Here is a 60,948-nt window from a genome sequence, read left to right on the forward strand (position 1 = left end):
GTTAATATTATACACTGTATACTCACCAAAATCATGCTACACAACAAGGGTCACCTGATAATCATACTACAACAGTTATTTCAGGAAAAAAAAAAGTTTGCATATTTTTGGGGAATTTTATTGTGAAATATCATCAATAGCGTTAATATTATACACTGTATACTCACCAAAATCATGCTACACAACAAGGGTCACCTTATAATCGTACTACAACAGTTATTTCAGAAAAAATAGTTTTTGCATATTTTTGGGGAATTTTATTGTGAAAAATCGTCAATAGCGTTAATATTATACACTGTATACTCACCAAAATCATGCTACACAACAAGGGTCACCTGATAATCGTACTACAACAGTTATTTCAGAAAAAAATGTTTTTGCATATTTTTGGGGAATTTTATTGTGAAAAATCGTCAATAGCGTTAATATTATACACTGTATACTCACCAAAATCATGCTACACAACAATGGTCACCTTATAATCATACTACAACAGTTATTTCAGAAAAAAATGTTTTTGCATATTTTTGGGGAATTTTATTGTGAAAAATTGTCAATAGCGTTAATATTATACACGGTATACTGACCAAAATCATGCTACACAACAATGGTCACCTTATAATCATACTACAACAGTTATTTCAGGAAAAAAAAAAGTTTGCATATTTTTGTGGAATTTTATATTGAAATATCGTCAATAGTGTTAATATTATACAGTGTAGGATGACCAAAATCATGCTATACAACAAGGGTCACCTGATAATCATACTACAACATTTATTTTAGGAAAATTAGTTTTGATATAATTTCGGGGATTTTTTATATTCAAAAATCTTCAATATCGTCAATATTATACAGTGTAGGATATCCAAAATCATGCTACACAACAAGGGTCACCTGATAATCGTACTACAACAGTTATTTCAGAAAAATTTGTTTTTGCATATTTTTGGGGAATTTTATTGTGAAAAATCGTCAATAGCGTTAATATTATACACTGTATACTCACCAAAATCATGCTACACAACAAGGGTCACCTGATAATCATACTACAACAGTTATTTCAGGAAAAAAAAAAGTTTGCATATTTTTGGGGAATTTTATTGTGAAATATCGTCAATAGCGTTAATATTATACACTGTATACTCACCAAAATCATGCTACACAACAAGGGTCACCTGATAATCGTACTACAACAGTTATTTCAGAAAAAATAGTTTTTGCATATTTTTGGGGAATTTTATTGTGAAAAATCGTCAATAGCGTTAATATTATACACTGTATACTCACCAAAATCATGCTACACAACAAGGGTCACCTGATAATCATACTACAACAGTTATTTCAGGAAAAAAAAAAGTTTGCATATTTTTGGGGAATTTTATTGTGAAATATCGTCAATAGCGTTAATATTATACACTGTATACTCACCAAAATCATGCTACACAACAAGGGTCACCTTATAATCGTACTACAACAGTTATTTCAGAAAAAATAGTTTTTGCATATTTTTGGGGAATTTTATTGTGAAAAATCGTCAATAGCGTTAATATTATACACTGTATACTCACCAAAATCATGCTACACAACAAGGGTCACCTGATAATCATACTACAACAGTTATTTCAGGAAAAAAAAAAGTTTGCATATTTTTGGGGAATTTTATTGTGAAATATCGTCAATAGCGTTAATATTATACACTGTATACTCACCAAAATCATGCTACACAACAAGGGTCACCTGATAATCGTACTACAACAGTTATTTCAGAAAAAAATGTTTTTGCATATTTTTGGGGAATTTTATTGTGAAAAATCATCAATAGCGTTAATATTATACAGTGTATACTCACCAAAATCATGCTACACAACAAGGGTCACCTGATAATCGTACTACAACAGTTATTTCAGAAAAAAATGTTTTTGCATATTTTTGGGGAATTTTATTGTGAAAAATCGTCAATAGCGTTAATATTATACACTGTATACTCACCAAAATCATGCTACACAACAATGGTCACCTTATAATCATACTACAACAGTTATTTCAGGAAAAAAAAAAGTTTGCATATTTTTGGGGAATTTTATTTTGAAATATCGTCAATAGTGTTAATATTATACAGTGTAGGATGACCAAAATCATGCTATACAACAAGGGTCACCTGATAATCGTACTACAACATTTATTTTAGGAAAATTAGTTTTGATATAATTGTGGGGATTTTTTATATTCAAAAATATTCAATATCGTCAATATTATACAGTGTAGGATGACCAAAATCATGCTACACAACAAGGGTCACCTGATAATCGTACTACAACAGTTATTTCAGAAAAAATTGTTTTTGCATATTTTTGGGGAATTTTATTGTGAAAAATCGTCAATAGCGTTGATATTATACACTGTATACTCACCAAAATCATGCTACACAACAAAAGTCACCTTGTAATCATACTATAATCATACTATGGGGCGGCTGTGGCTCAGGAGGTAGAGCGGTCGTCCACCGATTGGAAGATTGGCGGTTCGATTCCCGGCTCCTCCAGTCCACATGTCGATGTGTCCTTGGGCAAGACACTTAACCCCAAATTGCTCCCGTTGCTGTGCCAACGGTGTATGAATGTGTATGAATGATTAGCTTCCCCTGATGTGCAGGTTGGCACCCTGCGTGGTAGCTGCTTGCCATCAGTGTATGAATGTGTGTGAATGGGGTGAATGAAATGTATTGTAAAGCGCTTTGAGTGGTCGAAAAGACTAGAAAGGCGCTATATAAGTACAGGCCATTTACCATTTACCATTTACAACAGTTATTTCAGGAAAAAAATGTTTTGCATATTTTTGGGGAATTTTATTTTGAAATATCGTCAATAGTGTTAATATTATACAGTGTAGGATGACCAAAATCATGCTATACAACAAGGGTCACCTGATAATCGTACTACAACATTTATTTTAGGAAAATTAGTTTTGATATAATTTTGGGGATTTTTTATATTCAAAAATATTCAATATCGTCAATATTATACAGTGTAGGATGACCAAAATCATGCTACACAACAAGGGTCACCTGATAATCGTACTACAACAGTTATTTCAGAAAAATTTGTTTTTGCATATTTTTGGGGAATTTTATTGTGAAAAATCGTCAATAGCGTTGATATTATACACTGTATACTCACCAAAATCATGCTACACAACAAGGGTCACCTTTTAATCATACTACAACAGTTATTTCAGGAAAAAAATGTTTTGCATATTTTTGGGGAATTTTATTTTGAAATATCGTCAATAGTGTTAATATTATACAGTGTAGGATGACCAAAATCATGCTATACAACAAGGGTCACCTGATAATCGTACTACAACATTTATTTTAGGAAAATTAGTTTTGATATAATTTTGGGGATTTTTTATATTCAAAAATATTCAATATCGTCAATATTATACAGTGTAGGATGACCAAAATCATGCTACACAACAAGGGTCACCTGATAATCGTACTACAACAGTTATTTCAGAAAAATTTGTTTTTGCATATTTTTGGGGAATTTTATTGTGAAAAATCGTCAATAGCGTTGATATTATACACTGTATACTCACCAAAATCATGCTACACAACAAGGGTCACCTTTTAATCATACTACAACAGTTATTTCAGGAAAAAAAAAAGTTTGCATATTTTTGGGGAATTTTATTGTGAGAAATCGTCAATAGCGTTAATATTATACACTGTATACTCACCCAAATCATGCTACACAACAAGGGTCACCTGATAATCATACTACAACAGTTATTTCAGGAAAAAAAAAGTTTGCATATTTTTGGGGAATTTTATTTTGAAATATCGTCAATAGCGTTAATATTATACACTGTATACTCACCCAAATCATGCTACACAGCAAGGGTCACCTGATAATCATACTACAACAGTTATTTCAGAAAAATTAGTTTTTGTTTATTTTTGGGTAATTTTATTGTGAAAAATCATCAATAGCGTTAATATTATACACTGTATACCCCATCCTGAGGAGGGCGGAAAGGGCGCAGCTCAAGAGATTGGTTGGCATGGGACTCAGACCAGACCTTAGGATAGAATGCAGGATTAGGGCGCAGCAGCACTCCAGCATTCCAAGGCAAGAAGCGGCAGCACTCTTCATGCACGGAAAGGGCATGTAGCTCACCCACCCTTTTTGTCGACACAATAGCCAACAAGAATGTAGTCTTGAGCGAAAGCCATTTCAGCTCAACCGTTTCCAGAGGCTCGAACGGCCCATGCCGCAAGTCTGACAAAACCATCTCCAAATCCCATGGGGGTACACCCGGCCTCCTGGGAGAGGGAGCAACCCTACAAGCCCCCCTAAAGAACTGAGCAATAAGGTCACAACAACCCTGTGCCAGTTTACGAGGCCCAACATGGGCCCCCTTTATGGCTGCCACCGCCCCCCTCAACGTCGAGGGAGACTTGCCTGCCTCTAACAGCTCCTGAAGGATACCAGGGGCCATACAGGAGAGGGGATCCACGTGTCGTGAGGCACCATGATTGAAACACCCCCCAACGATAGGAATAAGCAACCCTGGTCGAGGGAGCCCGGGCCCCCTGCAAAGTACCCACTACAGACTGGGGGAATCCCAAGGTTAGAAATTCGGCCCTCTCAGGGGCCAGGCCCAAAGCCTGAGGCCCTGGGGAAAAGGATGAAAAAGAGTTCCCTTGGCCTGGGACAGGAGGTCCCGGTGAATGGGTACCTCCCACGGTTGTCCCTGAATAAGGAGCGGAATCTCGGCAAACCAAATCATCTGGGGCCAATTGGGGGCCACCAGGATGAGGCTGGACTCTCTGTAGGAGTTGGTGCAGGAGGAGGAAGGGAGGGAAGGCATACAGGAGGCCCAGTGGCCACTGATGTGCCATAAAATCCGTCCCTAAGGGAGGATTGTCCCTCCCCATGGAGAAAAAGAAGGGACAATGAGTGTTCTCCCTGGATGCAGAAAGATCTGCCACGGCTGTGCCGTAGCGATCCCATATTCCGCTCACAACCTCTGGATGCAGCTGCCACTCTCCGGGGAGGGGTCCCCCCCTGGAGAGCCGATCTACAGCAAGGTTCTCCCGACCCGGTACATATGTGGCCCTCAGGGACTTGAACTGGGGATGAGCCCACTCCCATATTGCCCGAGCCAATCTGCACAGGCGAGGGGAACCTAGGCCCCCTTGCCTGTTGATATATGCCACTGCTACTGTACTGTCTGTTCTCACCAGCACATGGCGGTCCTGTAGCTCTGACAGGAAGTGCAGAAGAGCCAGACGGATAGCCTGCAGCTCCAAAACATTTATGTGCTGCACTAACCAGGGTCCGTGCAAAAGGCCGCTGATGCCCTTGCCTTCGTGGACAGCCCCCCAGCCTACCAGGGATGCATCTGATGACACCACCTGGCGACGCAACACAAGCCCCAGTACCGTCCCACGTGCCAAGTTGGTCGGCCGCCGCCACCAACGGAGAGCCACACACAGTCTGCGCATCACCAATACGCTGGCCTGCAGATTCCTCTGTGGGCAAAATCCAAGGCCCAGGAGGCAGCGCTGCACTGGGCGCATGTTCAGAAGAGCCAGGGGTATGACATGTACTGTGGCTGCCATTAACCCCAAGAGGCGGAGACATAGCCTCCAGGTCACCCTGGCCCCAAGCCGGAACTGGGACAAGCAAGCCCTGAGGGCGGCCTGTCTCACAGGAGTCAAGTAAAGAGTCCCTGCCCTGGCATCCAAACACATGCCTAGGAACTCCGTGGACTGTGAGGGCTGGAGCCTGCTCTTCTTCCTGTTGAGGTGCAGGCCTAGGTACTCTAAGTGCTGCTGGAGACGAGCTTCATCTCTGGAAGCAGCAGAACCTAATTGAGGTGGTCTTATCTGTGGGGCTGCTACCGGCCCCGCCGGAGCATACCAGACATCTCTTGTGTGACCGGCAAACCGGCGTCACGAGCCGCCACGCTTTCACAAGCCCGGGTAGCAAAGACAGTCGCAGCAATCCAGAGAGGGGCCCGTAGACCATCATTCCCAAACTCAAAGTAAGTGGATATTGTGCACACAAGCCGTCTAAACCCCCCCCCCCCCCCCCCCCACCCCACATATGGAATATGTAGGATGGAGAGATAGTCTTGACACGATATATAACATATGTTAGAGTATATATTAATAATTTTTCCTCAAGCTATTTTTTTATATTCAAAGTCAAATGTTATCCACCAATAAGAAAATATAGTAGACCTAAGGAGAACACCAATGCCCATGTTGCAAATATTTAAATCGCTCAAATATATAACCAGTTCTGGTTTTAACCAGTTTATTGTTTCAGACAATACTGTCAATACTGTAAAAGGAGCTCACACCTGAGTCAGAGTCCTTTGAAAAGCTTAATAAATGGTTAGATTGCCATCACCTATCAAATAATGAAAAACTATGTACAGATGTTTCAGTTGTGCAAATGTAGCATGATTTTGGTGAGTATACAGTGTATAATATTATAGCTATTGACGATTTTTCATAATAAAATTCCCCAAAAATATGCAAAAACACATTTTCCTGAAATGACTGTTGTAGTATGATAATCAGATGACCTTTGTTGTGTATCATGATTTTGGTCATCCTACACTGTATAATATTAACGCTATTGACGATTTTTCACAATAAAATTCCCCAAAAATATGCAATTTTTTTTTCTCCTGCAATAACTGTTGTAGTATGATTATCAGGTGACCCTTGTTGTGTAGCATGATTTTGGTGAGTATACAGTATATAATATTGACGATATTGAATATTTTTGAATATAAAAAATCCCCAAAATTATATCAAAACTAATTTTCCCAAAATAAATGTTGTAGTATGATTATTAGGTGACCCTTGTTGTGTAGCATGATTTTGGTCATCCTACACTGTATAATATTACCGCTATTGAACATTTTTTCACAATAAAATTCGCCAAAAATATGCAAAAAGATTTTTTATGAAATAATTGTTGTAGTGTGATTATCAGGTGACCGTTGGTGTGTGGAGTGAATTTGGTGAGACTACAGTGAATAAAAGTGGAGATATTGAATATTTTTTGCTTTGGTACTGCACTTTGTAGACGGTCCCTAAACAGACGCCCGCAGCGCATAGAGAGCAATATATTTCCTGCAGCCTGGATGACGTTGTTTTAACAATGTTTCGTTTGTGAGCTATTGATCGCTGAAGTTCGAATCTGCAAATCTCTTTCTAACTTTACCCAAGTCCAGAACAAGAGGAAGTCTCGATCCGCACCAACTGATGAACTCTGGTGCGGTTGAAACAAATAGTTAAAAACGATCTAGTTGTAATGAATTATTGGTATGGGGGCACTCAATTGTGCATACAATTATATATTTCATTTCATATATTGTATATGTCATTTATGTTTCTTCCTGAAGTGACATGCAATGCATCTTCGGTGACTCTAGCAGCAAACATCATCAGATTAATTTCCAGTCGCAGCCGCGCCTCGTTTTCAAACTGCCGCTCGGTGTGACTGCTCATATCTAAATAAGTCAAACAATGTGCAGACAGTGCAGGAATATGACAGCATACCATATGAACACATACTGTGCACACTATAAAGCTCCATTATAACAGCAATCTGTGACAGTGAGTGAGTCAGTGAGGGGAGATTAATGAGATTAAAAAATACATAAAATAACAGGTTATTAACACGATAACGCTGACAGCCCTAATATTTATATTTATCTGAAATTCGGCTTGCAGCAAAACTAGACTGTGTCCAGTGATTGTTTTCTTTGCAGGTTGTTAAAAAAAGAGGGAAACGAAGAAGATAAGTGACTATGTGGAGTAGTCATTACGTATTTTGGTTCGTTTAGAAATATGTGTGTGAAACCGAACCGTAGTCAGTACGCTACATTGGAGGAATGTATTGCCGGCTGCGGACCAAACAATGGGACTATAGGTGGTGACAGCAGAGGTTTAACTGGCATAGTAATCAATATAATCGATAAAAGCCCATTCTGTGAGTAGTAGCCTAGTGTATGTGGCTGACACAGAAGTAGCCTCAAGCCACTCACCGTTTTATAAGAAAGTGGGGTGGACATCAGTTACCATTTGAAAGAGATAATGTTTTTTAATTTATAAAATCCATCCTAAATAAGCTACGATTTTATTTATCTTCTATTTTAAGAATTAAAGTCAACTCTGGGACACTGTAAGATTCTGTTGGATGATGTTTTATGTAACAAATGCTCCAGTTTTCTTAATGCATCGGTTTCATCCGCGTAACTGTATGTATATTAGTCTTTTTCTTTATGTTCAATTCTATAAACTATACTTGCAGTTTCTCTTGCTTCCGCCTCTACTCTGCCCTTCATGCTCTCCTTATTTCACTGATATTAAACTTATTCATAAGGTACTGATAGGAGCCTCAGTGAAAATAGTGGCGGTGGTGGAATTATGACTGGATATGTGAAAATCTTTTTATCAGCATGTTGGAGATAATGAGACCTGAAGAGAGAACTAAATCCAGTTGGGTTTGGGTCAATTACAGATTGTTGGAGGTGAATAGACTCAAGTAGTCTATAAAAATCATGAGTCACGGCTTCAGAGGGACAATAAATGTGGATTTTATAGGAACTGTACACAAAGGGCCTGATTTACGATGACCCAAAATAAACAGTGGCAAGAAAAAACTCCCTTTTAACAGGAAGGAAACTCAGAACCAGGCTCAAAGTGGTCTGCCATCTGCCTCGACCGGTTGGGGTAGAGAGGAGAGAGAGGAAGAATAGGAGAGAGAGAGAAGCACATTGAAAATCAACATTGAAGCTAGTAGGTCCAAGACTGGAATCTGTCTTCCGGACGTCTACAGGTTTTGTCTTAATGGAGAGTTCGGACGAGCAGAAATGTGATGCCATGGAATTAGAGCTTCTAGTGGAAGAAATTAACAAACGTATTGAGTTATAGCAAAGACATATTACCATAACCAAATATATTCCACTCCATAAATATTAACACGGGTGGAAAAGTACCAGAATACAGATAATATCTGCCCTTCAAAAGGTATTATTTATAGACGCGTTACCGTCAGCAACAATGCGTGTGCTAAATAACATATTTGCATTTTTTCCTCCCTGACTTTTGCACACTGGGGTTAAGACACTCCTTTTTGCATATTCATTATGGCAAACACACTAAATGGACACCACCTATTATTACCCTGCACATTTGAAAGACATAAGCCTCAGTGTGCTGCGTTAGTAGATCAGCTTGCACAACTTTTAGTAAATCAGACCCCAAGTAGGTAGAAGACTAGTTGAAGCCTTTAATAACCCCCCTACCAAGGAGGGGTAGGGGAGAGGTCATAAGGCTCTGTGATAAGGAAACAGTCTAAAGCAGCAGTCACCAACCCTGCTCCTGGATTCTATTATCAAGCAGCTGAAGCTTATTTAAGGCTTGATAACAAGTTAATTAGAAACAGATGTGTTGGAGTAGAGAGATACTGAGAACATTAGTAGGTCTCCAGCTGACTACTGCTCTGGTAAAACTTTAAAGTGTCTAACTTATTCCATTAGTGGAGGTATTATTCATGTCTGCTGGAGACCACAGATGACGGTTTATAAAAGCGTCTGTGTGTTCATCTCTCCGTACGGTTGTAGCTTCAAATTGAATCTGCAGGTTACAGTTTTTGCCTCTCTCCTGTGTCGCTGTTAGTACTCTGACATCTGCTTTATTTTACCCCAGTGATCACTTTCAGTTGTATTGGGAGTCATGTTATATTACTGCAGATGAAAAACACTTTATGCTACTGCTTCAATTTAGCTTTTATTATCAGCAATTTTGTTTTATTAGAGAGATCACTCACAGTCCAGGTTTGCAAGAGTACATAAATCACATTTACATGAATACATAATAATATAGAAATGACTTAAATATGAGCTTTTAAGCCTCCTCTAAATACAACTTCCATTTGCATTTTTGTGTTACATGTTCATCTTTCCATTGTGCAGATTTCATAAATAATTTTAACTAACTATGGAGCTTTTCTGGTTTCCACAGGAGTTATTTATAATGGAGAGAATGCCGGGGCCAATGGTGTCAATAACATCTTTGAATAGTATTGTAATAGAGGAGGTTCAGAGGAGGTATGCTGTCAGGATGAGCATCGGTCAGGATGTATGGAAACAAGACCATGAAACTTGTCTTCACTCAAGAGGTTTATTACAATAATGTAGACTGTGGCAGTGAATGAAAAGGGGAAAGAAAAGACACACATGGGTCTCAATATCTGAAAGAAAACAAGATCACACCATCCTTATGTCTTTTGAAGGGTAAATTAGGTTTCAATTAAACTAAATGTACATAGGACAAAATGTGGACTAAATGCAACCTCTTACCAGATATGCCGGCCCATGTGAAGGTGAAAGAGTGAGTGGGAAGGAGGGCTGGCTTTAAATAAGGCTTGAGTGTACAGGTGAAGTCAATCATCATAATCAGAGGGTAAACCAACCAACCAATCAGTGAGAAGGAAAGGAGACATTAGTGAATCTTTACTACAAGTATAGTGGGAATAATGTCGACTGAACAGGTGGAGGTCTTCAAAGAGGAAATAATAACATGATGAGGTTCTGCTTGACTCACAGTGTAGAAAGTATTTAGAGCTGCAGTGTTCTCAGAAGAGATGGATAGACGAGGAACAGATGGAGCAGATGGTTTCTGGTTGCAACCACTTCCAATAAGTAATATCCTCACGATGTATCTGTCTGCCTGAATATGCTGTGTTACATTACTCATATACATTGTTGGAGCTATTATGAACAATTTATAGTACGTGAAATGTGTTTATCCGTTTAACAGCTGTGACATTGATGGTTAGTACATCCTGCTGCTTTTTAAAATCAGGACAAGCTCTTACTCAGTTATTGTTTTGTATTGGATGCAAGTCGGTCAAACAGATTCCAGTTGAGTCATCATGATTATTATCTCTGAGCGGAAAACTAAAGCTGTAAATAAACACAACAGCTCTGATAGCAAGGCATTAAAATAAAGGCGTAGGTCTGAGGTCTAGTGGTGATGACCTGTAATGATTAATATCACTTCTGTAGATAAAGTCCAGATGTTTAAGTGTGGTGGAAGCGGCATGAACTTACAGGATATCTTTATAATCCAGTGTGGAGGCAGTTTTCTGTAAAGAGTTTGTTCTGTATGTTCGACATGAATTATGTAGTACGATCTGCTGTTTAAACAAAGTCTGAAGTATTTATATCTATTAGTGGAAGGTGCATAAATAGCTGTGCCTTGTAATCCCATGTAGTCTTAATGTTTGACATGACTCATCAATCAAATATATTAGAACTAGGGCTGTCAATCAAGTAAAATATTTAATTGTGATTAATTGCATTACTGTCTATAGTTACCATAAAGAGACTGTGACAACCCATCAACACCAGCTATCTTATTAACTTGACTATGATTGTTAATTGCTTGTTAAACCATTAGTTTACCAGTAATCACATGCAGATGCATACTATCCCAGGTTTGTTCGCTGAATGTAAATTGTAACCAAATATAATGCGAAACACAAACTTTTGGTTACAGACATGTATTTATAAGTTCATTACTGTTTATTGGTTTTAGTTCTGAGTTTCATCAGTTATGCATTGTCTTTCTTTGTTACTTACTTACCATGTGCTTAACAAACAAAAGGAAGAACTGTCCACCTATTTAGTATTTATACACTGGTGATGTCAGTGGGTTGGACTAAGTATGAGGGGGTTTATTTTATTCAGTTAAAGGTTTAGAGATGTAGGTTTAGAGGAGCTCAGAGGATGATTGTGTAGCTGTGTGCACACGTTCATGCCTTCGTTGTGTATCTTGATTTAAACCAGTTTGTTTCTGATTGTTTGTATTCTTTTCATTTTTTGGACACACGTTCTTTTTGTTGTTACACCAGACTGAATAAATCAACTTTTACTCATTCAAACAACCGTCTGAGTCTGCCTGCCTTACACCTTCCTTGTCACTTGAGCAGCACTAAATCCATTTTCCATTACTGCTGATCTTGGATACCGCAGTTAAGTATTTCATTGAAGCAGTGAAACTTATAATGTAATAACCACTGACATGCTGCTGAGGTGGTACAAATGTTGTACTTGTATATAAATGAGGCCGACTTGCTGTTCAGACTGCTAATGAACGGCATCATTCATCAGTCTGACCCTGCAGCAGCATTGAGAGAAGGAAAAAGAAAAAAAGAGAGGCAGGAGAGAGAGAAGTACTGTGAGACAGAAAAAGAGGAGGAGAGGGTGTTTGTATTGTGTTCAGTGTGTGTGTCATGATAATCATTGTGTTTAGAGAACAGTTTCCAGCTGTTTCCAGTTAAAGTTATTTCAATGGAAGCCGGATTGAGGATATGAGGCCAGTTAGGAAACATAACATAAGTTATTGTCCCTGTGGAGAAATAAAAATTAAAAGAAAGTACTGTAAAAAAGAAGCACCAGTGTATAAGACTCAGTCTATTTTGCGGAGTCTCATGCTGAGAAAAATGCTTTTCTACTTAAAACGTGTTTATTTGAAACACAATTAAAACACACAATACACATTATATCTGAAACAATGTGTCGGGTTAATGGTTAATGGTCCGGTAATGATCTGCTTAACTGAACTGGACCGGTATATTAAACCAGACCGGGTTCAGGTTAGGCTGAGTTTCAATTAAACCTTTTAAAAGAACACAGTAACTTTACATATTTAATACAGTGTGTAGCTGTGTGCTTACTTGAGTCATAGCTTCATCACAGCAACAAACTGAATCAAATTCTGGGTAAAATTTAGGAGGCAGGAACTTTACAGGAACTTCCTCTCAGTCATTGTCTCCATCACAGAGTAGGACCTTGATAGGACCAACCGGGCTCTGCAACCGTTCATAGGCATTTAATTTGCCCCTTTCTGTTGACTCACACACACACATCCCACTTTGAGTATACCCAGTCAACCTCAAGCTGCACCCAGGAACCCTTCAGGGCTGCATGGAGTACCTGTCCCGAGGCAGGGACTCGTTTTCCACCCTGTAAAAGTTCTGGGAGTCTTTCAGGGGAGGTTCCTGCTGTGGAGACGCGACAATGGTCACGGCCCAAGGCTGCAGTAGTACCCTCAGGGGCCCTGGGCACTGGAGCTCATGTCCCCTTAAACAACTTTTATTTTATACTGGACCCTGGACACTTGCTGAGATTGCCCTTATGGCAGATCCAGCATTGGTTATACTATGTGTGGCATAAGGAACACAAAGGTAGACCTTCATCAGTCAGACCTGAAGCAGCATTGAAAGCTGAAGGGAAAAAGAAAAAAAAAGAGGGTTATGGGACAGAGAGAGAGGGATGAGGTAGTACTGTGAGACAGAGAAAGGAGAAAAAGAGGAGGAGAGGGTGTTTGCGTTGTGTGTCATGCTTATTGTCTTTGTAACTGTCTTTTTTGGAGTCCAACGGTCCCTTCTAGTGAGTATTTGATACCTTTTCCATGATTATAAAAATGTGACTCATTGACCTGTCTATGTGTATGTTTGCCTATGTTTCCTTCTGTATGTTTTGTATTCTATAATAGATACCGTTCAATAAAAATTAAGTATTAAATAGTACAGAGCCGGCTGTAGGCGGGAATGAGAGCTGATGCTCTGTCTGCAGCTGTGGTCGAGCGAGTTACGGATGGAATGAAAAGAGGAGAGAGTGCTGGCACTGAGAAAGCAAACAAATGAACCCACATCTCCACACAGCCACTCAACCCTGCAGCGCTTGGCCTTATTTAACCAGGTTAGTCCCATTGAGATGAAGGATCTCTTTTATGAGGGAGTCCTGGCCGAGACAGCAGCAGCACAGTTACAAAAAAGAACCAGACCACAAATTAATTAGCTGCATTAAAAACATACTTGTATAAAACACTTGCAAATTAACAGTCTGGACTTCAAAGTTTTCACAAGAGCTTTGAATTCGGTTAAGGTTTTGAAGTTGTTCCAAGCATTAGGAGCCGAACATCTGAAAGCTTTCTTTCCCAGTTCAGATCTTACTTTGGGAACAGAATAAGTAGGCTGTTCCCCACTGTTTTATTTGCCAAATGTTTGATCTTGCTGATTTTATGACAAACTTAATACACATGATTTCGTCTCTGTGGTGAATTCATCACTAACATATTTCCTTTTTTTCCCCATGTGTTGGAACTGAAGGTTACCTCACTCTGGCGCAGACAAGCACATTACTAATGTAGCACCCGTCCCATGTAGCTAAGTAGTTATTAACAGAATAACAAGGGTTGTAGTACTATGGGCGTGCTGCTAATATGTAAAATGTAAATTTGTGCAAACGCCCACATTTCAAACACAATACAGTCTCACTGTAGCTGCACATTTATCACAGCTGGTCAAATGGAACAAGTTCAAATCACAATGATGTCTTCTCTGTGTTTTCTGATGGGGGACTGGAAACCCCGTCTTTCCTTTTGGCTTAAAAAAAACCAGACCGATGACACACTTATTACCATCCCCTCACAGAGATTCTAGAAGAGTTAAAGTATAAATTGAGCTTTGTTTTGTGAAGGCTGGGTACAAGCAGCACTCTGGCTGGTATTTTGCTGACTTTGACACTTTTCCCGTCTGTGATTTATTTTGTGACCAGTGGCAGAGCGCAGGCATGTGAGAGGCTCATTGAAATGTCGCAACCTTTTCTCAACTACTCGTCTATAAACTCGAGTATATAATTTATACACAACTATCTCTGTTGGAGTTGAAGCTCATCAATTGTGTTACGTTTTCAGGACCTAAAAACCAAAACAGATTTATTCCACAGTTTTGCAGTATCTTCTTACAGGATTGTTCAAAGTTAAGTCCTAATCAGGAAAAATAAAACTGTGTGGCTCGGTCCTTAACTCGCTTCAACTAAACACCTCTGTGTGCAGCGCCGACTGTCTTAAAGCAGCAGTAACAACTCTCCCAGCAAAGCTTCATTTATTGAACTGAGACATATAAACCATAATTTGGCTTCCACAATCCCAATTCTAGAAGTTATTTATAACATAGAACACAGAACATGAGGGAAATAGGGTATCACAGATCTTTTTAATTCCTCGTTGGATACATCTGATCTAATTTATGTCCTCTAACCAAGCTGGAAGTTGTGCAGCGCATAGAGCATGAGGTCCAGCTCCAGAATTGATTTATGAGTTTTGAAGTAATGTTTAGTCATGATGATGAGAGGCTATTTCCACCACAACTCCAATGTATCTTATCTCATAAATGATCAAATAGTCAAGTTCTTGTTAAACAGCAGTGTTTGCACTTTCTAGATGATTGTTAAAGGAACAACTGTGCACTCAGCACGGCGCTCTGGCTGCAGATTCACTACCATCACACTACCATCACACTCCTGCAGTGAGAAGCTTCTCACACATAATTATAAAGCAGCTGTGGACAGAAGACACTATAACAATCACCCACATTCATTTACAGATCAATACAGATGATTTCACCACATTAAACGTTATTTTCTGTGCTGCTTTTGGTTGGATAGTATTTCATTTAAATAAATAAATATTTCAAGCATTTTCAGCACATTCACAGCAAGTATTTAGTCAGTGAATCTTTATTTATATAGCAACAAAGTCATTTCAAGGCACATTACACATAGAGCAGGTCTAGATTGTACTTAATTAATACTTTAATTCGAAGAGACCCAACATTCCTACATCAGCAACACATGGTGACAGCCGCAAGGGAAATATTTATTCATTCAGTCTGTCTTTTGGTTAAACAAAATGGTGTAAATGACATAAAACGATTATGGGCCCTGTAGGCGCAGATTTGTCTTAAGTCTCATGTGTGCTGCAGCTGCTGGTTATTTAGTTTGACCACAGGAAATGAAACACATTCCAGTTTGGTTACATATCAGAAAATCCCTCTCTCTTTTCTCTCGGGGTTAAATGTTCAGAATGACTCTTTTTTTCTGATTTTTTGGTATACTTCACCATTTGGAGTTGGTGTAATTTCAATGACAGAAAACCACAAAATACTCTTTACGAGTTGGCTGAACAGTCGTGTTTAAGTATGCATAACACGGAGATAGTAAAGATGATGGTTTTGCCAACCCTGAGTTTGTCACTGACCATAATTATACGTGATTATGTCTCTCTGCAGATGCTTCCCAGAAGACCTCAGCTGGTCAATGTCTTCTGAACCTAGGCTCAGAGAACTGAAATCTGTTTCTTTTCTCGGCTCGGATGCGTCACTCTGTCAACAGATCCGACTCTTTTATCTTCTGACCGGTGTCAGGAGTCCCAGTTCTGACCTCCATGATGTCGTACTGCATCGGACTCCATTAGGTCTGACTTCAACTGACCCCCACTATTCTCTCTCTCTCTCTCTCTCTCTCTCTCTCTCTCTCTCTCTGTCTCTCTCTCTCTCTCTCTCTCTCTCTCTCTCTCTCTCTCTGTCTCTCTCTCTCTCTCTCTCTCTCTCTCTCTCTCTCTCTCTCTCTCTCTCTCTCTCTCTCTCTCTCTCTCTCTCTCTCTCTGTGTCTTTCTTTCTTAAAAAAAAATCAGTCTGGTGTCAGGAACAGAGTCCCAGTTGAGCTGACCTCCATGATGTCTTACTGCATCTGACCTCATGATGTCTTACTTCAACTGACCCCCACTATTTCTTTCTCTCTCTCTCTCTCTCCTCTCTCTCTCTCTGATCTCTCTCTCTCTCGATCTCTCTCTCTCTCTCTCTCTCTCTCTCTCTCTCTCTCTCTCTCTCTCTCTCTCTCTTCTCTCTCTCTCTCTCTCTCTCTCTCTCTCTCTCTCTCTCTCTCTCTCTCTCTCTCTCTCTCTCTCTCTCTCTCTCTCTCTCTCTCTCTCTCTCTCTCTGTGTCTTTCTTCTTAAAAAAAAAAATCAGTCTGGTGTCAGGAACAGAGTCCAGTTCTGACCTCCATGATGTCTTACTGCATCTGACCTCCATGATGTCTTACTTCCACTATTTCTCTCTCTCTCTCTCTGAGTGAGTAACGTTTGATTGATGTGGCAGAACTCTCACACCCTTACTCATCAGCTCGCTCCGTTCAAACATGCAAAATGTGTTCTCTGTTCACAACTCCGCCTAAGGAGCTTTTGTGGCTGTAGCAGCAACACTTTATAAAGCTCTGCCTTCATCCCTGTGGTCTGTTTAATACATTTGAGAGAAACAAAAGAGGTTTTGTAGCATTCATAGCAGAACATTTTTTAGTAGTTTATTTTTTTCCTCCTGTTTTATTATATTTCAATATTGCAATAATGCTCTATTTTGAGCCATTGCAACACAATCTCGTTCTGATGTGCACTGTATGGTGTATAGTCTGAATAAACAATAATATCCATCCAACCATCCTCGCCCCCTGCTAGCCACTCTAACTACATGGTCGGCCATAAAGTTGAAATCAAATATTTTTTACTTCTTCTCAAAATTGTATTGATCAATGTCATTGCACCGGGTCAAAGGTGATTACTGATGTGTATAAATAGAAAATAAAATGAGGAATGTGTCTGACCCAGGCGGGGAGTTCCGGTCCTCTGAAATGAGGCCAACGCGGAAGTAACTTCAAACTGCATTCTATCAAAAGGCCACCAGGGGGCGACCGTTTTGGTGTCAAAAGGACTTCCGTCTCTATACAAGTCAATGGAGAATTCACCAACTTCTCACTTGATTTCTAACCTCAGTAAACGTTTTCAAAATGTATTTATGGTCTCAATCGCTAGTTTAAAGCCTTCTTCAATGCAGTATGATGACAAAGCAGGGTATGAATTAGGGCGTGGCTACGTCCTGATTGAAAGGGTTGATTGGTTCACAGGTTCAGGAGGGCACCTCATGCCCCTCCTGATGCCCATATAAGTAGAATCCGTGTTTTTATTTTTCCCGGCATGCACCGGAAATTTTCAAGATGGCGCTGCCCAGATCCGATACTATTGGCCTCCGAGCAGCAGTCCACAAACCAATGGGTGATGTCACGGATTTTACGTCCATTTCTTATATACAGTCTATGGTCTGAAAACAAAATTATTCCTACTTTATGGGCGACTGTGTACTTTTTAGACAGCAGCTGGTGGCCTTGACTCTTTCACTGCTCATATGGACACCTGACTTCTGCTTTAAGACCTAGATGTCTTCATTGTGTGAAATAATGAAGGTTTTGTATAATAATGAGATAAAGTCATATGTTGCTATTACGAGAAAACTGTCATATTAAAACAGAGCAATTTGGTATCTTATAATGATAATGATGATGATTAAACTGGCAGTAATACACTATGATATTTTTTATTACACTGAGACACATTTCTCTTCACAATAAACTTTTTAATAATAATGAAGTAATTGTAATGTCATTTTTCTTTCCTGACTGAAAGAATTAATCACGTACTGTTTTTCTTACAGATTGCCCTGAACCTCCCTCTGATGGTAAATGTCATTTACATGTATTCTCTACAGTTTTCACACCAGAGCTTTAAACTCAGTAGAACAGTAGAAGCTCTTGTGTGTTTACACTTTTGTGGGAAAACCTATCAGGACACTTAAGTAGAAACACTCCATTATAAACACAAGTTAGAGTACAAAATACTAATTTAATAGAAAATAAAACCAGTTTCATCCTCCTCTCTCCAAACACTGTCTGAGGTCATTCATGTTCCCTCTATGTCTGATAGATGCACCTCAATCGGAGCCACCTGTTGTAATCATCATCATCCTCATCATCTCCGTCCTGCTCCTCTTCCTCATCTTCATCGGGTTGGTTTGTTACAGACGCTACATATCCAGAAGCTGAGCAGGTAGGTGCTTAAACGTCATTAATTATTAGCTGAGCAACAGGGACAGCAGTTTGGTAATCACCTCGAAATCTCTTAACAGCTCATTTTTATGGCGTTGTATGGAGTTCATTTTACAACAGTGTCTCAAAACAGTCAGGAGCCAAAATGAACATAGTGTGTGTTTTTCTTGCTGTAATCATTCCTCAATCTCAATCAATCAATCTTTATATGTATAGCGCCAAATCACAACAAAGTCATCTCAAGGCACTTTACACATAGAGCAGGTTCTAAACCGTACTCTTCAGGTTTTAATTTTAAAGAGACCCAACATTCCCACATGAGCAGCACATAGCGACAGTGGCAAGAAAAAAAGGAAGAAACCTCAGAACCAGACTCAAAGTGAGAGAACATCTGCCTTGACCGGTTGGAGTAGAGAGGAGAGAGAGGAAGGATAGGAGAGAGAAGCACATTGAAGGTCCGGGACTGGAATCTGTCATCCGGACGTCTACAGACCCAGGTTACCTGTGAGCTGGAACTAACTATGAGCTTTATCAAAAAGGAAGGTTTTAAGCCTACTTTTAAAAGTAGAGAGGGTGTCTGCCCTCTGGACCCAATCTGGGAGATGGTTCCACAGGAGAGGAGCCTGAGAACTGAAAGATCTGCCTCCCATTCTACTTTTAAAGATACTAGAAACCACAAGTAAGCCTGCATGCTGGGAGCGCAGTGTTCTGGTAGGTACATAAGCTCTTTAAGATATGATGGAGCCTGATCATTAAGAGCTTTGAAAGTGAGGAGAAGGATTTTGAATTCTATTTTAGATTTTACAGGAAGTTCTAGTTTATTTCTAGTTTTTGTCAGAACGCGTGCAGCTGCATTCTGGACCAGTTGGAGAGTCTTTAGAGATTTGTTAGGACAGCCTGATAATAATGAATTACAATAATCCAGCCTAGAAGTAACAAATGCATGGACTAGTTTTTCAGCAGCATTTTGAGACAGGATATGTCAGATTTGTTTAAATATTATGCAGATGAAAAAAGGCAGTCTTTGAAATTGTTTTTATTTGTTCATACTGACCATTAGAAGATCCCTTCTTAATGTTTACAATGGAAGTGATGGAGGACTAAATCCACAGTCCTTCTGTGTATTTAAAAGTTGAAAAAGTTTTTTTCCAGCTTCTTATCTGAAGCTAATATGTCAAGGGAAGGGAGGGTAAAGAAGGGAAGGAGAAGGAAAGGAAGGAGAAGGGAAAGAAAAGAAGGGGAGAGAAGGAAAAGAAGGGAAGGGAAGGGAAAGAAGGGGAGGGAAGGGAAAGAAGGGAAGGAGAAGGAAAGGGAAGGGAAAGAAAAGAAGGGAAGGGAAAGAAGGAAAAGAAAAGAAGGGGAAGGGAAAGAAAGGAAGGGGAAAAAATGAAGGAGCAAGATGAGTCAAATCAAGTCTTCTATGTTCCAAAGTTAGTGGTTTTAGTCCCTCTTTTTGTTACTGTACTTTCACCACAGCTCAACAGGGAAACACCAAGACTGTGTGTTGTGTAGGTGACCATAGAAACCTCAAACTACATATATGTGGTGGGAACGTAATTCCTATGAAGCAACACAAACACAAAGACGTGCTGAAAACAAACGTCTCGGAGCACGAGCTGCACGTATCTTTTATTAATCCTCCTGAACACACCCAATAACCAAACACACACACACCTCTACACAAACCCAGCTGCTGCAGAATAACCACACACACACACACACACACACACACACACACACACACACACACACACACACACACACACACACACACACACACACACACACAAACACACATCAGGCTGCTCAGTTATAACTTGATATTCTTCCATTTGGGCTCATCGTCGCCTCTTTCATGTTTCACCCTTGACACACATTGCAGTGCAGTGCTGTGTAACATTAAGAGAAGAGTTATAGTTATAGCATCATATCATTCAGGGTCTGTAACGTAAATATCCAGAATGCCTCCCTCCTTTTTAATAACAAGTCATGGTCTCTACACCTAGATGGATATTCAAAATCAATGTATGAGTTGCTCGATTGGCTCAAAATCAAATCGATAAATGTAAACTAAGTCAAGACCTGTAAAGCTGCTCATACAGCCGGTCCCAATGACTACTGATAATTGTGTTGATCAGAGTTGATGATCTCAGTCAGGATTTCATGATAACATGTTAAAGAAAGGAATCTCAGCACTTCTGTAGTCAGTCTGTTAACAAAACAACTCCTTCTCCCCTCTGATCATGGGATTTCCTGTTGTTATCATTCTGTTTCAGATTTCCATGATTACGTAAATATCAAAGTTGTGACATTGTATATATGTTTTTCAGAAACAAAAACAAACCTTTTAAAGACGAAGTTGACTCATCGCTCAAGCTGCTGTGACTCGCAGAGATGGAGGCTGATATCAGCAGAAGTGCCAAGTGTTAAACTGTGCTGACTGCCTCATTTATTTTTCATAAAATAAAAGTTACATTTTTAATATCTGGTATTGTGGCTTTTTTTGACTCATTTTTTTCTAAAAACTATGGGTCTGATTTACTAAAGGTTTGTGTGTGTAAAACCAAGTGTAAAATAATATCCAGCTGATCTACTAACGCGATAATACACACTGTCTATTTAGTACGTTTGTCATAATGAATATGTAATATGGGGCGTTTTTACCCCAGTGTGCAAAATACAGGGAGGAGAAAATGTCCTGCCGTTACTATGGAGACGAGGAGACGGTGACACAGTAACCCTAACCCACAGAACAGGTTTCTTTCCCACTTGTATTAATATTGGAATGGAACATTTTTGGTGTCACTATCAGCATTGACAGCTTTGTAACAAATATTCTTACCTGAGTTATAATAACCTGAGTTATTTCAGGTAATGTTTTTTTGCTGTAACTCTTCATGTTTAACTTGTTTCACTAGAACAGGCATGTCCAAACTACTCCATAAAGGGTCGTGTTCCTGCAGGCTTTTGTTCCAACCAATTAAAAACACATAATTTCACCAAACCACTGCCTGTAGACTGAGATCAGTTGATAAAATGAGTCAAGCCTGATGTGCTCCTGATTGGTTGGAATGAAAACCTGCAGCCACATAAAAGCTTTATGGGATAGTTTGGACATCCCTGCTCTAGAACATCGTCCAAACGCTCCATTAAGACACAAAACCCTCATTTACTGCTGTCTGCACCTGTTGTCAGTGCAGTTATTCTTAGTAGATCACCCGCAAAACACACTAACTAAATGAGCAATCTCACACACAATGTAGTACCCTTTATTTATGATCTTAGTAAATCAGACCCTAAACGTTGTTGAGATTTCTATAAAGCCATCTTTCCTAACAGTTCCGATTCCCCTCTGTCCTCCAGCTGCTATTTACATAAGAATATCTGTATTATTAATGAGCACCTTCACTTGCCAGCCAATTGCAATATGACCTCATGAATAATGCAAATAACTTCACTGCAGCTGTGGCTCAGGAGGTAGAGCCGTCGTCCTCCAAGTGGAAGATTGGCGGTTCGATTCTCGGCTCCTTCTGTCGACATGTCCTTCGGCAAGAAACTTAGGGGTCAGCAATATTGACACTATAAAAGGGACCCAGATTTTTAGTTCTTTGTGTCAGTTATACATAGATTCTGTCTGTGTATGTTGGCTCCGGGTTTTGCTGTCGACAATAAAACTAACTGCATTCAGCTGGACGACTCCTGGTGATTTTTGATTGAATCCTTTTGGAACTTCAACATTTTTTGAACAACGAAATACTTATCAATAATTAGAGACTACAATTGAGTGATAGATGGATGGATGGATGGATGGATGGATGGATGGATGGATGGATGGATGGATGGATGGATGGATGGATGGATGGATGGATGGATGGATAGATGGATAGATAGATAGATAGATAGATAGAAAGTAGTGAGTGTGGCTGATTTAATTTGTAGAGTTTGGTGCAGAAAATAAAAGTCATTGTTTGTGCTGTAATAAGTTTAGTTTTTCAACATCATCTTAGATGAATGAATATAATTATGAAGAAGGGAAAAAAGAAAACATAAGCACAGGTAGGTTCTCATGTACAAATCCAGTTTAATTTCATGTTTACTTTTAAAAATTTGGCCAAAAGCATATCAACCCCATAAAAAATATTTTTATTCAAATTAAGCTAAAAAACATCAAGTGTAGAGGTGAAGAAGGAGGACTTCTACACAGCAGTGACAGAGTCATGTTTCATCTCTCTGATGTTTTCTTCTTCTTCTCTGTGGACACAAAAGAGGTTGTACATTAACTACAATTCATTCAGATTGATGCGATCATAAAGATAAAGCAGAGTAAAAGAGTAGTTCTATGTAAGGCAGAAAATCACCAGACTTATTCTTTAAGGTTTAAACTCTGTCTTACCTTTGTTTGGAAGTTAAGAAATATTTCTTCCATAAGCAGTAAACCACCAGGATGGTGATGATGATGAAGATGGGGATGAGGATGAGGATCAGCCACCATGTCCAAGTCTCTAACAGATTCAGAAGAAACAACAGAGAGAAGTGAGAAGTGAAAAATGACACCAAACATGAGCTGCTGAGTGTTAAACAAATCTGCACAGTTTGATTATTTTCAGCCTCACTTAAAAATCACTGGATTATAAATGTACCCAGTTCAGTTCAACACAACTGTCAGACCCTCTACTCCCCCTCCCTTGGTCTTATGGGTCTATCATTGTGGGAACCAGTTTGGTCGGTTCTCACTCTCTGTTCAGACTTAGCTTTATAGTGAAAGATAGAATTGGGTTTAGCTGTGATGGTTAAGGACACACAAAAGGGGCGTTCACACCAAATGCGTTGAACACAAATTTGTTGCGCGACAAAACAGGAATCTGTTGCGCTATCGGTGGAGTTTGGACGCGTGACCATTTTGTGACCATAATGTATGGTCATCGCGCGAGTAGCGAGCCCGCTCATTTTCACTAGATAACAACAACATTGCTTCTTCAATCATCAACCATGGCTGAGATCACACTTTTCTCTCATATATGGTTCTCTAGAAATGGTTTTGATTGGATTTCCCGGGAATTCCCTTCCTGGGATTAAACCCTAATGCGCACACGGTTACGTACACAACACACAACGCATGTGTCGGAGGAAGCAACCGTGTTTCAGTAGCTACACTTGGGTTTGAGACATTCGTACATTCTTTCAGGTATATTTAGCATTTGGAGGAAACAGAATAAATCCACTTCTGCTGCCATTCTTTGAGCAGCCTGGAGGCTTAAACACAGGAGGCATTTCCCTTTTAAATTGAGCCACATTTGTAAGTAACATGCATTAGAGGGATGAGCAGCAGACCTGAGTATCTGGGTTACACCCATGAAAAATTTGGCAAATCTTTCCAACTAACCAAGAAGCATTGTTACAACAAAGAAATACTCTACCAAACACACATTTCCTTACTTTTTGTGCTATGTTTTATATATGTATAGACATACAGATAGATAGATATATAGATAGAAATAAATGACACTTACCATCAGACAGAAACATTGGGCAGCCTGTAATAAAAAGAGTTCATGGTTAGTGAGGAATAACTGAAAGCTAAAACAGGAACACACACAGGAGAGACACTAAACTCAAACCACAGAGATTCAATCAGAAACCATAAAAGTAATAAAACTATCAGGCTTCTTACCGTCCTTTGAGATTTTGACGTGGTCTACTCCGGCCTCCATAGTGATCTCCACCTTCTCTGTCAGGTTACGGCAGACAGCGTGGACGATCTGGTCCACACACACCAGGCAGCCGGAGTCAGGAGGGGAGATGGAGGAGCAGGTGTGGAGGGGTGTATGTGCTCTCTCCCACAGATTCACATTGTCAGAGTGATCACCGTACAACAAAGAGGCGTTCTCTGCCTGTGGATCAGATGAGCTGTAACAATGGAGGTTCATCTGGAGAAACAGGAGGAGAAAACAGGGAAAAGTCATGAGAAGTGTCTTTTATGATGGTGTTGTTAAAGGTCCCTACCAAAGATTCTCTTCAGGCCGTGCTTAACTGCATGAGTGACATTAAAACATGGATGGATTTAAACTTCTTAAAATGAAATGTTTGGTCGCCCTGAGCTGGTTCAGGTCCTTGCCAGTGATAATTGTTGATAAGCACACATCTGGAAACATGTAGAATAGAAACCCTGTGTAAATCAGGGAGAAGTGTCTTTTATAATATCTGTTAAACTGTTATGTAATAATAATAATAATATTATAGCTAACAGGATGAGCTAAAGACATAAAGGCATATCATACTGGATGGACTATAGTTTAAATAAATCTCCTGTTCCTGTTCTTAATAAGCCCATCTAGAAACCTGAAGAATAGGAACCCTGTATATATCACGATGAAGGATCACAGTTTATAGTCTGTAGATCTGATCTGATGACAGCGGCTGAGGTAAATACCTGCAGGGTGTTTTAAACATCTGTGTCTCTGGCTGAGCAAATTAAAATGAATTCAACGGTTTATCCTTAAAGCTACAGAAAGTTTAATTTGATTACAAATCAGTTTAGATAAGAGTCAAAACAGCAGGAAGAAAATGTGTGAACTCACCTTGTAAAGCAGCGTGTGTGTGTGGTATCCACGGGTGAAATGTGTCAGAGTGTGAGCTCTGCTGCTTTTAATCTTCAGACATGGAGGGAGGAGTGTCTCTCTAAAACAAGACATCACCCACAGGATGCAGGGTTGGAAGAGAGAAAGAGAGAGCTGGGAGTCAGACATCCGTAGAGGGAGGGAGGGCTGGTCGTGTGTGTGTGTGTGTGTGTGTGTGTGTGTGTGTGTGTGTGTGTGTGTGTGTGTGTGTGTGTGTGTGTGTGTGTGTGTGTGTGTGTGTGTGTGTGTGTGTGTGTGTGTGTGTGTGTGTGTGTGTGTGTTTGTGTCTGTTGCACAACCGATCTAAAACCACATCTGTTCTGTGTTTTTTTTGGGACCACAGACCACAGAAAATTAGCCCCAGCACTGAGTGAGGTGAGTCAGCGAGAAAGATGACGTGTAACGATGTAAAGCAGACCCTATTTATAGTAAACAGAAACCTAGTGTATGGAGTTACTTTTGTGTTTTTATTATACAATCAAACAGGATAGGCCTGCAATCAAAAACAGATTTGAGGGCAAAACTATCGCCACTGCTTTCAAAAAATGTTAGTAAAATACATTTCTGTCTTAAAATTTCTGCTCTGAAAGAGAGAACATTAAAGTGAGTCACGGTCACAGGTGGACTGCACATCAGGAGAACCTGGCCTGAACAGTCAACGTCACCAGCCATGATATAGTGAACAAAAATCAGTTGCCGGATGCCCGGACCAATTAAATCCACTGATGTGGTGATGACGGGCAACAGTAGACTACAGTGGAAAAAACCCTCCTGTCTGTCTCTGCTGCACGGAGGATTCAGCTCCGCCCCCTTAGACAGAGGAGAGGAGCAGCTAACGTTATCTATACAACCACTAGTTAAATTACTAGCGCACAAATATTTTTTTCTAGTTATAACCTCTTAATGTTCTTAGAGTGCACCAGAATGATGCATTTGACTTAAAAATGTACAACATTTTCTTCCCAGGGGAGCATGCCAGTTCGCCCCTGGTCACGGTCTGCAGACATTCTGAGGACACAGTACATGCCTGTCCAATGGTGTATAGTCCAGTAATAGAAATTCAAATGTTATTAAATAATGGTCTGATAAAGAAGGATTATGAGGGAAAATTATTAAATGTCTACTTTATTTATGGAGGGTTATAACAGTGAGTGGGTTCATTCACATTTTGAGAGAAGCCAATTGAATCTAATAATGCAATAAATGCAGTGTTAAGGCTATCATTAGAAACATCCACATGAATGTTAAAGTCACCTACTATAATTACTTTATCAGTACTGAGGACTAAATTTGAGAGGGAGGACGGTCTATTACAACAAAGAAAACTGGCTGTAAAGTTTCCCAGGCTGGGTGAGAAAGGCTGAGAACAAGACTTCCAATGCTTTATAACTAGTTCAAAATAGCTGCAACTCCACCTCCTCGGCCGGTGTCTAGAGGGATGTGGAGACGTGGATTGACTGGGAGGAGTGGATTCATTTAGACTGACATATTCTTCCTGGCGCAGCCAAGTTTCAGTAAGACAGAATAAGTCAATTTGATGATCTGATATTATATCATTGATTAAAACACCTTTGGAGGAGAGAGATGTTTAAGATGTTTAAGAGTCCACATGTAATACTCTTATTTTGATGATCTATTACTGAAGTGGTATTAATTTTAATCAGATTTTTCACAGTCTCTATATGTAATTGGGTGGCTAACTGCTCTAGTGGAAGCACAGAGAAGCGTGTAAGACTGCAGCTCTGTCTCCTAATCTGGACTCTGGGTTGTCATGGGTTTGGGTCAATGAATTCGGCCATATTTCTAGATATGAGAGCAGCTCCATCCAAAGTGGGATGTATGCCGTCTCTCCTAATCAAACCAGGTCTTCCCCAAAAAGTTTGCCAATTATCAACAAAACTCACATCAGCTTATCAAAATTAAAGCAAATATTTAGAAACAAGACTTCAACTTCTACTGACTTCTACTGACTTGTGCTGACTTCAACTGGCTACTGCACTAGCAGTATCAACAAGTGTGGAGAGATTGGGGGTGGGGAGGCCTATAAGATCAGATCAGATATTCCTCTATCTGTCCCACCATGGGGAAATTTACATTATTGCAGCAGCAAAATGGACAGTACAGACAGAAAGAGCAGAAAGAATAAAGAACAATAAATAATAAGTAGAAAAGCATGGAGCCAATCCCAGTTGTCATTGGGTAAGTGGCGGGGGAAACCATTGACAGGTCGCAAGTCCATCGCAGGGCTGTGGTGTTTGGGCTGCTATTGGATCCCAGCACCTCCACCCGTTACAGAGCCTGGCCACCCTAACTATGAACTTCATCAGAAAGGAAAGTCTGGAAAGGGCAAATAAAACCCCAGACAACATTCTTCTCTTATTGCAGCGCTACTTGGTTTCAGCTCTAAAAGACAGATATTTAAATGAACCATGACCGTGTTTATGGCATGGACCACAGATAACCTGAGGAAAATCATTCACCCAGAAAGTCATACGTTCCCCTGTGCATAGGTATTTTATTTTCCAAGTATTTACCAGTTAAGAGACATAGCATTGTCTAGGGAAGAAGTTTTTCAGCATGACAAAGCCCCCACTCCCATCTGCATGCTTTGATCCGAGCTCTGGGAAATAGCACAAATATTTTTGTTAGTAATGAGGATACACCTCCTTCACTACATGTTCAAATAGGTCATAATGGTGGGAACCTACCCTTTTAATCTGGCTGTCAATTGAACTCTGTCAATTGGCTTTTATTTTACGTTTTAGCTTGTTTTACTACTTAGATTATTATTTTTTTAATTATATTTAATCATGATTGTTTTCTTCATTTTGTATGTCTTAGTTTACGTCATCACTTTTACCCTTTTAGTTGTTTTATTATTTCATTTTCCTCTTATCTTTTTTTCCCTTTTAATACCCACTGCTAGCATTTCTGTTGTTTTTAAAAATTATACCGTGACATTATTTTATTATTTTCTTTATATATGTCAAAGTGCAAAGTACTTTATTTGTCATTGTTACAAGAATAACGTCTCATCTCTAGAAAATAGGCTATAAAGGTAAGACATTTGCAATACTAAGTAAATAAATAGACAAGACTAAATTCAATAAAGGGCAATAAAAACACCCCATAAAAGATGGCTGATTCCACCACCATAGCCAGATCTACCATACAGCCGGTCTGTTCAAGTGCCAAATAAAAGGGGCGCTCCATGATGGGAGAAAGAAACAAAAGTGGACGATGTCATTCAGCCATTTTTTAAAGCAGGGAGGGGAGACAGACTTCCACTCTCTCAAGATAATAACCCTTTTTATCAACGATCATATCAAACATGAGGGCTTGTTGTAATGTAGAGGGGGAGAGTGAAAAAGCAACCCAATATCACAAAAAGACCATCAGGCTAACTAACTGTCTGTTGTCACTATGCAGCTTAAAAATGTACCATAGCACTTTTTAATTTAACTTTGCTTGTTGATTGTTGTAGCCATAAATACATCAGTAACTTTTGAGTTAAAGTAAAACACAGACAGGTATTGTTAAGTTTAGTCAGACTTTATTGGTTTGAGATTCATAAGTCGAGCATTTTTCTTTTCTTTGCTTCTTACCAAAGTGGCGTCTGTAGGCCAGAGCAAGTGGAGGGGTGCGAGGGGAGTTAAGTTAAGTATGTTACTGATGTGACCATGTGGCTATTTGGATGTTGGTATGATTGAGTAACTGTATTGTTTACCTGTTAGTGCTAGTTCACTAGAGCCGAGGTGGTAGATTGTGGTAAATGTTACTGTCTTCCTCTCCAATGATCACCTGTCTGCTGTTGCATTTTGCTATTAAAAAGGGTTCTTTTGATTTGGCTAACGTGACTCTTCATGTCTTATCTCTGCATCTCAGCTCGTCCCACTGCAGAGGAGAGAGGAGCTACTCATGAAATACAGTACAGTGCAAAGGTCTAAGGCCACCACTGGCAGTAAAGAACACTTAAAAAGATGTGCACTCCTGTGTAGAGGTGGAGATGGCGGACTGCATTAGGAAAAATACACGCATTCTTTACAACTTCTAAATGGCAGCTTCAGTTTCAGGTTTCTCAGCAGCAGCAGCAGCAGCAGCAGGTATATTCAGGTGGACGGCTTCTTCTTCTTCTTCTTCTTCTTCTTCTTCTTCTTCTTCTTCTTCTTCTTCTTCTTCTTCTTCTTCACTCTGGACTTGATTTGATGACAGCATCAGATCACACCAGGTGGACAACTAAGACATAAGATCAGATATTCCTTTATTAGTCCCACAATGGGGAAATTTGCATTATTACAGCAGCAAGTGGGCAGTAAATAGAATATAAGAGCAGCAATAAGAAAAGAATAAAGAACAATAAATAATAAGTAAATAAGCTGTCGAAGGGACAGATACAGGAAATCTTTCCTGCCTCATGCCATCACACTGGTCATAACTTACAGTCACTGCGCACTTTATTTTCTACACACATCGCACATTTACTTTGCTCCTTCCTCCTTCCCTTCCTTCTTCCTCCCTTCCATCCTTCCTTCTTTCTTCCTCCCTTCCTTCCTTCCTCCCTCCCTCCATCCTTCCTTCCTTCCCTCCCTCCCTCCTTCCTTCCCTCCAACCTTCCTTCCTCCCTTCCTTCCTTCCTCCTTTCCTTCCTTCTTCCTCCCTTTCTTCCTCCTTTCCTTCCTTCTTCCTCCCTTCCATCCTTCCTTCCTTCTTCCTCCCTTCCTTCCTTTCCTTCTTCCTCCCTTCCATCCTTTCCTTCTTCCTCCCTCCCTCCCTCCCTTCCTTCCTTCCTTCCTTCCTTCCTTCCTTCCTTCCTTCCTTCCTTCCTTCCTTCCTTCTTTCTCCCTTCCTTCCTTGACTCTAGGACAACAGGAGGGTTAACTATAAACTTTATCGTAGCAGATGGCATCAGTGCACAGAAACAGTGCAAAATAATAGTTTGCTGCAGCCCTAAAAGTCTGTTAGTTTGGCTGAACATAAGATTTATTTACCTTTGCCATTGTCAGCAATTCAGAAGTTTTGCACCATTTCCTCCAGATGCAGTAAACCATCGGGGCAGCGATGAGGAGGAGGATGGGGATGAAGATCTGCCACCATTCCCAAGTACCTAACAGATTCAGAAGAAACAACAGAGATACATGAGAAAGGAAAAGTCCTGACACAACTGTTGTGACTGAAGGAGACCAAGCTGCTCAACTGGGTTGGTTCCTGCAGAGTCAGTACTTTGAATTGTGCTTAATGGAGATTCAGTAGCACTTTGAACAGTGGCTGAAAGAAAGAAAAGAGTGAGTATCGTTAAGATGTCTCACTCTGTCAAAGTAATCCTTTAATGACGACAGACAAAGATCTAAAAGACACTTACCATCACCAAGAAGCCAGGGACACTCTGCAGGAAACATAAAACAGATACTATCAGTCACCTGCTTCACTGTCTAACATCTCTAAAGAAGCAGCACACTGAATACACACCAAGACATTCATTACAGGAATAAAACTATCAGGCTTCTTACCTACGCCCTTTGAGATTTTGACGTTGGCTCCTCCGGCCTCCATAGTGATCTCCACCTTCTCTGTCAGGTTACGGCAGACAGCGTGGACGATCTGGTCCACACACACCAGGCAGCCGGAGTCAGGACGGGAGATGGAGGAGCAGGTGGGGAGGGGTGTATGCTGATCACCTCTCTGCCACAGACTCACAGTGTCAGAGTGATCACCGTACAACAAAGAGGCGTTCTCTGCCTTTGGATCAGATGAGCCGTAACAATCGAGGTTCATCTGGAGAAACAGGAGGAGAAAACAGGGAAAAGTCATGAGAAGTGTCTTTTATGATGGTGTTGTTAAAGGTCCCTACCAAAGATTCTCTTCAGGCCGTGCTTAACTGCATGAGTGACATTAAAACATGGATGGATTTAAACTTCTTAAAATGAAATGTTTGGTCGCCCTGAGCTGGTTCAGGTCCTTGCCAGTGATAATTGTTGATAAGCACACATCTGGAAACATGTAGAATAGAAACCCTGTGTAAATCAGGGAGAAGTGTCTTTTATAATATCTGTTAAACTGTTATGTAATAATAATAATAATAATATTATAGCTAACAGGATGAGCTAAAGACATAAAGGCATATCATACTGGATGGACTATAGTTTAAATAAATCTCCTGTTCCTGTTCTTAATAAGCCCATCTAGAAACCTGAAGAATAGGAACCCTGTATATATCACGATGAAGGATCACAGTTTATAGTCTGTAGATCTGATCTGATGACAGCGGCTGAGGTAAATACCTGCAGGGTGATTAAACATCTGTGTCTCTGGCTGAGCAAATTAAAATGAATTCAACGGTTTATCCTTAAAGCTACAGAAAGTTTAATTTGATTACAAATCAGTTTAGATAAGAGTCAAAACAGCAGGAAGAAAATGTGTGAACTCACCTTGTAAAGCAGCGTGTGTGTGTGTGGTATCCACGGGTGAAATGTGTCAGAGTGTGAGCTCTGCTGCTTTTAATCTTCAGACATGGAGGGAGGAGTGTCTCTCTAAAACAAGACATCACCCACAGGATGCAGGGTTGGAAGAGAGAAAGAGAGAGCTGGGAGTCAGACATCCGTAGAGGGAGGGAGGGCTGGTCGTGTGTGTGTGTGTGTGTGTGTGTGTGTGTGTGTGTGTGTGTGTGTGTGTGTGTGTGTGTGTGTGTGTGTGTGTGTGTGTGTGTGTGTGTGTGTGTGTTGCACAGTACAACCGATCTAAAACCACATCTGTTCTGTGTTTTTTTTGGGACCACAGACCACAGAAAATTAACCCCAGCACTGAGTGAGGTGAGTCAGCGAGAAACATAACTTGCAACGATGTAAAGCAGACCCTATTTATAGTAAACAGAAACCTAGTGTATGGAGTTACTTTTGTGTTTTTATTATACAATCAAACAGGATAGGCCTGCAATCAAAAACAGATTTGAGGGCAAAACTATCGACACTGCTTTCAAAAAATGTTAGTAAAATACATTTCTGTCTTAAAATTTCTGCTCTGAAAGAGAGAACATTAAAGTGAGTCACGGTCACAGGCGGACTGCACATCAGGAGAACCTGGCCTGAACAGTCAACGTCACCAGCCATGATATAGTGAACAAAAATCAGTTGCCGGATGCCCGGACCAATTAAATCCACTGATGTGGTGATGACGGGCAACAGTAGACTACAGTGGAAAAAACCCTCCTGTCTGTCTCTGCTGCACGGAGGATTCAGCTCCGCCCCCTTAGACAGAGGAGAGGAGCAGCTAACGTTATCTATACAACCACTAGTTAAATTACTAGCGCACAAATATTTTTTTCTAGTTATAACCTCTTAATGTTCTTAGAGTGCACCAGAATGATGCATTTGACTTAAAAATGTTCAACATTTTCTTCCCAGGGGAGCATGCCAGTTCGCCCCTGGTCACGGTCTGCAGACATTCTGAGGACACAGTACATGCCTGTCCAATGGTGTATAGTCCAGTAATAGAAATTCAAATGTTATTAAATAATGGTCTGATAAAGAAGGATTATGAGGGAAAACTATTAAATGTCTACTTTATTTGTGGAGGGTTATAACAGTGAGTGGGTTCATTCACATTTTGAGAGAAGCCAATTGAATCTAATAATGCAATAAATGCAGTGTTAAGGCTATCATTAGAAACATCCACATGAATGTTAAAGTCACCTACTATAATTACTTTATCAGTACTGAGGACTAAATTTGAGAGGGAGGACGGTCTATTACAACAAATAAAACTGGCTGTAAAGTTTCCCAGGCTGGGTGAGAAAGGCTGAGAACAAGACTTCCAATGCTTTATAACTAGTTCAAAATAGCTGCAACTCCACCTCCTCGGCCGGTGTCTCGAGGGATGTGGAGACGTGGATTGACTGGGAGGAGTGGATTCATTTAGACTGACATATTCTTCCTGGCGCAGCCAAGTTTCAGTAAGACAGAATAAGTCAATTTGATGATCTGATATTATATCATTGATTAAAACACCTTTGGAGGAGAGAGATCTAGTGTTTAAGAGTCCACATGTAATACTCTTATTTTGATGATCTATTACTGAAGTGGTATTAATTTTAATCAGATTTTTCACAGTCTCTATATGTAATTGGGTGGGTAACTGCTCTAGTGGAAGCACAGAGAAGCGTGTAAGACTGCAGCTCTGTCTCCTAATCTGGATTCTGGGTTGTCATGGGTTTGGGTCAATGACTTCGGCCATATTTCTAGATATGAGAGCAGCTCCATCCAAAGTGGGATGTATGCCGTCTCTCCTAATCAAACCAGGTCTTCCCCAAAAAGTTTGCCAATTATCAACGAAACTCACATCAGCTTATCAAAATTAAAGCAAATATTTAGAAACAAGACTTCAACTTCTACTGACTTCTACTGACTTGTGCTGACTTCAACTGGCTACTGCACTAGCAGTATCAACAAGTGTGGAGAGATTGGGGGTGGGGAGGCCTATAAGATCAGATCAGATATTCCTCTATCTGTCCCACCATGGGGAAATTTACATTATTGCAGCAGCAAAATGGACAGTACAGACAGAAAGAGCAGAAAGAATAAAGAACAATAAATAATAAGTAGAAAAGCATGGAGCCAATCCCAGTTGTCATTGGGTAAGTGGCGAGGGAAACCATCGACAGGTCGCAAGTCCATCGCAGGGCTGTGGTGTTTGGGCTGCTATTGGATCCCAGCACCTCCACCCGTTACAGAGCCTGGCCACCCTAACTATGAACTTCATCAGAAAGGAAAGTCTGGAAGGGGCAAATAAAACCCCAGACAACATTCTTCTCTTATTGCAGCGCTACTTGGTTTCAGCTCTAAAAGACAGACATTTAAATGAACCATGACCGTGTTTATGGCATGGACCACAGATATCATGAGGACAATCATTCACCCAGAAAGTCATACGTTCCCCTGTGCATAGGTATTTTATTTTCCAAGTATTTACCAGTTAAGAGACATAGCATTGTCTAGGGAAGAAGTTTTCCAGCATGACAAAGCCCCCACTCCCATCTGCAAGCCTTGAGCCGAGCTCTGGGAAATAGCACAAATATTTTTGTTAGTAATGAGGATACACCTCCTTCACTACATGTTCAAATAGGTCATAATGGTGGGAACCTACCCTTTTAATCTGGCTGTCAATTGGCTTTTATTTTACGTTTTAGCTTGTTTTACTACTTAGATTATTATTTTTTTAAATTATATTTAATCATGATTGTTTTCTTCATTTTGTATGTCTTAGTTTACTTCATCACTTTTACCCTTTTAGTTGTTTTATTATTTCATTTTCCTCTTATCTTTTTTTCCCTTTTAATACCCCTGCTAGCATTTCTGTTGTTTTTAAAAATTATACCGTGACATTATTTTATTATTTTCTTTATATATGTCAAAGTGCAAAGAATAGTTACAAGAATAACGTCTCATCTCTAGAAAATAGGCTATAAAGGTAAGACATTTGCAATACTAAGTAAATAAATAGACAAGACTAAATTCAATAAAGGGCAATAAAAACACCCCATAAAAGATGGCTGATTCCACCACCATAGCCAGATCTACCATACGGCCGGTCTGTTCAAGTGCCAAATAAAAGGGGCGCTCCATGATGGGAGAAAGAAACAAAAGTGGACGATGTCATTCAGCCATTTTTTAAAGCAGGGAGGGGAGACAGACTTCCACTCTCTCAAGATAATAACCCTTTTTATCAACGATCATATCAAACATGAGGGCTTGTTGTAATGTAGAGGGGGAGAGTGAAAAAGCAACCCAATATCACAAAAAGACCATCAGGCTAACTAACTGTCTGTTGTCACTATGCAGCTTAAAAATGTACCATAGCACTTTTTAATTTAACTTTGCTTGTTGATTGTTTTAGCCATAAATACATCAGTAACTTTTGAGTTAAAGTAAAACACAGACAGGTATTGTTAAGTTTAGTCAGACTTTATTGGTTTGAGATTCATAAGTCGAGCATTTTTCTTTTCTTTGCTTCTTACCAAAGTGGCGTCTGTAGGCCAGAGCAAGTGGAGGGGTGCGAGGGGAGTTAAGTTAAGTATGTTACTGATGTGACCATGTGGCTATTTGGATGTTGGTAAGATTGAGTAACTGTATTGTTTACCTGTTAGTGCTAGTTCACTAGAGCCGAGGTGGTAGATTGTGGTAAATGTTACTGTCTTCCTCTCCAATGATCACCTGTCTGCTGTTGCATTTTGCTATTAAAAAGGGTTCTTTTGATTTGGCTAACGTGACTCTTCATGTCTTATCTCTGCATCTCAGCTCGTCCCACTGCAGAGGAGAGAGGAGCTACTCATGAAATACAGTACAGTGCAAAGGTCTAAGGCCACCACTGGCAGTAAAGAACACTTAAAAAGATGTGCACTCCTGTGTAGAGGAGGAGATGGCGGACTGCATTAGGAAAAATACACACATTCTTTACAACTTCTAAATGGCAGCTTCAGTTTCAGGTTTCTCAGCAGCAGCAGCAGGTATATTCAGGTGGACGGCTTCTTCTTCTTCTTCTTCTTCTTCTTCTTCTTCTTCTTCTTCTTCTTCTTCTTCTTCTTCTTCTTCTTCTTCTTCTTCTTCTTCTTCTTCTTCTTCTTCTTCTTCTTCTTCTTCTTCTTCACTCTGGACTTGATTTGATGACAGCATCAGATCACACCAGGTGGACAACTAAGACATAAGATCAGATATTCCTTTATTAGTCCCACAATGGGGAAATTTGCATTATTACAGCAGCAAGTGGGCAGTAAATAGAATATAAGAGCAGCAATAAGAAAAGAATAAAGAACAATAAATAAGAAATTAAATAAGCTGTCGAAGGGACAGATACAGGAAATCTTTCCTGCCTCATGCCATCACACTGGTCATAACTTACAGTCACTGCGCACTTTATTTTCTACACACATCGCACATTTACTTTGCTCCTTCCTCCTTCCCTTCCTTCTTCCTCCCTTCCATCTTTCCTTCCTTCCTTCCTTCCTCCCTCCTTTCCTTCCTTCTTCCTCCCTTCCTTCCCTCCCTCCTTCCTTCTTTCCTCCCTCCCTCCAACCTTCCTTCCTTCCTTCTTCCTCCCTTCCATCCTTCCTTCCTTCCTTCCCTCCTCCCTCCTTTCCTTCCTTCTTCCTCCCTTTCTTCCTCCTTTCCTTCCTTCTTCCTCCCTTCCATCCTTCCTTCCTTCCTTCTTCCTCCCTTCCATCCTTCCTTCCTTCCTTCTTCCTCCCTTCCATCCTTCCTTCCTCCCTTCCATCTTTCTTTCTTTCTTTCTAACTCCTTTCCATCCTTTCCTTCCTTCTTCCACCCTTCCATCCTTTCCATCCTTCTTCCTCCCTTCCATCCTTCCTTCTTTCTTCCTCCCTTCCTTCCTTCCTCCCTCCCTCCATCCTTCCTTCCTTCCCTCCCTCCCTCCTTCCTTCCTTCCCTCCTTCCTTCTTCCTCCCTTTCTTCCTCCTTTCCTTCTTCCTCCCTCCCTTCCTTCCTTCCTTCCTTCCTTCCTTCCTTCCTCCTTTCCTTCCTTCTTCCTCCCTTCCTTCCTTCCTTCCTTCCTTCCTCCTTTCCTTCCTTCTTTCTCCCTTCCTTCCTTGACTCTAGGACAACAGGAGGGTTAACTATAAACTTTATCGTAGCAGATGGCATCAGTGCACAGAAACAGTGCAAAATAATAGTTTGCTGCAGCCCTAAAAGTCTGTTAGTTTGGCTGAACATAAGATTTATTTACCTTTGCCATTGTCAGCAATTCAGAAGTTTTGCACCATTTCCTCCAGATGCAGTAAACCATCGGGGCAGCGATGAGGAGGAGGAGGAGGATGGGGATGAAGATCTGCCACCATTCCCAAGTACCTAACAGATTCAGAAGAAACAACAGAGATACATGAGAAAGGAAAAGTCCTGACACAACTGTTGTGACTGAAGGAGACCGAGCTGCTCACCTGGGTTGGTTCCTGCAGAGTCAGTACTTTGAATTGTGCTTAATGGAGATTCAGTAGCACTTTGAACAGTGGCTGAAAGAAAGAAAAGAGTGAGTATCGTTAAGATGTCTCACTCTGTCAAAGTAATCCTTTAATGACGACAGACAAAGATCTAAAAGACACTTACCATCACCAAGAAGCCAGGGACACTCTGCAGGAAACATAAAACAGATACTATCAGTCACCTGCTTCACTGTCTAACATCTCTAAAGAAGCAGCACACTGAATACACACCAAGACATTCATTACAGGAATAAAACTATCAGGCTTCTTACCGTCCTTTGAGATTTTGACGTAGGCTACTCCGGCCTCCATAGTGATCACCTTCTCTGTCAGGTTACGGCAGACAGCGTAGACGATCTGGTCCACACACACCAGGCAGCCGGAGTCAGGAGGGGAGATGGAGGAGCAGGTGGGGAGGGGTGTATGCTGATCACCTCTCTGCCACAGATTCACAGTGTCAAAGTGATCATCATACAACACAGAGGCATTCTCTGCCTGTGGATCAGATGAGCTGTAACAATGGAGGTTCATCTGGAGAAACAGGAGGAGAAAACAGGGAAAAGTCATGAGAAGTGTCTTTTATCATATCTGTTAAACTCAATTTTAAGTGATGCTCTCCTGACACCTTGACTGAAATGTTTATTATTGACAAATTATTCTAAACTATCAAATCCCTTTCATCATTCATCACAGAAAAAGGATCTCATCTCTGTCCCTGCATCCTGCTCCTGTCTCTGACTCAGTCTCATGCACCTAGATGTCAGGAGAGGTGGTGGACTGATCATTATTTAGTGAGCAGTATCTATTCTTTTACCTTTATAATCAGAACAAATGATACTGAATATAAATACTGAATGTAAATATAAGTCCTCAGCAGCAGGCCAACGATTGCTCCTCAAAGAGTAAATATTTGTCAATAACATGAGCTCATTTATAAATGAGTCAGCTCCTTCAATAAGACACTTTATATGTTCTTTATTCTGAACATTTATTGTGTCGATGATGGACCACCTTAAGCTGTGTGTGTGTGTGTGTGTGTGTGTGTGTGTGTGTGTGTGTGTGTGTGTGTGTGTGTGTGTGTGTGTGTGTGTGTGTGTTTTACATGTGGACTATAGTTTAAATTAATCCCCTGTTCCTAATTTAAATGTGATCATTGTTGAAAATTGTTGGGTGTGGGTGTGTGTGTTTAGTTTAGTTTATTTGGATCCCCATTAGCTGTTACCCAGGCAACAGCTACTCTTCCTGTGTGTGTGTGTGTGTGTGTGTGTGTGTGTGTGTGTGCATGTCTGCATTCCAGCTAGATTCTATCTCACGCTGATTCATTTGTGATGTCATTGTTTCCTCTTATGCTTGACCTTTGACCTACTTGTCTCAGTTATATATATACATACACATAAAATTACCCCCCCCCCTCACACACACACACACACACACACACTTGTACTTATACACCACAGAGAATGAATTCTACTGTTTCATAGCACTTGTTGCAATGTTCCACCACATGTAACATTTCATTCATGCTATTCAGAAAACAAAAGCAAACAGGTGTGTGTGTGTGTGTGTGTGTGTGTGTGCGTACGTGCGTGTGTGTGCGTGCGTGTGTGTGTTTGTGTGTGAGAGTGGTCGGATGTGATGGGGCTTGCGGTGAGGACACAGACGGGGGATCACAGGTGTGCAGGTTAACTCTATCTCTCCATCTCTCTTTGCCTGACTAATAAATGATCTTTTAGAGTAACTGACCCATCTGTTGATACATGAGCAGCACACACAGCCTATAGAAAAGATCAGTCTACTTTGTAAAGGGACTTAAACAGGTTTTCATAGTTTTTACAGTTTCGATCGATCTAATAAGCGGCAACACAGAGCTTTGCTCTCGCACGCGCTGCATTTATAGTTACACAAACACACACGCGCTGTCACTCTAGTGCGCGCTCTTGCTCGTTCACTCCAGATTCCGGGAGAATAGTCTAATTTGCGGGCGTTCTGGAGACGCTATCAATATGCGGGAGACTGCCGCGCACGGGGGGGGGGGGGGGCACATCGCCGATGGCTGTCAGGCATCGGACCAACCCTACTTGATACCACATTAAAATCTACACACAGCGGGAAAAAGGAGACTCACCTCGGTGAAGCGATGGAGCGGGTTCAGTCCGCAACAGCAGCAGCAGTGTTGTAAATCATGTGCAGGACACACATCGTCTCTCACCCCTGCAACCAACTTCCTGCGTTGCAACCTCAGCAGTGTTTTTTGTTTTTTTTTTTATCTCAGAGAAGATTCCCTCCTCGGCAACTCTTATCTTCTCTGTCAGTCATGATGTAAAGATTTGTGTGCAGGACTTGTCTTTTTTGCAATATGCATTATTATGCATTATCCCAGTCAGTTATGTATTATTGCATTGTAATACTGCTTCGATGCATAGACGTCATAGACAGAGGAACCACAAACGGAAACAGTCTGAAGGGCAGCAGGAAACGAATAATAAACACCCATAGAAGTGTTTCTAAATTGGTTTCCAGCTTTAAACATTCAAATCTTGGTTAAATTCAGCCGTCTATCTGATCTGACACTAAAACACACTAAACAGAGATAATATTTTCCACTCACTGATACAAATCAGACATTCATGCCTCCAGAATGAGGTTTAATGTTGCAATGAACATGCATACATCCCACTGATCAGATGTATTATTATTAGTAGTAGGCCTATATCAAATTCCAACAAGTGCTTTTACATAAAACATAAAATGCATCAAGACAGAATATAAAAGCAACATGTGGCAAAATAAAAAGACATTTAAATACAATCAAAAGTTTTAACTTGGAAATAAAATGAAGCTAAAATAGAGACAGATCCCCAGATTGTAAAGCTCTGTGATGTTTGGTTTGTGGCTTCAGTAGGAGTACAAACTAAGTGTGTGTGAAACCTAAAGTGAGACCACCTTACTGTCTGTGTATGAGATGAGTTTCCTGTGTGTCAAAAACAAAAAGAAACGGCCTGTGTGTGCAGATTTGCTCTTTTGCTCATAGACATAGGCATAGACAGAGGAACCACACATGGAAACAGTCTGAATGGCAGCAGGAAGACAGCAGAGTTCATACTTCCCCTGGGAGTGAAACGAATAATAAAAGTGTCATGATAGATAGAAAAGTAGTTAGTGAGTTTAGTTCAGAGCTTCATTGTCCCTCAAGGGGAAAACTTGGTTTGCAGTGACAGCACAAAATAACGGAAGGATAGACATATAGATAGATAGATAGGTAGGTAGGTAGATAGGTAGATAGGTAGATAGATAGATAGATAGATAGATAGATAGATAGATAGATAGATAGATAGATAGATAGATAGGTAGATAGATAGATAGATAGATAGATAGATAGATAGATAGATAGATAGATAGATAGATAGATAGATAGATAGATAGATAGATAGATAGATAGATAGATAGATAGATAGATAGATTGACGGACGGACGGAACGACAGACGGACGGACGGACAGAAATGATACTGATCCTAACCGGCCTGATGAGCTGAACAACTTTTACTGTAGGTTTGAAACCACGAATAGCTCACACCTTTCTACTGCTAACCCATCCGAACCTACTGCTCCACCATTTTTAATCAGAGAGCATGAGGTTAGAAACCTGTTACGCAGAAAAAACAGTAGAAAGGCAGCTAGCCCCGACCACATTTCATCTGCTAGTCTTAAATACTGTGCATAAGAATTGGCTCCTGTTTTGACTGATACTTATAACTGCTTTCTTACTCAGCAAAAGGTTCAAGAGAAACCCAATCCAAGCTGTCTGAATGACTACGGACCTGTGGCTTTAACATCTGTCCAGTATTACTCCAGAACCATATCAGTTTGCATACCGAGCTAACAGGTCTGTTGATGATGCTGTTTCTCTGTGTTTACAGTCTATTCTGCAACACCTAGAGGGTCCTGGTAACCATGCAAGAGTTCTTTTTATCAATATCATTGTCAATGTCATCTTTATTTATATAGTACATTTAAAACAGCCAATGGCCTACCAAAGTGCTTTACAGTAAAATAAGCAGAAACAATAAAACAAACAAACAATAAAAACAATAAAAAACAAAATAATATAGAGAAATAAAACAGATAAAAGACCAAATAAAAGCGGCTATACTTCGCCAAAGGCCAAAGTGAACAAGTGGGTTTTAAGCAGTGTTTTAAAGTGGAGAGGCTGTTTGCAGTCCGTACAGTAAAAGGTCATGCGTTCCACAGAGTGGGAGCCGCAACTGCAAAGGCTCGATCTCCTCTAGTTTTTAAGAAGGATCGAGGAACGTCCAAGACCACCTGATTAGCTGACCTAAGGGCTCTGGAGGGCTGATGCAGTTTAATAAGGTCAGACAGGTATTCTGGGGCCAGCCCATTCAGAGACTTAAAAACAAATAAAATAATCTTGAAATCAATCCTGAACCTTACCGGAAGCCAGTGAAGAGAAGAGAGCACCGGAGTTATGTGCTCTCGTTTCTTCCAGTTAGGAGACGAGCTGCTGCGTTTTGAACCAGCTGCAGGCGGTTAAGCTCTGACTGGTCAATGCCGACATACAGGGAGTTGCAGTAGTCTAAGCGAGATGTAATGAAAGCATAGATAACTTTTTCAAGATCTTTCTGGCTTAGATAGGGTTTAACTTTGGCTATAGAAGCCTCAGCTGAAAAAAGCTAGACTTGACCACTGAGCTGACCTGTTTGTCTAATTTGAAAGCACCATCAATAGTCACACCAAGATTCCTGGCGTGGGATCCTGTGTAAGGTGTAGTCTCTAATTATTTCTAAGTATTTCGTTGTTTGAAAAATGTTGAAGTTACAAAAAGACTCAGTCAAAAATCACCAGGAGTCGTCCAGCTGAATGCAGTTAGAGTTTTATTGTCGACAGCAAAACCCGGAGTGTGTGTGTGTGTGTGGGTGGTCCACCACAACTGATCATCACAACTGAACCATGAGCATGAAACTATTACTAACAACATCATCATCTTAGATATGTGTGTGTGTGTGTGTGTGTGTGTGTGTGTGTCTGTGTGTGTGTGTGTCTGTGTGTGTGTGTGTGTGTGTGTGTGTGTGTGTGTGTGTGTGGTCCACCACAACTGATCTAACAGCACTTTAGTGTGAGAGTTTTAGTGCAGAAAATAAAGTTCATTGTTTTTGCTGTAATAAGTGTTGTTTATTCACCACTGCAGCTGTTTTTTGGTGTCTTGTAAATCCGTGTAGGCTGAACACTTCATCATGAGCATGAAACTATTACTAACAACATCATCTTAGATATGAATATAATTATAAAGAGTAGAAATAAATAAAACATAAACATCCTTCAGATGGAGGACAGAGAGATTTCAACTCCTCCATCTTTTGGTTAGATGTGTATGTGTTTGGGGCGGCTGTGGCTCAGGAGGTAGAGCGGTTGCCTCCAATTGAAAGATTGACGGTTCGATTCCCGGCTCCTCCAGTCTACATGTCGATGTGTCTTTGGGCAAGACACTTAACCCCTAATTGCTCCCGTTGCTGTGCCAACGGTGTATGAATGTGTGTGAATGAGGTGAATGAGTTGTAGTGTAAAGCGCTTTGAGTGGTCGAAAAGACTAGAAAGGCGCTGTATAAGTACAGTCCATTTCCATTTACCATGTGAATCTTAATTTATCCTCTTTCCTTACTCCAATAGATGCTTTAGGTTTTTCCAGTTTCATGGTCCGTTATCTACCTGCAGAAGTGAGCTCGCTATAATGACGAGATTAAATCGTGTCCTTTCTGTAAATTTACAGAACATCCAGATTGCCAGTCCGCCCCTAAATATCAAATACCACATGGACCAGTCACAATCATCATGTATACTTCAGGGACCCGTACAAACAGAATATTCTCTGAGAGTAGTACAAACTGCACCTTTAACCTTTACAAACTGTGAGCTGTAAAACCACCATGTACACATTTCTTCTAGGTGGACTTTTCCTAATGTGATCCTGAATATACAAAAATGCATTTTTTTTTCTTTTTAATTTTGAGCAGCTGATACACATTTTTATATATGCAAAATCCAAATTTGACCTATATTGTTGTATTCTTCATATCCTATGACATCCGTTCTCCTGGAGCATAAAATAGTGAAAATAGTCTTTTTTCTCCCATAAATAAATAAAACACAGTTTGCTCTTTGACAGCTTCAATCAGGATTAATCAACTATTTATTAATGACTTTATGAAGGTGAAATGGTGTCGAGACTACTTATGAGTCAGAATATGAACAGTATGTAAAAGGTTAAGCATTGTGTGACTTTAGCTTCCTCCCTCTCAATATAACACAAAAACCACCAACCTCATAGTGTGTGACTACTCGCCTCTGATGTGGACGATTGTCACAAGTGCAACAAGACGTATTTGAAACATCTTGTGAACAGAGTGTGACCTGATACGTGAGGCTTTAATCAATCTACAGTCTTTGAGGGACAGTTAAATTACACTAAGAGACCACAGACAGCCAGCGGAAATCAATCAACTCATTTATTAAACAGCAAGCAAAGCCAACAAATCATACATAATACATTTTTTATATTCCATACATACATATACATCACCCAAATGTTTTACTTCATTATTAGAAAGTTAAAGACTTGATTATGCATTGATTTACTCTAAAATACAAGAAAGAAAAAAGAGCCTAATCAGTCAGTAATGGCAGAAATGTTGAGTATCTTCAGATTTAGAAGAACAATCAACAGTGTTCAACTAAACTGACAAAACTCATAACATACATTTCATTCTGCTGCCATCAACTGACCAAAAAAACTAAACAAAATTATAAGAAAATAAAAACAACGTACAGCAGAATTAAAGTGGGAAGTTGTCCAGGAGCCCTGAGAGCCACACGTGAACTGAACTGTGTACAAGCACGCGTGTACGTTCATTTCAGTCCTCATCTCGCATGTGAAAGAGGATAAATCTCTTATTTATTATGACTTATATAGAAATAAGTTATGAAATTCTTCGCTTCCACAGCGGAAGAACGATTACTCTGTCGATCTGCAAGAAGCTAGAGTGACAGAAAGTCCTTTTTCTTCTTTTTTTTAACAAGCTTATTTATCCACTCCTGAGTTTATTGACCTTAGGACAATAACCAGGCTAACCAGGCTAAAAACCAGGCTAACCAGGCTAAAAACCAGGCTAACCAGGCTAACAACCAGGCTAATAACCAGGCTAACAAGGCTAAAAACCAGGCTAACCAGGCTAACAACCAAGCTAATAACCAAGCTAATAACCAGGCTAATAACCAGGATTTAGGGATTGAAGCTTATTGAAACTTTTAGCTGAAAGCCCTGATACACCAAGCCAACCACATTTGTAAAAGCAAATTTCCAAGTAAATATGTCTCCTAAGAGCTGTAGAGGCTAAAATTAAAAATATTAAAGGACCTTTGTGTATGATTTAGTGACATCTAGTGGTGAGGTTGAAGACTGCACCCAACTGAATGATTATGCTTATTTTCAGGTGATTTATACACGAATGAAAACATACATGTTATATTCCATTTCTCATCCAAGTCTGTTGTGTTAGATGCTACAAACTGCACCTTTAAAATAATAATAACTGATGTCATATATGGGGGGATTTGTTGAAAAAGGTTCGATTTTTTTCTGCAATTGTCCTCCAATTGCATTCGTTTTGATTCCCTTGTGAAACAGAAGCACCAACAGTTTGTTTTCAGGCTCTTCAGTGAGCAGATTACTGTCATGTTTCTGCAGTCAGCTGATTTCTTCTGAACCGTGTTTGGTTTGGGAACGCCTGCAACCACTGCAGGGCTTCAACACCGGGCCTGATCCAGCATACTAATGAGATAATAAGCTGATAATAAGCCGATAATATGCTCATAATCAGGTGATAATAAACTGACAATAAGCTGCTAATGAGGTGATAAGTGACAGATACACACTGTGCACAACTGATCTGTTGATATACTTTCTAAAGTTATAACAACGAGGTGATGACGATAATAACATCTGCACTGGGAATAAGGTGATACATGTCATATTGTATACTGACATTGTATTTTCTGTATTTTTATACTAAATTTACATCAATTGTTGGCGATTTCTCTCTTTGACTTTAGTCTTTTTTTGGTTGATCTGCGTTAAAAGGCTGTTCCACTAACGCTGCCTCATCCTGAACCTAAACCTACATAGACTGATTCAATGTTAAAAGCTATTAAACATTAAAAAGAGAAATCCAATATTTAAATATCCTGCCTTCAGTCAAAAGTTTTCTTTAACTTCTGATTCTTTTTTCCCCCAAATTTGATTACAACATACTCTAAAAACTATCCATCGGTCATTTAAGCAGCTTGGTTACTGTAATTATAATTGGAGATAAGAGAGATATGATTTCTATTTATTACATTATATACAGAAATCATCTTCTGTCTAAATGAGGTCCAGAAGAAATCCGATGACTGATCTGCTGCATGTATAATGTTGATTTACAGTAATCTGGTTACTGAAGTGAATGTAAACCTAAAGTGCTTCACTCAAAAAAAAAGAAAAAGCCGATTATCACGGTCAACAGAATCCCATTGTTATCCCATTGATTGGCTCGTTGGGTTCATAAAATGTCAGCAAACTTTGGAAAAACTGAAAATCACAGTTTCCCAAAGTCCTCAAATGTCTTTGTTTGTCTACAACTCAAAAAATATTCAGTTTACTGTCATAGAGGACTAAACAAATAATAATAATCACATTTAAGAAGCTGGAATCAGAGAATTTAGACATTGTCTTGACTCTAAACCATTAAATCTCTTATTAAAACAGTTGGTGACTAATTGATTAACTCTTATAAGAATTTAACGAGCGACTGCGACTCGATATTGAATCATGTGTTCGAGCTTCAGGCTCATAATCAGAGTGGTGAGGTCAGCTTGGTGTGTCAGAGCACTGGATCTATGTAAGAACTTCAGCTGAGTGTCTGTCTGGAGTAAATATACAACCAGACAGACACAGAACTTGACTTTGACTGTTTGTAATAAAACAGTCAAAGTATACAACTGGACAACATACCGCACATCTGGCAGTGAGGTTAACGTCCAGTAAACGTCCGCTGGGAATAAGCGGAGACCCGTTCAGTTGCTATGAACTGAACCAGCAAACCGTGGAGCGAAGATAAAAATCCTCTTTTAATTCAGCCGAAAATACTCCTGAGCAGCTTTTTATAAACTCTGTGATATTTATGAGCCCAATCACAGAGATATAAACGATTCAAACTGCTCGGAGAAGTGTTGTTTATCAGTCTGTTCATTAAGATGTCAGACTGATATTTCACTTATCGGATGACTGAGAGGTTAAGAGTCTAAGAGGAAGCACTGAAGCGTGAGTGTGAGTGTTTCGATGAGTGTTTTTCTCAATGAACTTCACTCGTGTTAAAATGAGTTCATCAAAAACCACAATGAAAAACATCTGTCAGGCCTCAGCGCAGCTTTGGTTTGTATCATCTAGCGAGTGAAGTGAAAATAAAAGAGGAAGGAAACAGTCGGCAGGCGTAACTGATTCCTTATGTGTTGCAAAACTTAAACCAGCAGTGTGTTCATTAATTTTAATTCATTTCCCCCCACTATAAATACTAATTTGGCACTTCAAGACGAGACTTTACAGGTTTATCTACTGAGCTATATCCTGCTGCTGATTGGCTAATGATTGATTAAAAGTTCTGATGTTGTTGTTGATCTGTCTGTATCTATCTAATAAATAATTAAATAGATAAATACAGACAAATCTGTTCAAATAGTCGAATCGGCTTAAGTTGCAGAATTAATTAGACTTAAATTCAATATGTTCATCTGGATATTTTATGAGTCTTGCATTTAAAACAAATCTAAAATAGATGGAAAAGATATGCAAGTAAGTTTTAACGTAAACTATGAAAGTTAAAATGTCCACTTTTATGAAGGGGGGCCGGATCTGAATCATTAGTTTCAACACTTTATAATTGTATTTACAACATTTCTTAACGGCAAATTACAACAAATCAGTTCTTTAGTCACAGACCAGACCGAGGACTAAAGTCACTTTCTCCTTTTCCTCTGTGACCGCAGCTACGTGACCACAGAAGAAGACGCGCCGTAACCTAGCAACAACAACATCAGAAGTCACGGTATGATGACGATGGATCAGGTCTGTGAATAAAATTAAACCGCAAAAAAAAGCTGCTGGTTTTATTTTCTGTTTTTTTTTTTTCTGGTTAAAAAAAGCAAATTTGTTTTTTTTTTTATCTTTGCTAACTTTGAATATCGTAAAAAAATAAGTTTACAAAAAATCTGTTATATAAAAATTAAGGGTGAAGAATCAGGTCGTAAAGGCACCGTTTGTAATGAAAATGTTTTGTTTTTAAGTTTGTTTTTTGTATGAATGTCAGTAAAAAGCAAACAGGAAGGTTGCTTCTCTTTGGGCTCCTGGACTTTGTAAAAAAAAAACTTCCCTGAACATGTTTAAAACTCCTTCTGAAACAAACACAATAAACAAAATAAAAAATACAACGTATAAAAATATATACAAGAGAACTTATTATGTCTTCTTTTAGCTCTATTACTTCTTAAATGCATAATAGTAGCAATATATATAGTAATAGCATTTATGTCATTTGTTTTTACAGAATATTATTATTATTTTTATATAATATTAAGTTATCATAATAATAATTATTGTTCTTATAATAGTTTAGTTTAGTTTATTTGCACAAAAATAAAAGTCAGAGGAGAGAGATAAGAGATAATATTCAATAAGTGAAATAACAAAACCAGACTCTTTAATGCTCTGATTGATTTTTTTCTTTCGTTTTGTACTTAACTGTCCATTCACACTATGTCGTTGAGTGGAACCCCTTCTCCATTCTTAATTTGGTTATTCGCTGGATGGCATGAAAATCGCTCTCTGAGTTTGGGGAAGTATTTCTTGAAACACACAGCAGCACAGAGAAGGACAACAGCAACGATAACGACACACAGCCAAAATACCCAATGCTGTACACACACGTTGTGAAAGAGGCAGATCATGGTGGAGTTCACTGAAAGGAGACAAAAAGGAGATAGAAAAGTGTTAATATTGTTTAAACTTGTTAGTTGGTTTTGTTGATGCCGATAATGCCGACATGTTGTCCTATGATCCATCTCTACCTGGCAGAAACATTACAGTGCTGTGCAGAGGTTTGAGCAGGCGGGGAGTTCTGGTCCTCTGAAATGAGGCCAACCAGGAAGTAACTTAAAACTGCATTCTATCAAAAGGCCACCAGGGGGCGACCGTTTTGGTGTCAAAAGGACTTCCCTCTCTATACAAGTCAATGGAGAATTCACCAACTTCTCACTTGATTTCTAACCTCAGTAAACGTTTTCAAAATGTGTTTATGGTCTCAATCGCTAGTTTAAAGCCTTCTTCAATGCAGTATGATGTTCATTTGGGACATTTTGGCCTCCCTGATTTTATATGTGACGATAAAGCAGGGTATGCATTAGGGCGTGGCTACGTCGTGATTGACAGGTTGATTGGTTCACAGGTTCAGGAGGGCGATGTGTGTCTATGAGTGTCTCTATGTGTGTGTGTGTGTGTGTGTGTGTGTGTTACTGAGGGTAGATTAATTTTAATCTGCTGGTTGTTTAGACCCATGTTGCCAATTTACATTACACACACACACACACACACACACACACACACACACACACACACATACACACACACACGCACTATGTATTGTACTGTTTTTTGTTTTTGTTTTATGGTGTGAATTTGTTTGTCGACTGCTGTTGCAATAAAGACTTTCTAATCTGATCACACACACACACACACACACACACACACACACACACACACACACACACACACACACACACACAAACACACACACACACACACACACAGAGTGCTGTAGTGCTCTCTGCTTCCTGCCTCTCGATTAAACATTAAAACATTTATGATGTTACTTTGTTGATATTTAAAAACATCTGGTATTAATAGTGCTGCCGTTGGGCTTTAAGAGCAGTGAGCATGATCTGCACACACACACACACACAGTGCTGTAGTGTTTTCTGCTTCCTGCCTCAATAACCAAAACATCACCCACTTCCCCCTCTGACTGTTCGAGGTGTCAAGCTGATGGAGCATTTCTATCATCAAGCATAACTGCTTCACCCTTTCTGCACCTCTGTAAAAGGAAGGAAGGAAGGATGGATGGTTAGTGACTCACCGGTTGGGGGGTCGGGTCTCAAAGTCTGAAGAGAGCTGCAGTTAACTGGAATAACACAGAAAGAGAAAAGTGTTAGTAAATGTTCTGTTTCTATCATGTTGCAGCTTTCTGTGAAGCAGCGGAGGGAGAAGCACTCAGACTCTTTACTTAAGTTTAAAAGTGCAAATGCATCGATGGAAAAATCAAAACCACAAAAAAAGGAGAAGTGAGCATTAAGCCTGTTGACATGTGATACTTGATTAAACATTGTTACACACTGTTGGCACATTACGCAACATTCGGTTATATTTTTGTACTGAATCTGAAGCAGTATCATCTCATAGAAAGCACTGCTTCCCTTTGAATGAGGCCAGTTTATTTTGGACACAGTTCCTGATTTATAATGGCAATAAAACTAGAAACCATCACACACCAACTACTACTGCAGCTACTGTTGTTCAGCCTCAGAGATTCTTGGAAAGCTGCAGGTTTTTCTCACCACTGTGGACATGTATTTATTGTAAATGGTCTTCTCCTTCTCTGGAGTTAGACTGAGTCATGGTTATCAGGTTAATCTGCTGTGTTCACTTCTGTACTGTCGTTTTTTTCAAGGCTTTCTTAGAACAACACCTAGATGTAAGTGTGACTAGGTTGAAAGTTTCCCTTATGTGTTACCTACGGTTTTCAATGAATTAAGAAGGTGGTCGCAACGAGGGAAAAAAAATCCCCTTTAATCTTCTTTCTGATTTCACAAGACATTAAATACAAGATCTGAGTACTTTTTACACCACTGCAAAATCCAGTTCTTTTTCTTCTTTACATCCAATTCAGTACAAATAAAAATACTCTATTACAGTAAAAGTACTGCAGTATTATGAGTGATGTAGTATGCAGTATTACAGTAAAAGTACTGCAGTATTATGAGTGATGTAGTATGCAGTATTACAGTAAAAGTACTGCAGTATTATGAGTGATGCAGTATGCAGTATTACAGTAAAAGTACTGCAGTACTATGAGCTTGATGTAGTTAAAGTATAGCAGTACAGTACAGTACAGTATAAACCACGTGTAGTGCTGTGGTTTTAATGTATTGCACTGTATGAATACAGGTATGTATGTATGAAATCTGTAGGTTAATTTGTCACTTCTGATAAGCACTTCACACTTGTCTTATATGATTGTGTTAACTCTGATAACTCTGGTGCAGTTACATGTGTATTTATTGACACCTGTGTCCATTAATGTGCAATGTCCCTTTTAAATAAAAAAAGAAAGAAAAGAAAGAAAGAAAAGTATAAAGTAAAAAGTATAAGTACAGTATGAGTAAAGTGTGAAGTATAAAATAGCCGAAAACAAAACCACTGAAGTATAAAGTAGTTTCCACACCACATGTGTTTTTATTATCTGTATTATCTGCTGAAAGAGAAGCCACATCCTTCTTACAGGAAGAAGAAGATTTTCATTATTTTGCAATTGAGGTTTTCATGCAACACTCACCAGTGCAGGTCATCTCCTCCAGAAACTGAAATGAATAAAAACACAGATAAAGAAACTATAAATAGATTTCCATGAAAGCAAAGTCTGCATTTCTGCAAAGCTAACTGAGGTTCATTACTGACAGGAAACCAAAAGTTTGGTTTAAAGCTGTTTTAGGGGGGTTTCTTTAACTTAGAGCACGTTTGCCAGTCAGCAACATGTGATACACTAACAGCTGCTTTTCATGTATTATTTCATTGAATTCAACATATTTCTCTGTTTCTCAATGTTGGTGTGTTTAAGGTCTGTGATGATGCGACTGCTGTATAATGTTAAATCAAAGTCAAAGTCAAAGTCGGCTTTATTGTCAATTTCTTCACATGTACTAGAGATACAAAGGAATCGAGAAGACGTGTCTCACCATCCCACGGTTAAACAGATAAAGTGCACAGGCACAACAGATAAGACATATGTTTCCTAACACTAAAGAGTAAACATTGAAGTGCACAACAGATAAGACATTTACTAATAATATAAAAAAAATAAAAATAAAAAATAGAATAGATAGACAGTAAGATAAAATAAGATTTTGGAGTCTACTTTTGTATATGTAGGAAGTAGCAGCAAAAAGTTCTGTAAGATGTTTTTTTTTTTAACAGATACAGTGCAAAAAGAACAGTCAGTAAATAGCAGCAATTTCAGTCTGTGGGGGGTGGGGGTGGGGTGGGGGGGGGGTGGGGGGATTCAGCTTTCTGACAGCCTGGTGTATGAAACTGTTTCTGAGTCTTTCGGTGAGGCCACGGAGGCTCCTATACCTATATAAATGTTGCGATGTGGTTACGGAGTAGTCACGGGCTTAAACTGGGGAAATTTGGTGGGTCCCATATGGTTCCAGTAACGTGGGCCTCACATTTGAAGCCTACGTGGGCCGACTTTATGAGCCTGATAAAGGGATGTAAGTGGGCTAAGCAAGCATGGGACAGCAACAGCAACAGACTGCCGGCCACTGATTAGTCATGAGCCGTCCCACACAAGAATCAAACCCAGCATTTTTAAATACCAACAACAGCGTTACAGCGATTCGTTTCTCTTCTCTTGCTTTGTGTGTGACATAAAGCCTCATACAGCAGCAAGTACACCATATGACGTAATTACTATAGTAATGGAAAAGGTCGTTCCTGGTACCAAACCGAGCCGAGTCGAGTAGTGCTAGAACTGTATAGTGGAAAAGCGCAATTAATGGGCCCCATTTAAGGTCCATTCTGATCCCATTTAAACCCCATCTGGGCAAACATATGAGTCTCACCCATTTGGGCTCCACCTGAAACCCAGTCAGAACCCACTTGAAGCCCATGTGGGCAAACACAGGTGGGGTAACCATGGTAACTGCAGACAAACCCACGTGGGACCCACATTACAGCCCAAATGTAACCCTTATGGGCCCACATGGGCTCGCTGGCTGAGGTGTGTTGTTTGGATAATTAACGGCTCTTTACCTCGTCACACTCCTCGGTGTATTTCAGGAAATCCTCGCAGAGTTTCAGGATGACGCCGTCCTTCATTAACTTCTGGACACGTGTTGAGTTAAAGTCTGAGTTTCGAGTGATGACCGTCGCCTGGAACAAAAAATGAGTTAAAGTTAAACTCTTCCATTTCACTTCACCTAAAATAACAAATGATAAATGTATGTATGTGAGTGTGTATGTATTTATGTGTATGTGAATGTATGTGTGTGTGTGTTGCTGCAGGTTTAATTTTCCAACTGGCTGATTAACCCATTTTGCATGCAAGTTACACACACGCACACACACATACACACTCACACACACACACACACACACACACACACACACACACACACACACACACACACACACACACACACACACACACACACACACACACACACGCACACACACACACACATACACACACACACACTCACACACTCACACACAGCCTTTTAAATGACTGTTAAAATGTAATTCTGTATTTATTTTGTTGTTGTATTTATTTATTTATTTATTTGGGATAATAAAGATACCTTGAACCTTAAAGGCAGAATCTATAGCAGAGCTGTTTTGTAGTATTTAATGACTCCATAATGTTGTAAAGTCTTGCCAGCAGAGAGGGAGAGAGGACCAGCTAGTTCACGTCAAAGGGCCACGTGGCTGCAGGAGCACACTCCTCACTCATTTAATCAGCTGATCTCACTATGCATGTGTGCTCCTGCAGCCACATGGCCCTTTGACGTGAACTAGCTGGTCCTCTCTCTGCCTGCATCAGGTGATCAGATGGGGGTTTCCATATACATTACATCACACTATTCATAGAAAAAAAAAATAGTTGGAATTGTTGGGGGTTTCCAGGCTCACTATTAAAAATTGCTCAATCAGCAAACAAGGGGCACAACATGTTTTTAAACTATGATCATTGCCTCACCCTTCCTGTCCTGGACATCACTGGACCTGTTTACAGAGGTACTTCCTCCTCCTGATCAGATTTCTTGTAAATGCCTGTGCTCTTGGTTGCTAAGGTGGTTGCTAAGGTATTTTCAATGTTTTGATGACTCGTGGATTAAAGAAGTGCTGAGCTGTTAAAGAGACAGAGGCTGAACTGAGCGGCTGAATAAAGGACCAGTAGAAGATAAATGAGGAGTTTTTAACTGGAAATCATGTAAAGATAGAGAAAGTACAAAACTCAACAAAATATACAAACTTAAGTCGAGTTGTTTTTAGACATTTTAATGAGGAAGAGTTACATATTTGGTACTTTATAATTGAAGGCTGTCAGTCTGCAAACATTAACGAACTCAAAATAAAAAAAATGGATCTGCTGTTAGTCTGTAATTAATCTGGTGATCACTTTTTAGTTTTTGTTTATTGAGGTTCAGCTCCACTAAAAACAACCAGAGATTGAGGAAGACAAGATGAACATGGAATATTTTATGAATAATAAAATAGTGCCCCGCCTTTATATTTAGTCAAACAAGAAAAGTTGTGAATCCAGATAAAAGTCTGGATCTAAATGTGACACAAAAATCACACATCACGAAGAGCAAAAACATGACCAGAGCTCACTAAAGATCCTCAGTGATAAAACATTGGCGACTGACGGTGTAGTACTTACCTGTGCGTCTTCCCAACTGGTGGAACAGCTGGATGAACTGGGCGGCCGAGACATCTGGTAGAGGACGGATCCATCTGATTGGCCGGTGATGTTGCAGGTTGGAGACTCGGCCGCACACAGCCCAGCTAAAAAATGAACAAACACAAACTCAGTTCCAGTGGTGATCATGGTCTGATCATTAACAGACTGCAGCTCATTACAGCATCATGCAACCGTGACATCATAAAAATAAACCCAGGCGGATGGACCCAAGAGATTATCACGATTATTAAAACGATTTTTTTTTAACTTTAGAAACATGCTGCATTTATTGGACATTATTGTCCATTCGGCTTAATTAATTTTCTCTCCAAGGAGCAGCCTTTGATCTGCCGCTTAACGCAACACACAGCAGAAAATGTGCAGAGATATTAGTGCTGAGCCTGAGCGGGTTAAGATGATGATAGTTCACACAACACATCCTGGTTTTTAATAATTAGTGCATAATAATAATAATAATGTGCACTTTTATTTACAGTTAAAACCATAGACTGTATGTAAGAAATGGACGTAACATCCGTGACGTCACCCATTGGTTTGTGGACTGCTGCTCGGAGGCCAATAGTATCGGATATGAGCAGCGCCATCTTGAAAATTTCAGGTGCATGCTGGGAAAAATAAAAACAGGGATTCTACTTATATGGGCATCAGGAGGAGCATGAGGCGCCCTCCTGAACCTGTGAACCAATCAACCTGTCAATCACCACGTAGCCACGCCCTAATGCATACCCTGCTTTATCGTCACATATAAAATCAAGGAGGCCAAAATGTCCCAAATGAACATCATACTGCATTGAAGAAGGCTTTAAACTAGCGATTGAGACCATAAACACATTTTGAAAACGTTTACTGAGGTTAGAAATCAAGTGAGAAGTTGGTGAATTCTCCATTGACTTGAATAGAGACGGAAGTCCTTTTGACACCAAAACGGTCGCCCCCTGGTGGCCTTTTGATAGAATGCAGTTCTAAGTTACTTCCTGGTTGGCCTCATTTCAGAGGACTGGAGCTCCCCGCCTGGTTAAAACATTTCGTCATGTGTTTCAGCTTCTGTCAAACTAACGGAGCTGCTTTCAAAATAAAACCTTTGTTATTGTGCAGCTTCTCATTATTATTAACAAAGTTGGGGCTTGTAATATTACGGGAGATTCCCGGGAGAAAAGACAAAATGGGAGAGCGGCGGGAGCTGTGGAGGAGGGACAGAAATACGAATGCGCTGCTTTTTGAAGACTGTTTCTAAACAATGTTGCACAACGGAAAATGACAAAAAATCGTTTCCCCCCGATTTTATTAGTTTTGAGATTGTTTTGGCCCAAAATCGTAATCATGATCAAATTTCGATTAACTGAGCAGCCTTACTCAAGAGAGAAGAAAATCAGCAGCGTGAAGGAAATGGATGCTGTCAGGATGTCTGCACATATCAAAGAGTTGAAATTAACCGCAAATAAACAGATAACTTAGACTCATGGTTAAACGGATATCCGAGGCTGTGTACGACTTATCTAAAAAGAGGTTGAGTGAAAACCACAATCAGAGATAAACGTCAGATTTAGTTTCTCAAAGATAAATCTGACTGTGGTTTCCATTGCACGGATATTCAAAGTTCAGGCGTCTGATTTCATCACACACTAAATTATTCTGGCTGGTGTTTTTACAGTTTAACCAGACCTTAAAAAAAAGGAAGTAAATTGGGAATTTTATGTATTTTACTTTCACGTTGCTGTTTAGATTTCCTGCATTTCAGGATTTATCAGTGTTGGTTAATCTGGACGCGTGCATTGACTTTAAAGTAGCAAGCAAGAGACAGATTTTAAATTAAAGTGACATTTCAAAATACTACTTCAAAACTTCTACTTCAAAAAAAAACCCCAAAACAAATCAGAACTTATTTTCAAATTCAAATAAGCTTCATTGCTCTTCATTTTTTTATTTTCTTGCCATAAAACTTGACATGAACATGAATTTATGCTGTAAACACTGTAACACATCATTACAGGAAAGTTTAAAGAGCTTTACCAAAGTGTCAGCGCCAACATAAATGCCAACTTGATGATCACAATCTGTGGCTTTATCTTATTCCCAAAACTATTAAATACACATCAGTGAGTCACTTAACTGCACTGGATGACGTGCTCCTTCATCACCATGGACACACACTGTTAAATCCAAAACACACATCCTCCTGCTGCCAGAAATAATCATTAGAGTAGGGATGCACCGAAAATCGTTGGCAGAAAATGGCCCAAAAGCGCATTTTCAGCCGAAAAACAAAACAAAACGGCCGAAACAGCTAACTAAAGAGATCAGCTCCTCTGATGCATCTGTAGCAGACGTTATTCCTTTCATTGCAGCACTAAAGTGTTTTCTAAGCAGAGAAGTTGAGACGGACCACGGAGTGAAAACAATGAAAAGTACACTCTGAGAGTCTGTCAGCACACGTTTCACTGAGATCTATTTGGATTCTCTGCACTTCATCGCGACTGTACTTGATCCGCGTTATAAATATCATTACCTGGATGTGGGATTAAACCAGCACGCACGAGAAATGATCCGGGCCGCGATGGATGCGGAGAACCCGCTTGGAGACGGAGAAGCGCACAGCACAGGAGAAGGTGAGCAGAGCACAGGAAAAAGTGTGTCTGCTCGTGTGTGTGTGTGTTTGTGTGACTATAAATGCAGCGCGTGTGAGAGCAAAGCGTCTTTATAGCTCTGTGTTGCTGCTTATTAGACTGACACCGACCCCCCCCCCCCCCCCCCCACTCCCCCTCCAACTGAATTGACTTTTTGCAGGTTGCAATGTCTGCTACAGAGAAAATATTGTTATATCTTTCAGTAGTTGCACTTGTTCTGAATGCACTTTGTTGTAGTAGTCTTTTTAAATGCACTTTGTGTTTTTATACAAACATATTTAATTTTACAATCTTTCAGCAGGCCAGTCAGTCACGTTATTATTTAACGTACACATGAGTAGGGTCAAGTTTAAACTTTTTATTTTTAACTTAATTTAATTTTATATTGTGCATTGTTGTAATGTCAGTGCTAAATAAATATTTTCATACTTTTGTAATTGATTTATTCTTTGAATTGCAATGCCTTGATTTTATGGCGCTTTTTCACTACACAGTTCCAGCACGACTCGCCTCAACTCGCCTCGGTTCTTTTTGCGTTTCCACTAGGGATAGGACCTGGTACCTGGTACTTTTTTAGTACCTGCTCTGGTGAGGTTCCAAGCGAGCCAAGCCGATACTAAAATGTGACGTCGACACACTGCTGGCCGCTGATTGGTCAGAAGAGTTGTCGCTTGAAGAGTCATGAGTTGTCCGGCATTTTTAAATACCGGCAGCAGCGTTACAACCATTGTTACAGCTATACGGCTCAATTTTCTTGCTTTGTGTGAGACAGAAAGCCTCATACAGCAGCAAGTACACCACTGCCTCAATGTCCTCCATTGTTTATGTGTTTGTGTCGCGTATAAAACAAAGTCACGACAGTTTCGCGGCGCCGTGCTATGACGACCCCGCCCGCGGTGAGTAGGTACTTTTTTGTAATGGAAAAGGTTCCTGGAACCGTACCCAGGCGAGGCGAGCCGATTCGGGCTGGACCTGTGTAGTGGAAAAGCGCCATAAGTGAGGTTAGTACACAGTCATAGCCATAAATGCAATGGTACTCATAATTGGCATAATCATTTCTTTCGGTGTTTCGGTTTTCGGCCTTGGTTTCCTCATTTTCGGTTTCAGTCAGGAATTTTCATTTCGGTGCATCCCTACATTAGAGTACTAAATGTGGATTCATCCGCCGCTGAAAATAATCCCCAGCAAACGCACGATTCGCTCTTGTTTGTTTGTTAAAAAAACTATTTTACACTGACCAGCTGATTTAGAAAGTTACAGAGCCTTATAATAAACATGCTGAGCTTTGAGCCACAGACAGAGAAGAGAAGGAAGTTAAGTATTAAGAGACTTTTTAACACTTCTGCTTTTGGTAATTGACTATTAGTGCCATAAAAAACCTCTGACTAATTGTTTGCTTCCACTTTTCCGCCTGATTTGTTTTTGTGGTGTAAACTTTATAGTCCCTCATTATACTGCCTCACAGACCATTAATCTCTACAAACACTTAACCGCACCCTTACAATTATTCATAGATTACAGTAGGAAACATCCAGCAGTAAAAACCCATAAAACCACTTCACACTGTAGCAGCACTGATGGGACAAAGTTTAACCATCAGAAATGTTCTTCAGATGGTTAAAAACACTTTTCAGACGTTGGAATTGGAAACTTTAAGAAATCAATCTGATAATTGTGAAAACTTAACTCAGCAGCAGGTCAAATTTGGTGCTGAGCAGGTAGAGTACAGTGGCTTTAACAGCTTTATCTCTCTGAATACGATGCTATGAGAAGCTTTATAGTTAAGTTTCATCTAACTGAAAGTGATGACATGTTATAGAAATATATGTTATAGATACTTTAACACATTAAACATAGTAAAAACTTCAGGATTCAGCAGTGAAGGACTCAGTTTAACCATCAGAAATGTTCTTCAGATGGTTAAAAACAGGTTTGGAAACTCCAACAAAACACTTTTCAGATGTTGGAATTGGAAACTTTCAGAAATCAATCTGATAATTGTGAAAACTTAACGCAGCATCTGAGCAGCTAGAGTACAGTGGCTTTTAACAATGTTATCTCTCTGAAAACGACACTATAAGTGCGCTGAGAGAGCTTTACAGAGCATTACAGTGAGTTTTATCTAACTGAAAGTGATGACATGTTATAGAAATATATGCTAGAGATACTTTAACACATCACACAGTAAAAACTGCAGGATTCAGCAGTGAAGGACACAGTTTAACCATCAGAAATGTGCTATGAGAGCTGAAAGTGAACCAGAACAGTAAAGTAGCAGTTAAACAATGAGCTGAAACTCAACTATAACGCTCTGTGAAGCTGAGAGGAAGCTGCAGAGTCTCTGATAATTCTCCGTAGATTCATCAAACACATTACACACAGACACAGCAGACTGTGGAGTTAATATTTATAAATTATATTGATTATAGATGCTTCAATGCCTTCCTAAGCTCAGACTTCTCATATATAAACTGAAGGAAAACATGTTTAAATGACTTCAGCAGTGCTGATTTGTATTGTATTGTGGGTTAACAGTGATGCCAGACGTACAATATAATTCATGCATTTGTAAGGTTATCGTGTCCTGTGTGTGATAAACAACGCCAAAAGTGACATCATGTATGCTAATTTGATAACTTGGTGACATTTTTTATCAGTACAGGGCGGCGTGTAAATTAAGAATTGACATTTAAATATGGAAGGAAGGAGGGAAGGAAGGAAGGAAAGATGGAAGGAGGGAAGGAAGGAGGGAAGGAAAGATGGAAGGAAAGATGGAAGGAAGGAAGTAAGTAAAGATAGAAGGAGCGAAGGACGGAAGGAAGGAAGGAAATATGGAAGGACATTTACTGCACAGAGGAAAGACAAAGAGCCAGAGCAACATCTAAATATCACAGTCTGAGGCAGGAGGGTCAAACTCATCTTCATTCAAGGGCCAAATACAGTCCTATATGATCTGATGGAGGAAGGAAAGAAGGAAGGAAGGAAGGAAAGATGGAAGGAGGGAAAGAAGGAAGGAGGGAAAGATGGAAATATGGAAAGAAGGAGGGAAGGAAGGAAAGATGGAAGGAGGGAAGGAAGGGAGGAAGGAAGGAAAGATGGAAGGAGGGAAGGAAGGAAGGAAGGAAGGAGGGAAGGAAAGATGGAAGGAAGGAAGAAAGGAGGGAAGGAAGGAAGCAAAGATGGAAGGAAGGAAGGAAGGAAGGAAGCAAGCAAAGATTGAAGGAAGGAAGGAAGGAAAGATGCAAAGAAGGAAGGAAGGAAATATGGAAGGAAGGAGGGAAGGAAGGAAGGAAGGAAGGAAGCAAAGACTGAAGGAAGGAAGGAAGGAAGCAAAGATTGAAGGAAGGAAGGAAAGATGGAAAGAAGGAAGGAAGGACGGAAATATGGAAGGAAGGAGGGAAGAAAGGAAGGAAAGATGGAAGGAGGGAAGGAAGGAAGGAGGGAAGGAAAGATGGAAGGAGGGAAGGAAGGAAGGAAGGAAGGAAGTAAAGATAGAAGGAGCGAAGGACGGAAGTAAGGAAGGAAATATGGAAGGAAGGAGGGAAGGACAGAAGGAAGGAAGGCAGGAAGGAAAGATGGAAGGAAAGAAGGAAGCAAGGACAGTGGACTGGATTGGACTCCTCGGCGGGCCGCTTCTGGCCCGCGGGCCGCATGTTTGAGAGCCCTGGTCTACGGAGCTTCTAACATGTATGATTATTATTCTGATATGCCTCCTTTACAATGTGTTTCTTTTCGTCGTATTTGTGACATTGTGCATCTTCAAACACTGTAAAGCGTCTGTGATCGTTTAGCTCTTTACGTTAGGACTCACATGCCATCATTTCCCCTTAACCCTAAAAACAGGCAACATGCACCAGGAGATACAGTCTGTTTATCTGTTAAGATGGTTGAGATGGTTGTTTAATTGTATGTGCCTTGAATTAGCAGAATGTAAGCTTGTTGTAGGTCTATGCTTTAATAGAAATGATTAAAAAAAAATCAGTTTAGAAACTAGTATATGTGAAATTAATGAAGAGGGGAAAGCAAGAATGTGTCACTTTCTTTTCTATA

At 39.9% G+C, this 60,948-nt stretch overlaps 1 protein-coding gene and 1 long non-coding RNA gene across 2 annotated transcripts; both read right to left on the reverse strand.

The window, feature by feature from the left end:
* Nucleotides 1–29,154: 29,154 nt before the first annotated feature.
* Nucleotides 29,155–30,813, reverse strand: LOC133985178 (uncharacterized). Its single transcript, XR_009925440.1, has 3 exons — nucleotides 30,794–30,813; nucleotides 30,423–30,538; nucleotides 29,155–29,670 (listed from the first exon to the last, which is right to left on the reverse strand). It is a non-coding gene; the product is annotated as an uncharacterized LOC133985178 (long non-coding RNA).
* A 6,318-nt stretch (nucleotides 30,814–37,131) lies between these two features.
* On the reverse strand, nucleotides 37,132–44,349 carry LOC133985299 (uncharacterized). Its single transcript, XM_062424893.1, has 5 exons — nucleotides 44,254–44,349; nucleotides 37,687–37,945; nucleotides 37,539–37,562; nucleotides 37,373–37,444; nucleotides 37,132–37,283 (listed from the first exon to the last, which is right to left on the reverse strand). The coding sequence occupies exons 1-5, from the start codon at nucleotides 44,347–44,349 to the stop codon at nucleotides 37,132–37,134; spliced, it is 603 nt and encodes a 200-aa protein (XP_062280877.1).
* Nucleotides 44,350–60,948: the final 16,599 nt, after the last annotated feature.

This window comes from Scomber scombrus, chromosome 8 (genome assembly GCF_963691925.1).
Source record: "Scomber scombrus chromosome 8, fScoSco1.1, whole genome shotgun sequence".
Taxonomy (NCBI): Eukaryota; Metazoa; Chordata; class Actinopteri; order Scombriformes; family Scombridae; genus Scomber; species Scomber scombrus.

What these genes read in the sequence shown, in the direction of transcription:
- LOC133985299 (XM_062424893.1), bottom strand. Translation starts at nt 44,349, where the DNA reads ATGAGGACTGAAATGAACGTACACGCGTGCTTGTACACAGTTCAGTTC. An exon ending in CTTCCCACTTTAATTCTGCT is followed by an intron (nt 37,946 to 44,253) that starts GTACGTTGTTTT and finishes CTGTTTCTCCAG; the next exon opens with ATGAACCTCCATTGTTACAG. An exon ending in CGTCAAAATCTCAAAGGACG is followed by an intron (nt 37,563 to 37,686) that starts GTAAGAAGCCTG and finishes TGTTTCCTGCAG; the next exon opens with AGTGTCCCTGGCTTCTTGGT.